This window comes from Mytilus trossulus, chromosome 13 (genome assembly GCF_036588685.1).
Source record: "Mytilus trossulus isolate FHL-02 chromosome 13, PNRI_Mtr1.1.1.hap1, whole genome shotgun sequence".
NCBI classification, from domain to species: Eukaryota; Metazoa; Mollusca; class Bivalvia; order Mytilida; family Mytilidae; genus Mytilus; species Mytilus trossulus.
Genome location: NC_086385.1, coordinates 26,683,095 through 26,755,183, shown reverse-complemented (window position 1 = coordinate 26,755,183; position 72,089 = coordinate 26,683,095). Strand labels below are relative to the sequence as shown.

The following is a 72,089-nucleotide window of genomic DNA, read 5'->3' as shown; positions in this document are numbered from 1 at the left end:
TTTTAAAAGGTCATCGACACATTTTTTGTCTGTCTTTGTGAATATTTCATCCTGTATAAGGAACTACAATCAGAATTTTGCATGAAGCTTTAAAAATCGGTTTAGTTAAAGCGAATTTCTAAAACGAATTTCCTAAATATGTAAAAGGAAAGATACACAAATATATATACGGAAAGAATGATATACAGTATATATATATTCGCAAAAATCAAAACCACTTTTATCAGCATCTTTCTTGGTGTAATTTTGGTATTGTTGCTTTTGAAAGCTTTATTTTCAGATTTCCAACATTTTGGGCTGGACGGTAAATACCATTGAAGACACATACATTTTGAAAGTGTGCACATTGTGCATAGATTTTAATTTTGATATTTTATTTTTGTAATAGACAAAGCATGCAAGTAGTGTTTAATTCTATGCTTGAATGAATGAAAAATAAAAACAGGAAGAAAAGGAAGATATCGTGGTGGATATCAGAAACCATAAATCCAAAACCAACAGCCAAAACCATGGGCAAAAGGATAAAAAAAAGTCAAATAACAGTACGTTGGAAGAAAGCCAAATATTGAGTAAAATGAAACCCATCAAAAACAAGTAAAATTGTTTCTCCAGAAGCGTGAGCAGAATGTGGTCCACATGTGGCATGCATACGTAATTTTACTCATGCAAATTAAAATTCGATAATAAGTCACCCTTAGTATTGTCACCATAGGGAAAATGAGAACGGGATTCTGGATACAAGTGAACATATCCTTGGTTCTTCGTAAAATACGAGGTGGACTAAAAATACGTTAACCTTTCTCAGTTTAAACTTGATCGGTTGATTATTTCAGGAATCCATGACAGCTTCATCTGCATTATGAACGGAACACATCGTGTTACTGCACGGGTTGTTTAACCTTTTGTTTTCTGGGAAGATTTGTGCTAACGAAACAAAAGCTGACAGATTGGAAATCAGATAACGTACTTTCAATGCTATTCTCCATCTCTCTGTAAAATAAGTATCATCCGAATTACATATAAAACACCTAGACTACACTTTCCGCTTAAGATCACCCCGGTTTTTGGTAGGGAATCGTGTTGCTCAGTACTTTGATTTTCTATGTTGTGTTTTCTATGTGTATTGAGGCACGTCTCCGGGTGCGGGATTTTCCCGTTACGTTTAGGACCCATTGGTTGATTTCGGCTGTTTTCTCTGTTCTTTGTTAGAGGTGTTGTCTCTTTGACATAATCCGAAGTCCATTCTCAGTTTTACTGTTGTGAATTTTATAGTCTTTTTCTTTTTTTTGCCATGTTTTATTCTCGACTTATATTAGCTCGAATGTCCCTGTGATATCTTGTATCTCTCTTTTTCCACATGAAAGCGATAATCGTTCAGGGGCGGATCCAGCCATTTAAAAAAAGGGGGGGGGGGGTTTCCTAACCCAGAACAAAGGGGGGTTCTTATTACATGTCCCCATTCAAATGCATTGATCGTCCAAAAAAAGGGGGGTTCCAACCCCGAACCCCCCCCCCCTTCTGGATCCGCGCCTGTCGTTTATGAAATATCAGTAAAATATAATGACACAGGATTGCAATTTAACCAAAAGAGACTTAAAAGTCAAAAGTCAGGAGCATATGGTCTTTTTTAAGTCTTGTACATTTTTTTTTATTTTAGTTCAATTATGTTTTGGAGATTTAGGTCCAATTTCAAAGAACTAGAATACGTTTTGTTAAGGGGCCAGCTGAAGGCGGACTCCGGGTGCAGAATTTTCTCGCTGTGTTTAAGACCCATAGATGGCCTTCGGCTGTTTTCTGCACTTTGGTCGGGTTGTTGTCTTTTGTCACATTTCCTATATCCATTCTCAATTTTATTTCTACAATGGTATAGAAATCTACAAGAAAGTATTGTTTAAAACATCGAAGTAACCGAAATTATAAATTTTCTTGTTATCTTAAACAATTCTCCTTTGGTTTATAATTTGACATATACATTGTAGTTTATAAAACATAATTGAAATATATTACAATGTTTAGTATACTACGTGTTGGTCTGATCTTGGAGTGTGTAATTTATATACAAGCGTTTTACGTATCTATGAAACAAGAATTAACTTACTTAATAAGAGTGCGATATTTTTTCAAGTTTTTTTTTTTGAGGATCTCAAGGGGTTTACAGCATAGAGAATACTTAGCCAAAATAAATGGAGAATAGAGAACAATGTGGACAGATTTTTTTTAAACTGCCTCTAGTGCAAATTTAAGAATTATACAGGAATGAAGTTTTATGTTGCTAGGTTTCTGTTTCGAATATTCACGCCTTATATGTACTTTTATTCATACAACTATACAGTTGGAAAAAAGTATTGCAACACCAAATTGAATTGAAATTAAAAAAACACTTTTCATTTTTTTGGAATATAATTTGGTAAAATAGAACTAGTTAAACATTATTTAAGTGTCACCTGAGTTTAATCAATAAATATCGACTTGATAATTTTTTTATCTGCACATGCAGCTGCTGTACCCGTAAACAGCAAAACAGTTGTTTTTATCCTCATTATTTTCAACCCTTTAAATAACCAAATTTATAAAATTTTGTGATTGACACCTTATAATGGGTTCTTGACAACTCTTAACTGCAGCAAGATGGCAGATTATTAGCATAAGGGAAGCAGGGATGTCTCTGTAAAAATTGCTCGTATTGTTGGTCATCATTATTTCACTATAAGTCGTTTTGAGAATAAATCGGGCAATAAACGCTGTTAAAGACATTCCGAGATAATGAAGACCCCCTATACCATTTGCTAAGGAAAATCAAGCATAATAAAGGTTGGTCAGAAGGAAACCCATTGCATACAGGACAATCCTAAAAAGAGAGTGGTGGCCATACAGGAGCCTTTTAACAAGAACTGTTCGAGATCGACTCATCGGTACTGGTTATCGTGCGATAAGACCATTTCGGAGACCTTTGCTAAAGAATAGACACACAGTTTTCCGTATTCAATGTAGTGCAGAGCTCGCCAAAGTTGGAAATTAGCATCGTGGAGGAAGATCCAATGTTCAAAAGGAATTCGGTTCATCTTCCTTGGCACGATCGTAGCCCGGATTTCAACCATATCGAGCATATTTGGGACACTATTGGGCGGAAAGTGCGCGAAAGGACACCCAGTTCAAACACATCATGAAATAAACAATGCCCTTCATCAGAAATGGTTGCTGCTACTTTAGCAACAAATTAGTCGATTTATGGCAGGAATCAGAAGACGTTTAGATGCGGTTATCCGTTTGAATGGAGGCTGCGCACAAAGTACTAATTCTTTAGCGTATAACGATCAACCATGATATGAACAGTCATCTAAGGATTAATTTTGAAATGTCTGACATTGTGAAGTTCGACTACAGTAGAAGTTGTAAAATGCATTTTTTTGTATAAAAAACACTCCATTTTGGTATTAAAATTGTGGTTATATGAATCATTTTTTTTTTCAAACATTTTTTGTTCGTTTCAATGCCAATGTTATTATAATAAACTATGTTTCAATAATATTATTCACATATTTTATTATATTCCATCCAAAAAAAAAAGTTGATTTTTCAAGTTTTAAAAAATCAAGGTTTTGCAATACTTTTTTCCATGTGTATATATTGAAGACCCTTTGGTGGTCTTGGGCTTTTTTTTTCGTCGTATCTGCTCTTTTGTCGTTGGTCGTCTCTTTGACAAAATCCGTTTCCATTCTAAAATTGTACCATTGAATATTTTATTGATGTAGTTACTGAGAAATTCGGATTATGATATATATACTAGTTATTAGTTTGTTAGATATCCCCCCTCCCCCCCCCCCAAATAAAAAGAAGAAAAGAATTGTAGGTAAAGAAAATACTCATCGACAAGATACGCACTGAATGCCTCAATTGCAAATATATAAGATCATTACAAATAAATCTTTTCTCCCTCATAACAAATAAATGATTGCTCCCTTACAACTGCATATAGGTTACCATGACCGTGCAGTTGTATATACAAATATTTCAACATGCCTGACTATATTCATCAAATACAGTTTAATTTATTTCAAGTTATAACAGTTGTTTGGACTTGAAAAGGTATATATTCATTTGAAATCTTTCATTTATATTTAAGCATGGAATTCCTTGCTATCATCGAATTTTAAGTTGAACGAAAACAAATTAATATCTTTTAATACCTGTAAAAGTTACTTATGTTGAAGAGGAACCTATTTAACATGCAGAATGTATGCTTTTCTCTATAAATTTATAAAAGACTTCATAGCATAAACTTAATCAACTGTCTTATGTATTGAAAATAGCACTTTATAAATTGAATGCGACCGAAGCTTGTTTTACCGTGCTAATTTACATTCACCAAGAACGCTCAAACGAACAACATATAGAACCAAGAACATAATTGCTCTTTAAAAATGACTTGCGTACAAACATTTTAACCATATAAACTGTTTAAGATTCTTGGGAAAATTTAAAGGAGATGATGATCCAGAACTATATATACTCTATACACTTACGCACACTGTAAAAATGTTGTTAATTAAGATCCTAAACACACTTTTAAGTACATCTTTTGTGCACTTGTTTTACATGTTTATGTCTAAACGTGTCTCGGTACAATGTGTTTAGAGTTGTGTTTAGAATCGTCTTTTGCTTAGAAATGTGTGTTTGATTTTTAAACACTTTCATGTTTAAACGTGTTTAAATTCGAGTCATGTTTAAATATTATGTGCTTACTGTGCTTCCACGTTTAGATATAAACATGTAACACAAGTGTTCAATTTCTAAGCACGATTTTTACAGTGCAAACAACATTTTGTTTTTTGCGTTAGATGGGGGGGGGACATGATTTTTTTAAAATAAAATGTTCGCTTTTAATTTTCTTATAAAAAACTCAGAAGAGAAGTTTACTTTGTATGCATTGATAATTTGGTGGGGGGAATAGTTATCAAAAGTACCAGGATTATAATTGTATACGCCAGACGCGCGTTTCGTCTACATAAGACTCATCAGTGACGCTCAGATCAAAATAGTTAAAAAGCCAAACAAATACAAAGTTGAAGAGCATTGAGGACCCAAAATTCCAAAAAGTTGTGCCAAATACGGCTAAGGTAATCTACTCCTGGGGTAAGAAAATCCTTAGTTTTTCGAAAAAATCAAAGTTTTGTAAACAGAAAATTTATAAAAATGACCATATAATTGATATTCATGTCAACACCGAAGTGCTGACTACTGGGCTGGTGATACCCTCGGGGACGAAACGTCCACCAGCAGTGGCATCGACCCAGTGGTGTAAATAGTTATCAAAAGTACCAGGATTATAATTGTATACGCCAGACGCGCGTTTCGTCTACATAAGACTCATCAGTGACGCTCAGATCAAAATAGTTAAAAAGCCAAACAAATACAAAGTTGAAGAGCATTGAGGACCCAAAATTCCAAAAAGTTGTGCCAAATACGGCTAAGGTAATCTACTCCTGGGGTAAGAAAATCCTTAGTTTTTCGAAAAAATCAAAGTTTTGTAAACAGAAAATTTATAAAAATGACCATATAATTGATATTCATGTCAACACCGAAGTGCTGACTACTGGGCTGGTGATACCCTCGGGGACGAAACGTCCACCAGCAGTGGCATCGACCCAGTGGTGTAAATAGTTATCAAAAGTACCAGGATTATAATTGTATACGCCAGACGCGCGTTTCGTCTACATAAGACTCATCAGTGACGCTCAGATCAAAATAGTTAAAAAGCCAAACAAATACAAAGTTGAAGAGCATTGAGGACCCAAAATTCCAAAAAGTTGTGCCAAATACGGCTAAGGTAATCTACTCCTGGGGTAAGAAAATCCTTAGTTTTTCGAAAAAATCAAAGTTTTGTAAACAGAAAATTTATAAAAATGACCATATAATTGATATTCATGTCAACACCGAAGTGCTGACTACTGGGCTGGTGATACCCTCGGGGACGAAACGTCCACCAGCAGTGGCATCGACCCAGTGGTGTAAATAGTTATCAAAAGTACCAGGATTATAATTGTATACGCCAGACGCGCGTTTCGTCTACATAAGACTCATCAGTGACGCTCAGATCAAAATAGTTAAAAAGCCAAACAAATACAAAGTTGAAGAGCATTGAGGACCCAAAATTCCAAAAAGTTGTGCCAAATACGGCTAAGGTAATCTACTCCTGGGGTAAGAAAATCCTTAGTTTTTCGAAAAAATCAAAGTTTTGTAAACAGAAAATTTATAAAAATGACCATATAATTGATATTCATGTCAACACCGAAGTGCTGACTACTGGGCTGGTGATACCCTCGGGGACGAAACGTCCACCAGCAGTGGCATCGACCCAGTGGTGTAAATAGTTATCAAAAGTACCAGGATTATAATTGTATACGCCAGACGCGCGTTTCGTCTACATAAGACTCATCAGTGACGCTCAGATCAAAATAGTTAAAAAGCCAAACAAATACAAAGTTGAAGAGCATTGAGGACCCAAAATTCCAAAAAGTTGTGCCAAATACGGCTAAGGTAATCTACTCCTGGGGTAAGAAAATCCTTAGTTTTTCGAAAAAATCAAAGTTTTGTAAACAGAAAATTTATAAAAATGACCATATAATTGATATTCATGTCAACACCGAAGTGCTGACTACTGGGCTGGTGATACCCTCGGGGACGAAACGTCCACCAGCAGTGGCATCGACCCAGTGGTGTAAATAGTTATCAAAAGTACCAGGATTATAATTGTATACGCCAGACGCGCGTTTCGTCTACATAAGACTCATCAGTGACGCTCAGATCAAAATAGTTAAAAAGCCAAACAAATACAAAGTTGAAGAGCATTGAGGACCCAAAATTCCAAAAAGTTGTGCCAAATACGGCTAAGGTAATCTACTCCTGGGGTAAGAAAATCCTTAGTTTTTCGAAAAAATCAAAGTTTTGTAAACAGAAAATTTATAAAAATGACCATATAATTGATATTCATGTCAACACCGAAGTGCTGACTACTGGGCTGGTGATACCCTCGGGGACGAAACGTCCACCAGCAGTGGCATCGACCCAGTGGTGTAAATAGTTATCAAAAGTACCAGGATTATAATTGTATACGCCAGACGCGCGTTTCGTCTACATAAGACTCATCAGTGACGCTCAGATCAAAATAGTTAAAAAGCCAAACAAATACAAAGTTGAAGAGCATTGAGGACCCAAAATTCCAAAAAGTTGTGCCAAATACGGCTAAGGTAATCTACTCCTGGGGTAAGAAAATCCTTAGTTTTTCGAAAAAATCAAAGTTTTGTAAACAGAAAATTTATAAAAATGACCATATAATTGATATTCATGTCAACACCGAAGTGCTGACTACTGGGCTGGTGATACCCTCGGGGACGAAACGTCCACCAGCAGTGGCATCGACCCAGTGGTGTAAATAGTTATCAAAAGTACCAGGATTATAATTGTATACGCCAGACGCGCGTTTCGTCTACATAAGACTCATCAGTGACGCTCAGATCAAAATAGTTAAAAAGCCAAACAAATACAAAGTTGAAGAGCATTGAGGACCCAAAATTCCAAAAAGTTGTGCCAAATACGGCTAAGGTAATCTACTCCTGGGGTAAGAAAATCCTTAGTTTTTCGAAAAAATCAAAGTTTTGTAAACAGAAAATTTATAAAAATGACCATATAATTGATATTCATGTCAACACCGAAGTGCTGACTACTGGGCTGGTGATACCCTCGGGGACGAAACGTCCACCAGCAGTGGCATCGACCCAGTGGTGTAAATAGTTATCAAAAGTACCAGGATTATAATTGTATACGCCAGACGCGCGTTTCGTCTACATAAGACTCATCAGTGACGCTCAGATCAAAATAGTTAAAAAGCCAAACAAATACAAAGTTGAAGAGCATTGAGGACCCAAAATTCCAAAAAGTTGTGCCAAATACGGCTAAGGTAATCTACTCCTGGGGTAAGAAAATCCTTAGTTTTTCGAAAAAATCAAAGTTTTGTAAACAGAAAATTTATAAAAATGACCATATAATTGATATTCATGTCAACACCGAAGTGCTGACTACTGGGCTGGTGATACCCTCGGGGACGAAACGTCCACCAGCAGTGGCATCGACCCAGTGGTGTAAATAGTTATCAAAAGTACCAGGATTATAATTGTATACGCCAGACGCGCGTTTCGTCTACATAAGACTCATCAGTGACGCTCAGATCAAAATAGTTAAAAAGCCAAACAAATACAAAGTTGAAGAGCATTGAGGACCCAAAATTCCAAAAAGTTGTGCCAAATACGGCTAAGGTAATCTACTCCTGGGGTAAGAAAATCCTTAGTTTTTCGAAAAAATCAAAGTTTTGTAAACAGAAAATTTATAAAAATGACCATATAATTGATATTCATGTCAACACCGAAGTGCTGACTACTGGGCTGGTGATACCCTCGGGGACGAAACGTCCACCAGCAGTGGCATCGACCCAGTGGTGTAAATAGTTATCAAAAGTACCAGGATTATAATTGTATACGCCAGACGCGCGTTTCGTCTACATAAGACTCATCAGTGACGCTCAGATCAAAATAGTTAAAAAGCCAAACAAATACAAAGTTGAAGAGCATTGAGGACCCAAAATTCCAAAAAGTTGTGCCAAATACGGCTAAGGTAATCTACTCCTGGGGTAAGAAAATCCTTAGTTTTTCGAAAAAATCAAAGTTTTGTAAACAGAAAATTTATAAAAATGACCATATAATTGATATTCATGTCAACACCGAAGTGCTGACTACTGGGCTGGTGATACCCTCGGGGACGAAACGTCCACCAGCAGTGGCATCGACCCAGTGGTGTAAATAGTTATCAAAAGTACCAGGATTATAATTGTATACGCCAGACGCGCGTTTCGTCTACATAAGACTCATCAGTGACGCTCAGATCAAAATAGTTAAAAAGCCAAACAAATACAAAGTTGAAGAGCATTGAGGACCCAAAATTCCAAAAAGTTGTGCCAAATACGGCTAAGGTAATCTACTCCTGGGGTAAGAAAATCCTTAGTTTTTCGAAAAAATCAAAGTTTTGTAAACAGAAAATTTATAAAAATGACCATATAATTGATATTCATGTCAACACCGAAGTGCTGACTACTGGGCTGGTGATACCCTCGGGGACGAAACGTCCACCAGCAGTGGCATCGACCCAGTGGTGTAAATAGTTATCAAAAGTACCAGGATTATAATTGTATACGCCAGACGCGCGTTTCGTCTACATAAGACTCATCAGTGACGCTCAGATCAAAATAGTTAAAAAGCCAAACAAATACAAAGTTGAAGAGCATTGAGGACCCAAAATTCCAAAAAGTTGTGCCAAATACGGCTAAGGTAATCTACTCCTGGGGTAAGAAAATCCTTAGTTTTTCGAAAAAATCAAAGTTTTGTAAACAGAAAATTTATAAAAATGACCATATAATTGATATTCATGTCAACACCGAAGTGCTGACTACTGGGCTGGTGATACCCTCGGGGACGAAACGTCCACCAGCAGTGGCATCGACCCAGTGGTGTAAATAGTTATCAAAAGTACCAGGATTATAATTGTATACGCCAGACGCGCGTTTCGTCTACATAAGACTCATCAGTGACGCTCAGATCAAAATAGTTAAAAAGCCAAACAAATACAAAGTTGAAGAGCATTGAGGACCCAAAATTCCAAAAAGTTGTGCCAAATACGGCTAAGGTAATCTACTCCTGGGGTAAGAAAATCCTTAGTTTTTCGAAAAAATCAAAGTTTTGTAAACAGAAAATTTATAAAAATGACCATATAATTGATATTCATGTCAACACCGAAGTGCTGACTACTGGGCTGGTGATACCCTCGGGGACGAAACGTCCACCAGCAGTGGCATCGACCCAGTGGTGTAAATAGTTATCAAAAGTACCAGGATTATAATTGTATACGCCAGACGCGCGTTTCGTCTACATAAGACTCATCAGTGACGCTCAGATCAAAATAGTTAAAAAGCCAAACAAATACAAAGTTGAAGAGCATTGAGGACCCAAAATTCCAAAAAGTTGTGCCAAATACGGCTAAGGTAATCTACTCCTGGGGTAAGAAAATCCTTAGTTTTTCGAAAAAATCAAAGTTTTGTAAACAGAAAATTTATAAAAATGACCATATAATTGATATTCATGTCAACACCGAAGTGCTGACTACTGGGCTGGTGATACCCTCGGGGACGAAACGTCCACCAGCAGTGGCATCGACCCAGTGGTGTAAATAGTTATCAAAAGTACCAGGATTATAATTGTATACGCCAGACGCGCGTTTCGTCTACATAAGACTCATCAGTGACGCTCAGATCAAAATAGTTAAAAAGCCAAACAAATACAAAGTTGAAGAGCATTGAGGACCCAAAATTCCAAAAAGTTGTGCCAAATACGGCTAAGGTAATCTACTCCTGGGGTAAGAAAATCCTTAGTTTTTCGAAAAAATCAAAGTTTTGTAAACAGAAAATTTATAAAAATGACCATATAATTGATATTCATGTCAACACCGAAGTGCTGACTACTGGGCTGGTGATACCCTCGGGGACGAAACGTCCACCAGCAGTGGCATCGACCCAGTGGTGTAAATAGTTATCAAAAGTACCAGGATTATAATTGTATACGCCAGACGCGCGTTTCGTCTACATAAGACTCATCAGTGACGCTCAGATCAAAATAGTTAAAAAGCCAAACAAATACAAAGTTGAAGAGCATTGAGGACCCAAAATTCCAAAAAGTTGTGCCAAATACGGCTAAGGTAATCTACTCCTGGGGTAAGAAAATCCTTAGTTTTTCGAAAAAATCAAAGTTTTGTAAACAGAAAATTTATAAAAATGACCATATAATTGATATTCATGTCAACACCGAAGTGCTGACTACTGGGCTGGTGATACCCTCGGGGACGAAACGTCCACCAGCAGTGGCATCGACCCAGTGGTGTAAATAGTTATCAAAAGTACCAGGATTATAATTGTATACGCCAGACGCGCGTTTCGTCTACATAAGACTCATCAGTGACGCTCAGATCAAAATAGTTAAAAAGCCAAACAAATACAAAGTTGAAGAGCATTGAGGACCCAAAATTCCAAAAAGTTGTGCCAAATACGGCTAAGGTAATCTACTCCTGGGGTAAGAAAATCCTTAGTTTTTCGAAAAAATCAAAGTTTTGTAAACAGAAAATTTATAAAAATGACCATATAATTGATATTCATGTCAACACCGAAGTGCTGACTACTGGGCTGGTGATACCCTCGGGGACGAAACGTCCACCAGCAGTGGCATCGACCCAGTGGTGTAAATAGTTATCAAAAGTACCAGGATTATAATTGTATACGCCAGACGCGCGTTTCGTCTACATAAGACTCATCAGTGACGCTCAGATCAAAATAGTTAAAAAGCCAAACAAATACAAAGTTGAAGAGCATTGAGGACCCAAAATTCCAAAAAGTTGTGCCAAATACGGCTAAGGTAATCTACTCCTGGGGTAAGAAAATCCTTAGTTTTTCGAAAAAATCAAAGTTTTGTAAACAGAAAATTTATAAAAATGACCATATAATTGATATTCATGTCAACACCGAAGTGCTGACTACTGGGCTGGTGATACCCTCGGGGACGAAACGTCCACCAGCAGTGGCATCGACCCAGTGGTGTAAATAGTTATCAAAAGTACCAGGATTATAATTGTATACGCCAGACGCGCGTTTCGTCTACATAAGACTCATCAGTGACGCTCAGATCAAAATAGTTAAAAAGCCAAACAAATACAAAGTTGAAGAGCATTGAGGACCCAAAATTCCAAAAAGTTGTGCCAAATACGGCTAAGGTAATCTACTCCTGGGGTAAGAAAATCCTTAGTTTTTCGAAAAAATCAAAGTTTTGTAAACAGAAAATTTATAAAAATGACCATATAATTGATATTCATGTCAACACCGAAGTGCTGACTACTGGGCTGGTGATACCCTCGGGGACGAAACGTCCACCAGCAGTGGCATCGACCCAGTGGTGTAAATAGTTATCAAAAGTACCAGGATTATAATTGTATACGCCAGACGCGCGTTTCGTCTACATAAGACTCATCAGTGACGCTCAGATCAAAATAGTTAAAAAGCCAAACAAATACAAAGTTGAAGAGCATTGAGGACCCAAAATTCCAAAAAGTTGTGCCAAATACGGCTAAGGTAATCTACTCCTGGGGTAAGAAAATCCTTAGTTTTTCGAAAAAATCAAAGTTTTGTAAACAGAAAATTTATAAAAATGACCATATAATTGATATTCATGTCAACACCGAAGTGCTGACTACTGGGCTGGTGATACCCTCGGGGACGAAACGTCCACCAGCAGTGGCATCGACCCAGTGGTGTAAATAGTTATCAAAAGTACCAGGATTATAATTGTATACGCCAGACGCGCGTTTCGTCTACATAAGACTCATCAGTGACGCTCAGATCAAAATAGTTAAAAAGCCAAACAAATACAAAGTTGAAGAGCATTGAGGACCCAAAATTCCAAAAAGTTGTGCCAAATACGGCTAAGGTAATCTACTCCTGGGGTAAGAAAATCCTTAGTTTTTCGAAAAAATCAAAGTTTTGTAAACAGAAAATTTATAAAAATGACCATATAATTGATATTCATGTCAACACCGAAGTGCTGACTACTGGGCTGGTGATACCCTCGGGGACGAAACGTCCACCAGCAGTGGCATCGACCCAGTGGTGTAAATAGTTATCAAAAGTACCAGGATTATAATTGTATACGCCAGACGCGCGTTTCGTCTACATAAGACTCATCAGTGACGCTCAGATCAAAATAGTTAAAAAGCCAAACAAATACAAAGTTGAAGAGCATTGAGGACCCAAAATTCCAAAAAGTTGTGCCAAATACGGCTAAGGTAATCTACTCCTGGGGTAAGAAAATCCTTAGTTTTTCGAAAAAATCAAAGTTTTGTAAACAGAAAATTTATAAAAATGACCATATAATTGATATTCATGTCAACACCGAAGTGCTGACTACTGGGCTGGTGATACCCTCGGGGACGAAACGTCCACCAGCAGTGGCATCGACCCAGTGGTGTAAATAGTTATCAAAAGTACCAGGATTATAATTGTATACGCCAGACGCGCGTTTCGTCTACATAAGACTCATCAGTGACGCTCAGATCAAAATAGTTAAAAAGCCAAACAAATACAAAGTTGAAGAGCATTGAGGACCCAAAATTCCAAAAAGTTGTGCCAAATACGGCTAAGGTAATCTACTCCTGGGGTAAGAAAATCCTTAGTTTTTCGAAAAAATCAAAGTTTTGTAAACAGAAAATTTATAAAAATGACCATATAATTGATATTCATGTCAACACCGAAGTGCTGACTACTGGGCTGGTGATACCCTCGGGGACGAAACGTCCACCAGCAGTGGCATCGACCCAGTGGTGTAAATAGTTATCAAAAGTACCAGGATTATAATTGTATACGCCAGACGCGCGTTTCGTCTACATAAGACTCATCAGTGACGCTCAGATCAAAATAGTTAAAAAGCCAAACAAATACAAAGTTGAAGAGCATTGAGGACCCAAAATTCCAAAAAGTTGTGCCAAATACGGCTAAGGTAATCTACTCCTGGGGTAAGAAAATCCTTAGTTTTTCGAAAAAATCAAAGTTTTGTAAACAGAAAATTTATAAAAATGACCATATAATTGATATTCATGTCAACACCGAAGTGCTGACTACTGGGCTGGTGATACCCTCGGGGACGAAACGTCCACCAGCAGTGGCATCGACCCAGTGGTGTAAATAGTTATCAAAAGTACCAGGATTATAATTGTATACGCCAGACGCGCGTTTCGTCTACATAAGACTCATCAGTGACGCTCAGATCAAAATAGTTAAAAAGCCAAACAAATACAAAGTTGAAGAGCATTGAGGACCCAAAATTCCAAAAAGTTGTGCCAAATACGGCTAAGGTAATCTACTCCTGGGGTAAGAAAATCCTTAGTTTTTCGAAAAAATCAAAGTTTTGTAAACAGAAAATTTATAAAAATGACCATATAATTGATATTCATGTCAACACCGAAGTGCTGACTACTGGGCTGGTGATACCCTCGGGGACGAAACGTCCACCAGCAGTGGCATCGACCCAGTGGTGTAAATAGTTATCAAAAGTACCAGGATTATAATTGTATACGCCAGACGCGCGTTTCGTCTACATAAGACTCATCAGTGACGCTCAGATCAAAATAGTTAAAAAGCCAAACAAATACAAAGTTGAAGAGCATTGAGGACCCAAAATTCCAAAAAGTTGTGCCAAATACGGCTAAGGTAATCTACTCCTGGGGTAAGAAAATCCTTAGTTTTTCGAAAAAATCAAAGTTTTGTAAACAGAAAATTTATAAAAATGACCATATAATTGATATTCATGTCAACACCGAAGTGCTGACTACTGGGCTGGTGATACCCTCGGGGACGAAACGTCCACCAGCAGTGGCATCGACCCAGTGGTGTAAATAGTTATCAAAAGTACCAGGATTATAATTGTATACGCCAGACGCGCGTTTCGTCTACATAAGACTCATCAGTGACGCTCAGATCAAAATAGTTAAAAAGCCAAACAAATACAAAGTTGAAGAGCATTGAGGACCCAAAATTCCAAAAAGTTGTGCCAAATACGGCTAAGGTAATCTACTCCTGGGGTAAGAAAATCCTTAGTTTTTCGAAAAAATCAAAGTTTTGTAAACAGAAAATTTATAAAAATGACCATATAATTGATATTCATGTCAACACCGAAGTGCTGACTACTGGGCTGGTGATACCCTCGGGGACGAAACGTCCACCAGCAGTGGCATCGACCCAGTGGTGTAAATAGTTATCAAAAGTACCAGGATTATAATTGTATACGCCAGACGCGCGTTTCGTCTACATAAGACTCATCAGTGACGCTCAGATCAAAATAGTTAAAAAGCCAAACAAATACAAAGTTGAAGAGCATTGAGGACCCAAAATTCCAAAAAGTTGTGCCAAATACGGCTAAGGTAATCTACTCCTGGGGTAAGAAAATCCTTAGTTTTTCGAAAAAATCAAAGTTTTGTAAACAGAAAATTTATAAAAATGACCATATAATTGATATTCATGTCAACACCGAAGTGCTGACTACTGGGCTGGTGATACCCTCGGGGACGAAACGTCCACCAGCAGTGGCATCGACCCAGTGGTGTAAATAGTTATCAAAAGTACCAGGATTATAATTGTATACGCCAGACGCGCGTTTCGTCTACATAAGACTCATCAGTGACGCTCAGATCAAAATAGTTAAAAAGCCAAACAAATACAAAGTTGAAGAGCATTGAGGACCCAAAATTCCAAAAAGTTGTGCCAAATACGGCTAAGGTAATCTACTCCTGGGGTAAGAAAATCCTTAGTTTTTCGAAAAAATCAAAGTTTTGTAAACAGAAAATTTATAAAAATGACCATATAATTGATATTCATGTCAACACCGAAGTGCTGACTACTGGGCTGGTGATACCCTCGGGGACGAAACGTCCACCAGCAGTGGCATCGACCCAGTGGTGTAAATAGTTATCAAAAGTACCAGGATTATAATTGTATACGCCAGACGCGCGTTTCGTCTACATAAGACTCATCAGTGACGCTCAGATCAAAATAGTTAAAAAGCCAAACAAATACAAAGTTGAAGAGCATTGAGGACCCAAAATTCCAAAAAGTTGTGCCAAATACGGCTAAGGTAATCTACTCCTGGGGTAAGAAAATCCTTAGTTTTTCGAAAAAATCAAAGTTTTGTAAACAGAAAATTTATAAAAATGACCATATAATTGATATTCATGTCAACACCGAAGTGCTGACTACTGGGCTGGTGATACCCTCGGGGACGAAACGTCCACCAGCAGTGGCATCGACCCAGTGGTGTAAATAGTTATCAAAAGTACCAGGATTATAATTGTATACGCCAGACGCGCGTTTCGTCTACATAAGACTCATCAGTGACGCTCAGATCAAAATAGTTAAAAAGCCAAACAAATACAAAGTTGAAGAGCATTGAGGACCCAAAATTCCAAAAAGTTGTGCCAAATACGGCTAAGGTAATCTACTCCTGGGGTAAGAAAATCCTTAGTTTTTCGAAAAAATCAAAGTTTTGTAAACAGAAAATTTATAAAAATGACCATATAATTGATATTCATGTCAACACCGAAGTGCTGACTACTGGGCTGGTGATACCCTCGGGGACGAAACGTCCACCAGCAGTGGCATCGACCCAGTGGTGTAAATAGTTATCAAAAGTACCAGGATTATAATTGTATACGCCAGACGCGCGTTTCGTCTACATAAGACTCATCAGTGACGCTCAAAACACGGCATGGAGTTTCGAATATTATTTGTTTGGTTCTGAGTGTTATAAATAAAAATCATTTTGAAATAATTCCTATTTTAATGAATTGCGAAATTGAAAACAGAACATTCTTTTATTGTTACAAAATATAGAACGATGACCTCGTTTTAAAACTAATATTTATGATTACTTGCAAATCCTTTTAAAGGAAAAGTGTACGAGGAAATACGCTATAAACTAAACGTAAAAGATTTAAATTTGCCTTTAGAAATGCACTTTAACAAAAACCCATAATATAGATAGAAGGCACAGGAAATTTTAAAGAAAAAGTGCGAATTTGATCATTTTTACCATGTCAAAGACAATGACACGCGATCTTTCCTTTCTGTGTAATTCCTACGTGATCTTTTTCCCGCTTTTGTTCTTATTTTTACATAATGCTTGGATACAACTTGAAACATCGATAAATAATTGTTCGTTCCTTTAAAAGACACACAAGCATTGAACAGTACACATTTTTCTGCACCAGATATGCCTTTAGATATTCCTTAGATGCAGGCTGCAATGAGGACGCTTACGGACGACATCAAAAGATCGATGTAAGATAAAAAAAAAAACTTAAATCAAATTGTTTGGGGGTGGGATGGGGTGGTCAACATTGCTGCAAGTTGTGTTAATCCAAAATCGATTTTACATATATCCATATTGGTCAATCAAGTTTTCCCAAATTAAGTTAAGAGAAGGGGGGGTCAGTGAAAAAACTATGTGAATTAAGTTTTTTATCCTTCATTGAACTTTTGATTTCGTCCCTTATCTAATTAAGTCAGCCTTGAATTAATACTGTGGTTATCGTTTGTTACTGTATATCATATCATATTTAAAAAAAAAAATGTTTAGTCCATATAACAAGTTTGGTTTTTTTTTACATAACGGCTGAGTTGTTTTGGTTTTGTTCATTGTTGAAGGCCTTACTTGGGTCATTATTTGCTAAAAGTACATCAGATGGTCTCTGGCGGAGAATTGTCTAATCTATATATCTATTTTGATGTACAGCGTAATGTATTATTACCGTCAGCATAGAAAAGGTTTTGGTGAGTTTTAAAGAATACGCGATAAATGGACGAAAAATGCTGAATACTGACCAAATTAATAGGAAAAAAGAGTAGAGAATGGAGAATAACTGGGTGCCGACATATAAATGATCAAAAATATTTAGCAACATAAATAGAGATCAGAGAAATGTGGACACGAAGGACCCTAAACTAGACCCTTATAAAAGGAAACGATATTGCCACACAGTTATATATCACATGTAAACAGTTTAACCTTAAATGACCGATTGCCGGAGAAACTGGCAAGACACTTTCTTCGTTCAAGGTCTGTCTCATTACCAAACACTATATATCACATGTAAACCTTAAATGACCGATTACAGGACAAACAAGAAACTTTCTATCCCCAAGGTCAGAGTCTCTTTACAGGCTTACGAAAACTTAATAAAACATTGCGGTCACACAGTTCTTTATGCGTACATATTTACGTGATATATTTCTCAATCACATTCTGTTATAAGTACTTAAATCCTTACTTTGATTACATACGGATATTGCTTATGTGCTTATGACGAAATATTTTCGTTTATTGGACCTTTAAATTTCACTATGATCACCTATATGTGGTGTCGATTTCGTCATTGAATGAAGGACTGTTGCGTCAAAACACAAGGGCGCCCTAAATGTTTAAAAAAAAGTAAAATAACAAAATACCAAACTCCGAGGTAAATTCTAAACGGAAAGTCCTTAATAATCAAATGCCAGATCAAAAGCAAAACACTATAAAAAAAAATACCCAAAGCAGAACCTGTCTCAGATATGTTTTGTACAGAGTTGATAAGTCTGCATACCCCAGCAGATGTTGATGCCGGTAGGGTGTCTAAGTATGCTGCAGTAATTGAAGAACATACAGCCGTTCCCAAAACGAACCAATTAAGATTCAAAGAGGACATTGCTTGTTTTTCAAATGAACCTTGATGGTAATTTTTTAGAGTTTATACGTTTTATGTATTAAATATTAATGGCATTTGTGCGTTTACGTTGAATCGTATTAAATTCCGGTGTATATTTGTTGATTTGTGTGATCAGCGTGTGTGTTTGTTAAATTGTTGGTGTATCTTATTTATGTGTATGCAATACTTTCAAACATGAGTGCGAGTTACGATATCAAACTTTGCCTTGACCTTTGCGACATTGGTTTCTTTCTCAGTTTTGAATTCTTTCATAATTCTAATAGCTAAATGATACAGTTATCATTCGAAAAATCATATCTTAAATTAAAAACATGTGACAATATTTTCATGCGTGCGTGACAGGTAAACACAAACGGATGAACATCATTGTCTCAGATTTCTTGATGGCTCGATAGAAACACGAGATGTTGTGCTTACAAAGCCTTAGACGAGTCGTTGAATTGGAACGCACAAAAGATCAATGGATTATAATTGCCAAATCATTTTTAGCTACATACGCATCTTGAAATCTAAACTTTGATCCGATTTAGATAAGCCATTTGCAAATAGCGCTTTTCATCTTAAAATAGCGGAGACACGTTTGAGTGTTTCCGCACTCAAATAATGGTCGTCTGCAATTTTGTAATTTCTTTAACAAAGGGCGGGAAAACTCAGTGTTGCGAAAAAGAACAATCTTAATGTTCCTCTCAATTTAAAAATATTAAAAAATTAAATTGCATTGTTTCTGGTTAAATAGAGCAACAATCTAAAATTATTTAAAGCTATTTTAAGTAGTCTCTATGCTCTGTTCTTTTAAGAAAGCAATCCATTATATAATATACTTAGAGATCAAGTATTTAATCCAAGAAAAGTGCTTTTCAATTTGAAATACCCGGAGACGTTTAAGTATTTCCGCATCAAACAAGTGTTTGCTCTTTCGTTGTTTCTTAAATGATGGACATAACCAAAGGATTTAATATGAGAAAATACCGTTTATACATACCGGTTGATTCCCTAAATATAAATACCAACACGTTCCCTTGTATTCTTTTCAAATTGTTCTTTCTTTTAGAAATTATATTCGCATTTTAATTTTTTTTTTCTACATTGCCTTTGGACTGTTAGCAATCAACAAATAATTCCATCATTTTCTTTGTTTTCTACGTGCTCAAATGTTGCAATGGTACGGTGAGGTTATATCTTATTTCTCTATATGTTAAAACTGATGGAATTACAAATGTTTATTTATTTTAGTTCCTAGGTTTAAATGAGAATAGGTTCCAATTCAACAAAAATATCCTGGTATGGGCTTTGCTCATTGTTGAATCCGAACGGTTACCTATTGATGTTAATTTCTATGTCATTTGGTCTTTAGTGAAGAATTGTATCATTGGCAATCATACCACACATTCTGTTTAAATTACTCTTCAGTTCGTCTGGTTCCGTGGTTTTATCGTCAAGTACAAGTAAAAATGTTTTTGAAAAGTTCAAAGCTCCATAGTTATTTTTGCATCAAGCTCTATTCAAATTGAAACGAGATAGGCGTGGATACACTAGATCTTTATTAAAGGGAAATATCTAGCGGTTTCTATTGGAAATTGGAATACAGACATTATTTAGTGAATTACAACAAACCTCGAATAGGCCACCTCTATTGGCTATTTTTGGTAGACCCTCCGCAAATATGTACAGAGAAGTCTTTCTTTTCGAATAATTACATAACTTTATTTGCATACTTTTAATCTGAACGGTTTGTGGCTTTTCACAATAGAACAAACAACAAAACAAGACAACAACAAGCTTTCTGGAAGTCATGACACGGTCAATGTTGTTATGACGCTTGTCATACAATCGTATAGCCAGGCGATAAATCGGTCACCTTATTCTTTATTTCGAATTTTATGAGTCTACACAAATACTTAAAGCAGAAATCTTATTTAAACAAGATATGTGTATAGTGTTGACAATCAACAAAATCCCTTTGAAGTGGTTTAATAAATTGTGAGCCTATTAACTCCAATTTAAGGCTTAACATATTTAATTTAGAAAAGATAGACATTAGCTTCATTCAAAATTAAAATGCACGTTGATATCCCAATGGATTAATGGCAAACATGGAATTAAAATACACTAATCTGTTTACGACACGACATACATGTACATCCATAAAAAATAATGAATATTACGAGGTGAAATTTCAGACAAAGATTAACCCAAAGAATCCAGTCGTTATATTCTGCCTAACAGACGTTCCAATTGAAACTTATAAACAATGCCATGATATCTATTCAGGAACATATACTGTAATATTCATTCCTGTGGAAATGATATTCCAGAATTTTTTTTTTTATTTAGAACTTATAGAAGGCCGTTAGTTTTCTCGTTTGAATTGTTTTACATTGTCATTTCTAGACCTTTTATAGCTGACTATGCGGTATGTTAATGTGCTTTGTTCATTTTTGAAGGCCGTACGGTGACCTATAGTTGTTAATTTCTGTGTCATTTTGGTGTAAAAAATATAAAATCATATAAAAATAAAGAGCATTATAAGGTGAAATTTCAGACAAAAGTTAACCCAAAGAATCCAGTCGTTAAATTCCGCTGGTCTACGATGGTTTCATGAACATGTAGGAAAGATCGATGATGGAGAGGAATTGGATTATTAGGGTCTAATTTGAATCTGACAGGAAAGAAGCAATGCATAATACTTAGTTCAGTGTTACGTTCAGCAGACTGCTGGAATTGCGGCCACTTACTTAAATATGGACATGCAACTGCAAAAAGAAAGTAAAAAGTTCACTTAAATCTGGCAAATATGCCCTTTCTTACAACCTAACCGCTATTGTGAAAGTACCTACCAGCCCTTTACTGTCGTAGCGCTGATACAAATTATTAAACACATGTGTCAGCGCCTGTTCTGCCATTTTTTAAATAAATTTACAACAACTAAATACTATGATGTGACTGCAATTAGTTTTTCAATTGTTTTGCAGGGAGCTGTTGTTTCTTGTTTTATATGTTAATACACCACAGTAACCAAAAGTTTGTTTGTTTATAAAAAGTTGACAACAGAAGGGTATCGAAGAGTAAACACCAGCCATCAAAATTTAAATGAACTAATTGCACCCTTTAAAGAAGATAATTTAAAAGCTAGGACATTGACCTGTGGCGACTTTTGCCATTCATAATTAAAGACCACAAATACTCGAGAATTTTAAGGTTGTGGTCACATTACTTCTGATCTGTTGGTTTCGTTTAAAACACTTTTGTTCTATTAAAGACGTTGCCCTCCCCACAACAATTGAGCCCTTTATTAAAACCAGTGAGTTTAAGATAGTTGTCTAGATGAATGTAACAATGGTATCTTTTATAACAAATGTCAAATTCAAACAAAATTTCTTATTTTCATTCCATCTCAGAACACTGACCTGACTAATAGGTTAAATGCGTAGTTGCGCACAATGTTCAGAATTTATAGAGCATGACATAGATTGTGTGATGTCACGCCATCCTAAGCTTACGATTCAAAAGAAGATAGTCTATAATTAAAATTGAACACAAAAGTTAAATGTGATGCTTACTGTAGTTTCATGTCATACCATAAAAAACACCTAAGGTGTCATCGGTCTAATAAATAACCCGATATATACACGGTTGTTTGTCATTCTTTGCCAACAGAAAATGTTCAATATTGGCCATGTCTCCTTCTTTGCAGCTGTAATAGTATTAAACCGTCCTTGAATATGTCTATCATGGTATAGTGTTTATATTGGGCTGTGGTACAAGGAATTAAAATATAGATTGTAAGACTTGTTGAAAATGGCAAATTCATGAACTAAATTTGGGATCGAAAATTTAATTCTAGCTCCTGCTCCATGCACGAGTGGCGCGGAGTATAGGACTGTATGCGCCGATATAAAGAAAGAATTTTGCGGTGTCATTTTCAAACGCCTGTTTTGTATATTTCCAAATTGCTTTCACATTTGATCCCTTATTTTGGACATTATTTCACCTTACGTTTGAGTTCTACTTACGAGGCGTGTACACGAAGCCTAGGATGTCAGGTTGTAAAGGTCATGCGTGAGATTTTTTAATTCATGAAGAAAATTATTCATATTTCTTCTGAAGAGAAAATTCAAGATTATCAAGTTCAAAAGGTCAGTTGCAATAAAAGAGTTAAATGATACCCCACGGACATGATAAATCACGGTACGCTGGTAGAATGACAACCTCCATGCTATATGACCTCTCTGAAAGTAGTTCATATTCCGTATAAGTATATAAATTTACATATGTTAGAAGTCTGAAGACATCCTACGCCCATGACTTTTAAGGTCTTCGGAGCGTTTAAATCAACCTCAATTTGTCACTTATGTTAAAATATCATAAGGTTACCACATGTCTTGAACAAACAGACCATATCTAACATAAATTTGAGGTCAAGCTTTTCGTTAGTCTTATATTTTCGTGCGCAATGTAGAAACAGAAACTAAGACCGGGAGACCAATACAACTGAAATAAAACATAGAGCAAATTGTTCTTTGAGATTGGCGACATTATGTCCATTGACAAATGGTCAATACATGTCATGTACAAAGCGTCAAACAATTTACCAGTCTACTTTATTACTTGTGTTGAGATCCTAACCTCATTTAAGTAGAGAGTATACATATTAATAGCATGAATTGCGTTAAAAATTAACAGAACACTTTGTTAGAAACGTCGCACGCTAATGGTGTTACTTTGGTGAAATCAAGGACAAGACACATTCATCTTGTTAATTTTTAAACATAAACAATGATATTATAAAGTGTTGTATATCATTTTAAAGCTTTTAAACTCGTCTTTCAGATTATTACAATTTTGTATATGTAACAGACCATTTTCATTAATCAAAACTCAATAAAACCTTTATTTTGCAATATGATTTCCTTGTCCCGCGTTACACTTTTAGTTTTGTGAAATTCTGAATACCGTAAAAAACATATAATCTTTTTTACCAAACGATATAAAAGTTTGTCTAGAACAAGCAATTTATAAGTGGACGATGAGGTAATGTCGATTTTTCTCTTTCGAAAAGACGGAAATATAAGAAAAAGGGATCAAGATGATACAAATTATGTGTCCCATGCACGAAAGGTTGCCGTATTTTTTTTTAAATTGTCCCAGAAAGGGAATTCCAGAGCAATCCCCATGTCGAAAGTAAATAATTCTTATACTAGTATTTTGTACAAAGATCACACTTTCGCATCATGCAATAATCAGGAAATTTTAAAACAAATTCTTTTTATTCGAGTTGATTAGCAATGTCCGACATTTTGTCCCCTTCAAACCAAATTAAAGATAGGGTTACATTTTCTGTGTTTTCATGATGTTTATTTTATACAGTGCCATTTGCTACATAAATTTGTTTATAATGGATAAAAGTACCAAATTTTATCTCTATTTTGACATTAAATTCCCATAAATTAAATCTAAGATACAAGATATCAGATAAAACTAAAATGTCCGATACAATGTCCCCACATACGATTTTGACGTTATTTAATAAAATATGCTTCTAACGTTCCGTCTAATTGTCATGATTGCGGTTTTCACAGACGATTTGGAATACGGCTATTTTCTTTTGTTGCTTAATAAGAAAACTTTAAAATTAATGTGTTATTTTGAAGCTCTACCGATTCACAAAGAAGGGGTGGGGAGAGAGCCTGATTTCCTCGCGGAACTGAAGTGTTTTCCGGACTATAATATAATCCTATTCAAAACAGTGTGGTCCTGGCCATTGATTGACGACCTAAATTATCCCATTGACTGGGACAGATTAAGTGAACGTTTGTCGGTAACAATCACTGCTCACTATGTACTTGTTAAAGACACTGAATATGTGGGGTCACCAAAGGTTCTCAACACCTAAATAAAGCAATTCGAAAAACTAATCCGGAATAATACGATGTGTTCATTTATATCAATAATACAAATCAAAACATAAAGGTTATTCTTGAATAATTTTTCGAATTATTTTATTATTAAAGGCGTTAAGAACCTTTGGTGACCCAACAGTTTAAATTCTATAATAAGTAAGAAGTGAGCAATGGTCGTTACCGACAAACTTTCACATAATCTGTCCCAGTCAATGGGATAATTTAGGTCGTCAATCAATGGCCTGGACCACACTGTTTTGAATATGATTCTAGTCGGATCCGCTATAATACAAACTAATAGAAAAAAAACCAGCTATAATAATTGTTCCCGCTTATCCCTTTGCATATATTTGTGCAGAACTGCCATGCTAGAAATACCGTAGTCCTTTTGCCTTGACATTCTGGAGTGCAAAAATTAATGCATTTGCAGTGCATAGTTTATCCATTAAAAAAATAAATCGATTGCCCTTATAATTAAAATGTATATAATTAAATGGTTTCAATTCAAGTTACTTTTTTATTTTTTATAAAACTAAAGCTTAACATCTTTTATCTTAGAAAAAAATCCTTTCTTAGGGAAAAAATTCAATCCTTTAAAATTTATTGTAAAAGCCATCTGAACAACATGCACTCCAACGTTTTTATTTTGTCTTACGTCTTTGAGTGTGTAACGTTAGGTGACACCAGTATCGTGCGACGTTTCTTTAAAATAATAGCGTTCGAAGTGCTTTTATTGATTAACCTCATTAGTACCCACAACGCCATATTAATATTTGAAAGCCAATGTAAAAGTTTTGAGAGTTGGGTAAGGGGACATGTTTTAAAACATATCTGTTTTACATGCATGGTCATTCTCGCTGGTGAAGGGCTGTAACCCTTTCGAAGTTATAATCCACTTAGTATAATCAGTGCCTTGGTAATGACAGTCACATGATTAAAACAACACAGCCAAATTTTGCTTACGTGAAATAATAATTTCACAAAAGCTAGATTCACGATTATTTCACGTGAATAACGCATATTATCTCGATTTAGGTGAAATTAACGCCACTCAAATTTGCCACTAGCCGGTAATAGGGTTTCTTGTTCTGAATACACCAGTGTCCAGCAGAAGGGGTTAATGCATGCAGTACTGCTACACGGTAATAGGGTCTCATTCTAATGGCAACACAATAATCATTCTGAGACGTGTCATATGCAGCACCGATATCCGGTAATACACTGCCTTCTTATGACCTCATGAGAACTCCAATATACAGCAGACGGACCTCATTATGAGAACTCAATATACAGCACACGGACCTCACGTAGTGCCGATATCAGGTAATAGGGTCAATTCTTCTTGACGCGTATAATATAAGCAGACGGGCAAAATCCAGTATATACAGTACCGACCTCTTGTGAAAGTTTCTCTTCTCATGGGAATGCTTACATCCAGGAGACGCGCCTTATACAGCACCGTTATCAACATGCAATAGGGGGATTTTTATGGTAACACCAATAACGCGTATACATATGCAGCAGACGGTCCTTTAACGACCAAAGAAGATGTATTTTATTTAGGCCTTTTAAATACAACGTTCAAACATTTAATAAAGATATTAATTTCTTTAAATGTAATTTATCATGTATTTGATATGGGGCTACATAGTAAACACATGATAAAGAATGAAAACAAACTTAGAATTTTAAATTTAATCTTAAAATGTTAATGATAGCATGGTGCATATATTGATACTAACTTTGATATTTCAATCATGCTTGTTTGTTGACAATAAATATTAGATTTTGAATAAAACCGTCACATCTGAGCGGTCAATACACCTCTATATGTATACAGTATATGTAAAAAGCTTTTAAATAATATTGCTTGGTATTTAAATAAAAGTCAAAAGTTATATCTGAAAATAAGTTTAACAGTGAGGTCTGTTTAAATTGGTTTCGTTCTAAATATGCATGTAATATTTGCCACTGGACTCAGATAATTCAATCATTCAGTCAGGCTAGATTTAAAAGCGGCAAGATAAGGGTTTAAGAATTTTTGCAATTTAAAAAACGCGCTGTTGACCGCAAAATAATGACAAAATTAAAGAGGACTGGAGTAATTTTTCATAAAGAAGAAGGTCTTTTTGATTAACTGATAAACTTTAATATACGAGTATACAAGTAGATTGTGAATAAATATTTATCTGGCGAGACCTCTTTAAAGGACTATGATCTCTCTAGACAAAGGCCAAGGTGAAGACGATAAATCATGAGATATAAAAATATCGCCCTGTTACTGTATATCTTTCTCTTATCAACAAGATACTAGGCTAATTTACAGTATACAAATAAACTTGAAAAACTTTAATTTAATATTTTATTGTCATGTAAGAACATATAATATTTCTGAAAAGTAAATACATCTAAAAGTATGACAGTCGTACACTTTTCGTAAACTTTTGTCACGATATGACTTGGCGAGAAAGCTTTAATACTTAACAATGGGAACATTCGGTTCCTAACGTATAGATTGATGGCGCAAAGTCCAGTGACAAACAGTTTTGTCGACGAGGATGATGTGTTACTACAACACTGCAACATTTGCTTTAAAACTTATTGACTGAATGTTGTTTTGTTTAACGTCCAGCGACAACATTATGTGTCCATTAATTGACGAGAGTATTGTGTTTCTAAAACACGGCAACATTTGCTTTCAATCTTATTGATTGTTTGTTGTTTTGTTTAATGTCCAGTGGCAAAATTGCATGCTTGTTCATTGAAAGACGAGTTTGTTCTTTGGCTTCAAGTTCAGTTGCTAATATGCCATGCATGTACAATGGAGAGGAGGCTTTGTTGTTAGAACGCGGCAACGTTCGCTTTCTAACTTATTGATTAATTGTTGAAGTTTTGTTAAACGTTCAGTGGCAACATTTTATGTCTGTTCATTGGTGAGAAGGCTGTGTTATTCAAAATGGCAACATTTTATGTCTGTCCATTGGTGAGAAGGCTTTGTTATTCAAAATGGCAACATTTTATGTCTGTTTATTGGTGAGAAGGCTTTGTTATTCAAAATGGCAACATTTTATGTCTGTCCATTGGTGAGAAGGCTTTGTTATTCAAAATGGCAACAATTTATGTCTGTTCATTGGTGAGAAGGCTTTGTTATTCAAAATGGCAACATTTTATGTCTGTCCATTGGTGAGAAGGCTTTGTTATTCAAAATGGCAACATTTTATGTCTGTTCATTGGTGAGAAAGCTTTGTTATTCAAAATGGCAACATAATATGTCTGTTCATTGGTGGGAAGGCTTTGTTATTCAAAATGGCAAACAAGGCTTTGATTCTTAAACTCGACAGCATTCGCTTTCTCACGTATAAATTTGATTAAATGTTGTTTGTATAAAGACCAGTGGCATATATTTCATGTCTGTTCATTAGTGAAAAGGCTTTGTTACTACAAAAAGTTGTTGACTTAACGTTCAGTGGCAAATAGGTCATGCCATTTCAGGAATAATTCAAATAAACGATTATTACAATTTATTTTTAAAAAATCGTTCTTTTGTGCTGTTTTCCTTTGATCTTTTTTGTGATAATTTTTCACATCCTGATACTCGCGTGAGATGGAAAATTATCGCTAGAAACTAAGCACGCACGTTGTGTTGCTAATGAAATTCACATGAAATTGACTACGTCGTCATAGGTAAAGTAGCGATAACCAGATTATCATTAGTCTGAGCGAGAAAATCAATATCGTTGAAATATCGTTGAGATGATCAACGATAACCTATAAACGTCTTATCGGGGCCTTTTATAGCTGACTATATGCGGTATGGGCTTTGCTCATTGTTGAAGGCCGTACGATGACCTATAATTGTTAATGTTTGTGTCATTTTGGTCTTTTGTGGATAGTTGTCTCATTGGCAATCATACCACATCTTCTTTTTTATATAAAGATCGGATCTGACAGGTATTGATTGGTGAAGGGGACATCGGACAGCTACTGAAAATGGAAAATGAGAGTATGTTGTACAATTACAGATTTTTTTTTCTTTCAACACAGCTGGCTACCTGTACAAAACCCTCAAAGGCTATTGCAAGGTTTTTTTTCGTACAGGGAGAGTGGCACTCTGTGTCTTTAAGAGGCGTTTGGTATAATGGTTGATCGGAATGGCCGGAATGTATATTTATACATCCCGAATAGCAAGCACAGACGCTTCAGCTATCCAGAACGGTCGGAGGAGAAGTAAATGAGATGAACAACTTTCCGAATACCCATTCAACCCTTTGCATTTTGTGTGTGTGTGATGAGCAACTAGTAAACCCTTTTTTGTTTTAGTATTTGAAATCGACAGCAGACGAAATCGTATAAAAATCCTAAATATAGAAACATAATTTCGAATAAAAATAGTCTATGTTTGTTTATGGCATAGCCTTAAGGTATATTGGTTATAAATATTGATAACTTGGATAGTCTTTTCGCACAAAGGTCAACTAAGAAATAAACTTTGACCGATAAATACAAAAAGTTATTGAACTTCTAACATAATTGGTGATAAAATTTTGGTATAACGTTTCATAATGAGCTTAACAACTCTAAAACTACATATAGATTCACAGTTGGCTAGAGTAATACTACCAATTTCTGGCTTAATATTAGGTAATGCTACATTAAGTATATTTAGCCCCGAACAAATTAAATGCATAATAACCGGAATCAAAGGTCGAATAAAAGTCACTTGTTTTTATAATAGCCTATTTTAAATTTCATGCCTCTAACAAAGATTGACGCGATATGAGAAGGACCTATGAAAGTACATGACACATCACACCTGCCTTGTTTTGCTGTTTCAGCAAAATTTTACTAAGACTTCAAACTCGATGATGAACTTCCTCTTTAAGAAAGGTTCAGAGTTCACACAATAACAAAAATATCTTATATGACATTAAGAGGGCAGAATATAGTCTTCAATACTAGACAGGCGTCCAATTGATATATAAAGCGCTCAATTCTGTGTCCAAAGTCAAGTATGATATGTTAAAACCTGGAACTCCCAACTCTTTTTACTTTAATCGGACCTCAGCAAATGGTTCAAACTTACACTGACATGTGGCAAAAAAGTTCAAGGGCAGGTGCTGGTCTTTAAAAGTAAAATGATAAAGTATATATTCAACAGTAATTTTAATCTAGTTAAGCATGGTCTAGTTTGTACACTAGTACACTTAATCCAACAGCTAATAACAGCGCACAGTATGCTAACTTCAATTCCAGTCTTGAGGACTTTTTTATTCGAATAGAATCATGATGATGATGATGAATGGGTTTTTAACGTCCGCTTGTTAATTTATAATCAAAGCGAGAACATGGTAATGGGATTTGAATATGATCCATATTTTGTGTAGTTTTAAGTTTTATAGTTCACAAGGTTGAAGTCTGCATGAGGACATCTAACCTTACCCGACCACATTATTTTGACTCCGGTTTATAGCGCGTAGGCAGCAAAATGTATTTTGTAAGTCTTTGGTAAGATCCGAACAGGGTTCAAGTCCACGAGATCCGGGCATCACTCATGGCGAGCACAATAACATTTCAGTACCAAAAGAAAGCAATAAGTTAGTTAGGTTCAAACGAATAGGTAAACCGCTATAAACTACATGTAAAAATGCGAACTTTCACTACAAAAAGAAAGCGCATTGATTCTTGCAGAAATGAATTTAATCACTTGAAATTTCGCAATCAATTTGTATGGTCAGTTATTTTGTAAAGGAATTTAACGTGCAACCAGCATAAAGCTCTGTTAGCAAACTGTTTATTCACTTTATTGGATTACGGTCACCATCTCGATCGGGAATCAAAGTCGTGACACAAATAGCAAAAAAAATGAAAGTTTCATTGCAAAAACAGAAAAAAAACTTACAGGAGTAGGTAAACGCGACCTATATTTAGAATTGAGCGCTTTTCTGAAACGTGTGACATTGCTGTTTTGTACATATACTTTCTTCTCTTCGTTAAAAAAGCTTTCCTTCCGTGAGCTTTTTCTATTTCTTTCTACCTGTATACTGCTAACCAACTAATTTTCACGAATTGTTTATTTTTTCGCCACTTTCGAAAGAAGAAAAATAATGCGAACAAGAATCGTCACAAATATGTGAAACTTGGAAGTTCCCTTTATATAGATTTATCACGAAAATGTGAATATCGCGAAAATCAATAACCTCAGTCGAAATTTACTACAAAGAACTATCGCGAAATAAAGTGTTCGCAACAATAGTTTTGTCCGTCAAAAATGTGAACATATTTTATATAAAGCATTGTATTGTGTCCACTATCATATCATTTTTGTGCATTTTACTGTAATGAATATTCTTGCGTATGTCTGTTTTCTGTCATCTAGTGTTTTAGAGATATGTTTTTAACATTGTCAGAAAGCGGGAGGTTTGGGTAGCCATTAAACAAGGTTCAACCCACCATTTTCTCTTAAAATGTCTTGTACCTAGTAAGGAAAATGGCAGTGGTTATCTTATATTTCGTCTCTATATGTGTTGGCGTTTATTTTTGTTGCACTTCCGTGTTCCTGTTATTCCTGTATTTTCCTCTTAAAGTTGATGTGTTCTACTCGGTTTTGGTTTGTAACCCGGATTTGTTTTCTCTTAATCAATCGATTTATGACTTCTGAACATTTAGCTAAAATAATCCATGAGCAATTCCTTTTGTTTAAATTCTTAAGCTGACAGTTTCACAAACTTTATTGATTATTCATTCTATCTTCTCATTGGTTAATGTTTTTATTAATTTATTCGTTCGTTTGATCATTAAGATTCATTCATTTCAATTTCTTTAAATAACATGATTAATTGTCCTTCCGTTATAACCACCACCGCACATTTCCCTTTCCCTTACCAAACAACAATTTACATAAATAATATATATTTCAAATATGGTTAAGAAACAAGTTGGAATTCCATGTTCAACCATCTTCGCTGGCCAAGGGAGGGTAGTGGATCGTAACCCTTGGCTAGCGAATTTTTAAAATGATATTCAACTTGCATGCCGATACTTAATTTTTAATGTTTCCTCCCCTCCCCCTCCCACATGGACGCTTTTTTTTTATTATTTTTTGAATAAACATATTTTTGGGGGCTAAAAAAAAAATAGGACAACTTTTGCATGATCAGCGTATTTTAGTGTTTTTGAAAGGAATATTCAATTACATAAAGATGTATATCAGATCTCTTTAACTTCAGTTTAATTTGGCTTCAGGGCATCTTTAACTTTCTGACGCAAGATTAAAGCAAAAAGAAAAATATTGGCACGAGATCCCGCGATAAAATATAAATATTGAGTAATACGATACACAATTTTCTGGACTACTGGCCACATCCGGGTGGTTTTCAGCCATTATGGGATAATGTTACGTTTGGTATGTCTGGGTTCGGACAAATTACCGATTAACATTTTCCTTGTCTGATTTTGGACAAACGTGTATTGAATCAAGTGATAATTAGTACATAAATAATGGACGGGTTGTAATACATGTATTTTATGACATGTCAAATCAGAAATAGCATGTAAGGTGTCTACCTGTAATATTTATGTTTTATTTGACATGCTTGTTATTGATAACTTCCACCAAGGATCCAATAATAGTCATTTAGTCAAGAAACATGCACTCGTTCGAATTTTATTGCCGCATTCCTTTGAAATGTTTCATCAATACACTGAAAGATAGAAAACAGGTTGTATACGACGTAAAAGCACGTGAAACGAAAAAGAGGCTGACTAAACCAAAGTGAGACTGAAAATCAATAAGGGTAAGAGTGACCGACAAAATCCTGACAATAACGTTAAAAGACGACTAAAAGAACAAAAATGTCAACAAAACACAAATGAATGTGTTTATCTTACAATTTGAAGAACTTCAGCTAAATCTTAACCACCAAATCTTTACACTCCGGGCCCTTAGCATTTCAGATATCGAATAAGATTTTTTAATTTGTTATTTCATAAGGTGCATCCAGAAAACGCTTTGGATGCACGAAATTTATAAATTGCTTTTAATAATTTTCCAGAAGCAACATAAAAGGAACAGCTTGCACAGATTGTATTCTAAAGTTTCAGAATTCGCGGGGATTTTTTAGTAGGGTAATGAGACAGTATTCGTAAATGTAGCCAGAGACATATAAATACAGTATATTTAGTATACATGTCTCTGATGTAGCATATGCTTTGATAGCAAAACTATAATAAATATCATGAAATCAAATAAATGCTGTTTATTTATGCTTGACATCAGCTATTGGTACTTAAAATTTCCTGATTTATTATATGGACGCTCAGGCTTATTTGTTTTCAAGGGGGGTTCGTCCGAACCCGCCGACCCCCCCCCCCCCCCCCCCCCCTCCCCCTTGGCTACGGGTATGACGCTGTTCTTCATATATAGCTCGTTCACCCTCTACGTGTTCTAGTATCAGTTGGAAACTACGTTACTGCTTTGGCTGTTACGACTCCCGGAAAAGAGCATAATAAGCTGGATGTCAGTTTTTCTGTCAGTATTAACGTAACGGATTGTTTGCAGCAGAGGCAATTATATAAACAATATTATTTGTACACATTTGGAATAAAAAATGCGTAATTGATATACAAAAGAAAAACAACAGGAAATACCTTTACGAGTCTTTTTAACTGGGATTGTTTATTTGGCAATATTTAAACATGACTCTGTCTGTTGTTAACAGTTTCGACATGTGATTTGCAACAATGGTGCACCGATTGCATCTTTGACCTTTAAATGACAATTTGATGACATTTTCGTGATAAAAATATTTTATTGTTTGTGTACAGTTAGCATGTCAATGGTTTATAATTCAGAACGCTACTTAGGAGGGTCCTGATGGGGTTCTTTGATTTTGTTATTCTTTGATTTTTTGTTACACAATTTTTTATTTTATCCATTTTTCGATATGAATTTTATTTTAGCACATTCTATTTCTCTAATCTTTATTTTTTTTTTCTGTTATGCACTGCTGTCTGCTTTTCTCAATTTCTGATTCCCATCCAGACCCTAACTTAACGGTGTGCATAAACAAGTGCATATCTGCACTTTTACATACTATGTTCACAAACAAATATAATGTGTTAGACAAGTCATTATTTAGGAACAAAACTGTACAATTCTAAAAACTCCATTATGTTGATTCCATAATATAGACAAAAGCTAAATATTGCATGGTTTATCTGAGATATTATCACCCTATCGTCTGCCATTCCCATCTCTTTTCTCTCTCAGCAGACGACAATTGCAGTTAGAGTTTAAATGGCAGACAAGACAATGATTTCCTATAGCTATAGACAGAGGTGCACCGAAGTCACCTTCGTGACTTTAAAGCATGTAAAATGTTTCAATAATTTGTTGATGAACAAATACAATATGATTTCAAAAAAGCATGTTTGTAAACAAGCTGTTATTCAAATAGGAGACTTTAATGGCCGTCCTGACAATACAGATTAAATGATGAGGCGAATTTAATCATCACAATGTTTAGAATTCCATTTAAACTGACAACCATTTAATGATGCAAGTCGTACCAATGAATATAATATGATAAGAATGACAAATTGTTTAATAAATGGTTTGTAATTTGAAACGATTGGTGTTTGCTTATGACTCTTTCCGTAACAGCGTTTGACTCTAAATTCATATTCATTTCTGCTTCGTGTAAAACAGTGATCCAGAATCCCCTGCTATGCTGATATTTGATAACATAAATGGTACCAATTTTCCTGCACCAGATGCGCATTTAGACAATACCTGTCTCCTCCAATGCTCGTGGCCACATACTTTTAAAAAAGGATATTTTGTTTAATATGCGTTATTCAACTTTTTTGGGTGTAGAAACGTCATGGCGTAAAGAAATGGAAACGAAGAAATTCTTTTTTATTACCTATAATTTGCAAGATTTTTACCAATTTTTAATATAATAGTTATACACCACATCCATATAGCCGGACCCCAAAACAATCTTGAATCAGTCTGAAAAAATGAATGTCATGAGACAAGTGCCTGTAAGGTGAGTTTGAATAAGGCGCATGACAAGTGAGGTCAACTCCAGTCTTAAATAACTAGGATTTTCCGTTTCCTGTCGAAATTCAAAGTTGGTGGTATTCCCCGAACACACCGTCTTCCTCCACTAATATTAACCGACCGCCACGAAATATTGCAAGTGTTAAAAGTAGCATTATATCGCCAATAAACAAATCAAACCGCACAATGACCTATACTAGTTGAGTTAATCCACGACTTTTGGACTCTAGTCACTGGATAATTGTCCCAATGGTCATCATACTTCATATTTAAAGATGGTTAACTTGACCCCTGCATGTTTGGAATAGAAAGTTATTGGCTTTGCTCATTGTTGAAGGCCGTACGGTGACCTAAAGTTGTAAATGTATGTCATTTTGGTTTCTTGTGGAGAGTTGTCTCCATTGGCAATCGTACCGGCACATCTTCTTTTTTTATATATATATACAAGATGTTATTCAAAATATTACAAAAAGGACAACCTGAGTCTCCGTTTCGTATAACAGTAACAGTTGAGCAGACCACAAGAATAGTAACATAACTTCTACACCATATTAGTAAAAGAAAAACAAGAAAATACTGATAAAAGCTGATTTGAAACTGGATAAGGATAAGAGAACACAGAACAATAGTCATGAGTTCAAATATTCCCGTCGTATGGTTTCCGAGTGGTCAAGTGGGAAAAAAACCAGAATCATATACACAATATCTGATCTCAGGTTGTCTTTTATGTTTTCAAAGCTTTATAAATACAATAAGTGAATCCTAAAAATATTTCGGGGTATAAGTTGAGGTCATACAGTCAACTGGTTAATATTCAGGGTCACTCCAAGCACAGTAGGCAGTCCCGATCTTCACTATAAATACAAAACATCTAATAAATTTGACCAGTCAGATATCAGGTTTCTAATAGTTTACCCATTAGGAGTCTCAAATTATTCTTTTTAGTCGAGTAGGGATATAATTAGATGTAATATTATATATTTAAAATAGTGGCTTCTGAGCCTTTAAAAGTGACAATGGTCATCTTTTGGGGGTAAACAACGTCAAGCACCCGTTAGTCTCTCGGGTTCAATGTCCCTAATGTATACCCAACTGTGAATGAAGCAATTCATTTCAGAAACTTTAAAATACTTTTTCTGTTGTTAGTTATAATTATATGAAAATTTGGGTAATTTGTATAATTGTACAATGAAAAATGACACAAAAACTAATAATTCGTTAAATTGAAATCATGAAAAATATCGCAAAACCTTTGCTTAATTATGATCACCCTCCTCTCAAACGAACTAATGCAATTACACTCTGAACTACAGCGTACTGGGTCCAAACTACTAGACTACTAGGGACTTCCCAGGCAGTATTATTTAAACTAAGTACTCAGCAGTCAATATCAAATGATGATGGCTTTGTATAATGTGTGGTGTTTAATGCAATCTTCATGCACTTGACCATTACATAGCGGACAGTTGTCAAGTGTGTGGAAGAAGCCGAAGTAACCGGAGAGAGAGCCATCGACCTTCAGCAATCCCAGTCGATAAATGTAAACAGGGAGATGTAGTATGCTAGCTCACTACCGACTCTCAAGCTGAAATGAAGTGGATTTAAGCAATCAAATGCAAGCATTTAACAATAAGAAACAAACTATTCCGTACAATCGACTTTAAAAGGCTAAGATATGCAAAGTAGGAAACATTACATTGAGAGAACTAACGGCTTAATTTATATATAACAAAACAATTTCATAAACAAATATGACAAACACGAACCAACGACAAACAACAAACAATGAACTACAGGCTTCCGACTTATGGGATAGGCACATATATACAATGTGGCGTGGTTGAACATATTTGAAGACACAAAACTTCCACCTAACTGGGCCTGGGACGGTAATGTTACATTATTGAAACATAAGAACAACTACAAACATCAGTTGAAAAGGGCTTTATTAATCACCAGACCAAAACAAAGCAGAAAATCATCTGGCAAGAGCACACACCCGAAGTTGAAGGGTACTAAAAGTAGTTATACATCCTTTAAAACACACAAAAATACACGTAGTACAGATATGAAAGTTCTAGTAGTTACTGGCAGCAAGTTCAAAACTTCATTCATAATCAGAAAGAAACATTACCTTGTGCAATGCAAAAATATAGTTATCGACAGATTGCAGTACCGTGAATGTACATATATATAACAATAATATTCATCTAAATAAGAAGATCTGGTATGAGTGCCAATGATCGAGTCAACACTCAATCCAAGTCGCAACGTTTGAAAAAAAAAAAAAACAATTAAAGGTCAAATAATAAATTTGAATTTAATACAAACAAAATCAATATGTGTACCAATAAAAACGATATTCAAACTAATGGTTTTCTGACCCAAAAAGTATGTCCTGAAAAAAAAACCAGAATCCAAATACCAAATAAAACAAGGTTACCTGTGTATGTTTTCAGGGTAAAGCTTAAAAATTCAGTAAGTGAAACCCAAGAATACTTGCTAAAAGTTGAGGTCAATCAGCCAACTGTTTAATATTCAGGGTCATTCCAATACACGGTAGGCAGTCCTGATCTTTCACTAGACATACACAACATCTTATAAATTTGACCATTCAAATATCAAATTTCTAATAATTTTCCCATCAGAAGGATCAGATGATTTTTTCTAGTCCTGTAGGGATATAATTAAATGAAAGATTATCCAGTTACTACCAGTGGCTTTTTAATCTCTACAAGTGACAACGGTCATCTTTCAGGGTAAACAACCACCCGTATGTCTCGCAGGTTCATTGTCCGGACAGAATACCCAACTGAGATTTTTATGTTGTTATTTTTAATTTTATAATGTGTTAATTGTACAAAGAAAATAACACAAAACCTAACAATGATTTAACAATTAAAATCATGAAAATCCCACAAAGCTTTTCTGTTATGTATGGTATTTTCCCTCAAAATACTTAAAATTTTACCCTGAATTACTTCTTCTAATTTCGACAAAATTATCAGCAATTTACCCAGCACTCAGGCAGCAGTTAATCATAGATGAATATAAAATAGTCTTTTACAAAATATAAGTTTCCCTTGGACTCCCTTATTATTACGGTTTCCAACATTTTTAGGTATGAACTTCATATTTGAGGACTATTTTATCCGCGTAATTGCAAGAAACATAGATTAATGTGTATGTTTGTGTGTGAACCATCGACGTTCAACAGAACAAATGAAAAGATCGTAGCCAAACGCACCTTGACATAAGCAGGGTTCAGAAATTAATCGTAGCCAAACGCACCTTGACATAAGCATGAAAAGATCGTAGCCAAACGCACCTTGACATAAGCAGGGTTCATAATTTCTCCTGCTAAACATTGAGAGACCGTTATTTACACAAAAAGGGTAGCAATTATTAATTCTAATGCAATTTGAATGTAACAATTTTTTTCATTGGCTAAAAGTTGCCGTCAAATCCACAGTTGACTAGGCGTAACTAAGGAGGGACCAGCCATTTTGAATTGGTGAATCAACAAATGTTCGATTACTACTATATAATCGAAAATAAAACAACACCTACCTCGAATTCGCCGTTTGAATGTAATGTTATCCGAATTTGAAGCGTACAGGTAACGTAATAACGTCCAGTTTGCAAGTTTTCATTTGTATGACGTCACGTTTAGCCATGACGTCTTTGTGCCAAAATCATTCAAGAAGTTTCGCGGATTTTTTTTATTTGACATATTTAGACATTTTTTCAAGTTTTATCGGATTTTTTTCTTTTTGTAATGCATTAGAATCGGAATAACAGTACTGTAGTTGAAGAGTTGCCACCGTCAATTTTGATTTGACGGTCGAAAATCTCCGTTTTACTGTCTCCGCTACGCGTCGCCAGTAAAACTGCATTTGCGACCGTCAAATCTACAATTGACGGTGGCAACTCTTCAACTACAGTACTGTTATTCCTTAAATGTAGCAATGCAGATTACTGAAGATATGGCTTTATATCGTAAACTTCTGTTTAAGAAACAAACAAACAAAATCTTCAAACTACTATAAAATAATTTTATCAGCAGATGCAAAAAAAAATAAAAAAAGTTGATTGATTTTTGAAACAGTTCGTTAGTTTTTTTTAGTTCATATTATTATAGCCTCTAAGAATGTCAAGTATTTCCATGAGTTTTTTCTATCTCGCCTAGTTCATATTATTATAATCTCTAAGAATGTCGAGGATTTCCATGAGTTTGTCCATCTCACCAGTCTGCTGGTAATGGGCTATCATGTCTCTGTAATGTTCGAGTGTATTTTGAGTCTCTTCTAAACGTTCTTTTTGTTTATTTGCTTTAATTTTCTTTGATTTGTATGCAATCTGGAGTTCTTTAATCATATCGTTTTGAACTTTATCAACCTTTTCCGACATGCTTCGAGCTGCACGTTTAATCATGCTCATGGTATTGCGCATGCGCTGTTCTTTAGCAAGAGTCGCACGCGTTATCATTGATGATGTTACTTCATTGAATGCCTCGTTTGCCTCTATATGTGAAAAATGTAATGATTCTTCAAAAACTACAACATCAGTTGGTATAATTTTAGCTAGTTCTTTCTGCTCGTCCGTTGAATTCAAAATGTTCGAAAACTCTTGCAGTTCTGGCAAAATCGACCCATGTGTTCCGTCACTTGTTTCATCGTCGTCACGTGTTTCGTCGTTGTCAAGTAGTTCATCGTCGATGTTGTTAATTTTCGGTTTACAACCACCATCTTCAGGCAACGGAAAGTCAATGTCAGTGTTTTCAGCATCATTGCGCTTTTTGTCTTTTTCATAGGCAGAACTGTGAGGCGGTGTTTCTTTATTTTCTAAATTCAAATCGTTTTCGGTCGGTGATTCGACAGTTTCAATGATTCCTGTCTCTTTTTGTAAATTTTGATTGCTAGTTCCATTTGAAGGTTCTTTTAAGGATTGTGGTAAAGTATCACAGTTTGACGAATTTGTAGCGATGGGAGATGACGAACTTTCTTCTTCGGTGTGTTTGACTTTTGTTTTTGGTTGCATTGTTGTTCCATTTCCGGTTGACAAGGTTGAATTTTCAACTACTTCGGAGCTAGAAATTTCATTACGGACGTTGCTGTCTATCGTTTTAATTGGAACTTCGCTATCATTATTTGGCATCTTTACCTCATCTTGTGCGTTACTTTCACATTTTAATTTTTTTGAAAATTTACAGTACTTTAATAAGCGTTCTTGAAACAATGGCATCACTTGAAGTTGAGATCTTTTTAGTCCAATATTCAAAATAAAGGTATCGACTTTCTGCATTCCTAGACGCCCTGCCATTCGGAAGTTTGTTTTTGATTCTTCAGGAAGTTTGTAAAATTCTGGCAAAATAACCAAATCCCCCTCTTCCTCTGAGCCATGGATTGGAACAGAAAACTTCATAGCCTTAGTTCCATCCTCGGTCTCATATTCTTCGCATCGACCTTGCTCTGTTAACATTCGGATCATTTCGGCATTGTGAACCTTTCGGTATTCATCCGTGATTCTATGCATTTCACTGAAAGTTTGCTTCATACTGCCTGTGATGTAAGGCAAAGCCTCAGTTATAACCTGAAACTCATCATCCATGCAACACGACCCGTCAATGTCAATATTCTTCAAATCATTCTTTTCTAATAAAACTTTTGAAAATCGGTTCAGAATTATATTACCTCCCTTTGCCAGACTTTCGGAATGTTCTGGCTCCGTATCCTGTAAATCATCTTCAGTAACCACATCTCTATGGTCACACTTTTCACATTTAAGTATTATACTTCCGGCTTGTCCTCTCTCTCCTTGATAAGGTGACAAGCAATTGCGACAAAAAATTGATACCTTTTTACTCTCGGCTAATACCGTTTCTTCGTCAAGCTCAGAAATATCACATTCAGTGTCGAGGTCCGCTAGAGCTTCTTCATCAACCTCTTCATCGTCGTCATCTCTGTTAAAATTTCTTCTCAATTCTTCAATAAGATTTTCTAAATCGTCAGTAGCCATTTTGTATGTTTACAAGTATATCGATTGGACTTTAACCTTGTATTTAAAAATAAGTCTATTTACGGAAATACAAGCAATACTTAAGATTGTACGGTAGATTTTAGCAGTGTTTAAAAAAGACTGTCAGTTTTTTTACAGCACATTAGTATATTCCTGGTTTTATTTTAAAGTAAAATGTGTAAAAAAAGATATATATTCATCATATAAAATTAAATGTATGATTGCAAATAGGAAAACTTTTCAATAGGGACCATTTAATGTTTATTTGATATAATTTCTTTTTAACTTAAACCCTTTCAGTTTTGTTTCAATTTTTACTTATTTAAATGTCGTTTGCGCCTAATTCAAGCCAACGCAATTGATTAATTTGACACCCCCTCCCCCCTTTTTTGAATTTCTCTTTTAATTCCTTCTCTCATTATCATAATGTGGAACCCGATTTACTTGTTCCATCTTTGATTTACAAATTAAAATGTCAATTCTATGATAATAAACGAATTTTCATACTTAATCTAGTCGAATGACACATGTTTGTTCGAATAGTATCATTACTTAGAAAATATATTCATGAATGTAAACAAAAAAAGATGCTTCAGATTTCGTTTAGCATTCAGGAAAAAATGATCCAATGTTGCTGTGCAGAACGATGTTGCCTTTGTAAATGAACAATGCACAGTCACGGGGAAGCAAAAAAAAACTATTCAAAAATAAAAGCTAACCCGAAAATTTAACAATTTTATTAATGATATAAAATGTGAAGTTTATATATGATCATATATATGTTTGTAATATGTAAAACGTATTTTTATTTTATCGTTTACAGGCTGCATTTATCCATTACTTCAACAAAGAGATTATGGTTATTATTACGATGTTCATTAATAAAGTTTTGTAAATGTCTCGTCCCCCATCCCCCCCCCCCCCCCCTAAAAAAAGAAAAAGAAAGGGATTTATGATCAACCTATTGTAATCCTACACATTCTCCATATTCTAAGAACTAAGATAGAGTAATGTGTATCAAATTGTTTAATTTACAAACTCTTGCCTTGTCATCATTAGTTTTCCTATTAATTATTTTTTATTTTTTTGGAGCTTAATTTAAAAAAAAAACACTTTAGTTTTTTTGTGCAAAAATTGAAGACAAACGGTAGGTCGCATTGCGAAGGTCAAAATTTTATATTTACTAATTCGTTGGGGTTACATGGTTTTGGTAATTTTTTATGACTTTTAATTTGTCATTTTTGTTTAAAAAGGCTTCTTAATGACCTGCTATAATTAAACATGTATTTATGGTTTTATTCCTTTTTAATTAAAAGCTTCTTATATCTTAATTTGTTGAAAGGGTCGTCTGATGAAATTAGAACTATTTGTAATTCTCCCCAAAAAAGCGTCATGGAATATTTAATATTTAGGATAAGAAACCAAACAAACCGCACGTCACTCAAATGTTTACAGGTGTGTCTCTATTTACCTGCTCACGTTAACTTGTTAACTACACAAACGATATACTACATAGGTAAATTTCATCAGCGACAAATCTGATTGGTTAAGGGATCCGTCACCCTCTAGTGAATTACTAAAGCTTTAGGATTGCAACATTCAGCTGTTTGACGATTTCGAGTTGGGCTTTGCCCCCTTTTCCTCACATTTCGTAAAAGTAGGACATCTTAAACAGTGTGGACATTAAAAACAAAAACAACTGATTGAAAACAACTAAAATGAGGTGAGTAAATTTAAGTTTAAAAATTTGGGGGCGACCTGATCGTCCATTGTTGAAAATATTTTGTCCCATAAGTGACGTTCATATATTTTATCGTGGTTTATTTCTTTCAATGATTATGTAATCTTTTCGTAGTTGGGCTAGCTTATTGGGGTTAAATGTCCGAAACATGGAGTTGTACAGGGGGTCATAGTTGTTTATATTCGAGACTGTCTTTATATCATACGAGATTATCTTATTTTCGACAGATGTACTGAGAAAATTTAGGTCGAGTTTTTGACCATTGAACAAAATGAAACACTATCGACATAAAATAACAATGAAACATTTAAAAATTGTGGTTTGCCGACGGAGAGATGAATCTAACTAATAAACTCATCAATATGTTTCCTTCTCAAAGGAAGTTTGAGTATATTACATGACGTTTTTACCAAAAATCACTTGTCATTTTCTACATGGTATCTATATAAACCAAACCTGTCAAATTGTCAACACGATATCTAAATTACACATTTTTGTAGCATTCACAAGATTATAAATTAAAACGTTTATCTATTTGTATTTTCATTTACATATGTACTAAAAACAGCTCATTACATATGTGTTAGTTTTAGATGCACAGAAATTCGTGTTTTTCAAAGTTTCATACTTTTTTGTCTACTTCCATTCAATCATTCTGATACATTTATGAAAACGACAAAAACTTGCATTTCAACAAAATTTATATTTTTATTATTTCAAATATCAGACATTTATTTCATGTTTTGCAAGTGTTATATTTTTGTAAAGTCGTGTAATTATATTGTAATCCATAAAGAAATATTTCCCCGACCTCGTGAAAACCTAATGTAATTACTAATTAATATACATATAATGAAATTTGCTCTCAAAGACCCTAAACAATAGAAAAAACACTTCTATATATATAAGAAACCACTTGTTTTACCTACAAATACCTCTCAGAATATATGACAAAAACTTTTTTCTATTGTACATGCATGTTACAAGTACATGTAGATCTCCTTGTCAATTATTGCACGTGCACAACAACTTGTTGTGATTCTCCACAATTCACACGTAACCCACGACATATTCCTTGATATTTGTATATCGCAAATAATATACAATGATAGAATTTGTAATTGAGTTTGACATTGTAATATAATAATTGCATAATCGCCTTCTTCAAAGGCTTTAGCAGACGACAACTGCATGCACGCGCATATCGTTATATTTATGAATGAATCTTCCGAATTATCCAAAAAATGCGATAGGTGCCAGAAAATGCTTAGATGACCAATATTAGTAAACAATTCATTGTTAATAAAAGTAATGGTCACCTATCACGTGCATATTTTGTTACTCACAGAATGTAAACAATTTATGTATAAATCAATATTTAGTTTTATAATTGATTTAAATTAAATCTTATTAGGAAATTAAGATCAAATTTTAAATGCTTATGCTTTTTAAAATGTCGTATGTAAACTGTATTTCAATTTAGTTCATTTATTATTTTTAATAGAATATACTGATATGGTTGAACAGAGGTACACACTTTTACCAGTTTGAACTAAATATAATTGCTCAATAACCATGATAACAAAGGCAAATTACAATAATTATTTGTTTGTTGTGTTTTTTAATTTTGTAAAAAATACCAAAATGAACCAAACAGCTTTCAAATTGATTTCGTTTTCACAATTTAGGCTAATTGTATACATATCCTAAGGGCAGTTTTCATTGAAATTATTTTAGTTTACAGCTGTATGACTGTCCAGAAAGACAATGTAACTTGTATCACCTTGGGGTCGACGCAGACGATCATTTTAAATTTGTCCAAAAGTTAATGCCCCCTATGACATTGAGCAGATTTGTTTCTGATTATAATTAACACATTCTAACAAAGAGAGATAATATCATACCTAGTGGAAAGATAATTACGTCATTGTCTTAATTAATTGAGCAATTACAAAAATTTGACATTTTATGATATTTCGTTTCCTCAATCTGGATTCTACATGTCATTTTTTGTAGATATTATTTTCTCATTTTTGACAGAATTATTATTCTCAAGATATATTCTTTCTATTATTAAAATGCCAAAGTTAATTTAGTAAGTCATAATGATTACATAATGCGTTAAAGATAGAAGAAATCTTAATACAAGTTACATAATAAAAATAAAAGATAAAGAAATTCTGTGTCTAGCACCCTATACATGTATTTGATATTGTCTAGAACATACATGTACAATAACGAAATATTGGCTGGCACATACGAAAATAAAGTGATTGTTTGTTTGTTTGGAACCCATAAGAACTTCAGATGGATTAAAATGCTTTTATCACAATTAATTCCAATTACTTATATGATAAAAAAAGATTGTCTTTAAAACTTTTGTTTGTATACCATTTGATGGCTAGGATAAGTTTATCCCCAAATCCTGTTGTTTTAAAGACATTGTACATACAATAAATGTACACTGGGCAATTTGGAAAACAACACGAATTGGATGATTAAAATATCAGTTTGATAATATAAATAATACATCAAATTCTTTATTAAATTTCAACTTTTATCTAGCACTTTGTTTGCCTTCGTTTGAAATTGTTTACCTACATCTGAAATAACTATATAACCGTTTATGGTGTTGTACTGATCAAAGATAGATAACTCTTGTAACTCATCACCCCCTCAAAAATATGTATCTATTAAATACCGAATATAGAATACCATTATGAACAGTATATATTTTTTTGTAAACTACATGTAGCCATGTTCCTTTGACGTCCGACGGTCTGTTTTATTGTCGGGAGTTTGCAAAAGACGTCAGACGTCAATATGGACCATAACAATAACGACACAGACTTAGATCGGAAAGATTCGGCCTCGAAATCGTAGTAGATCAATTGTAAAACATATAACCATTCATTGACTGTTTATATTCCCCAACGTATAAGCACCTCTGTCAAATTATAAACAAAGCCAGTTCCATAAAATCCGCCAAGAATGCAAGGGTTTAATCGTAAAATTATACATACATTCAAATGTCCAATGTTTTAAAAATGAAACGCCCTTTTTAAGTTTACGAACCGGGGTCCTGTAACGACACGTTTATTACCCTTTTCTGTCCTTATATAGCATTTTTGACGCTCATTTCCAAGTGATAGTCCTTATTTTCAGACCTTTTAATCTCGGGTGACCTATGTTGCAGCCACGTATTTATTGTTCAAACGTGATATATTTGCCACTGAACGTTAAGCAGACACCGAAAATTGGTAATATTTATTACGCAACTGACATATTGCTTGTAATACTTGAGCCTATGACTTGGTTTATGGAACAGCTCCTTTCTTCGCCCATACATCTTTTTCCGTTGTGAAACGAACTCTTATTGCATCTTAAGCCGTTGAAGTTTCTCCCGTTTGGAGAGCTTAATATGGGGCTTAACACCCCAATAACAATACGTAATGTTTTTATTTTGGATTATAAATGACATTTATCTTCTTTTGTTGCTTGAAATATTCTTAAGATTATAATTTAAATGCTTGTATTTTGTAATAATTTAACATGACCTTTATGAGGTGTTAATTGAACTCTTCAAGATAAACCGTATTTCTATTGTGTAGATTCATTGTGTCAGTGTATATATTGTGTGTAAATTAGCTAACCATTGTTTTGAAGACTTCAAAAGAATTTTTACTAAATAAACAGTTCTTATATCTTCATATCCTTACGTGTTATTCAAAACAAGTTCGACAAAACGTACAATAAAAGTAATAAACTAGACGTTCATTCAAACAACATGTGTTTATGTAATGTTGACAATTAACATTTGGAGAGAAGGGGTCGTGGTCTCCCACTCCCTTAAAAATAAAACCAACAATATACCATAAGAAATAAGAACATATAAAAACCCGTTAAAAAAATTTCCCTCTGAAATAAAATGTGAAAATTTATAAAGAAGTGTTTAAACATTTCATATTCAGCAATTTTAACATATCTCGTATTCGGAAAGGGTATAAGGTGGCACATTGGTCTAAGTAGCCTCTTAACATTCAGTCGATTTCGAAAAGGTGCGTTCGTTCTCACTTTAATACGTACTCGAAAAATAAAAACTCGAAGGCACCAATCTGCCTATGGTGCTGAAAGTGGCGTTAAATACCAAACATGACTCAATTCCTGGAGATTATAAAACATTATTATATTTGTCTTTGATTCTGTTTATTATATTGTCTTTAATTTATTTTTTCAGTGTTGTTTGGATTTTTGGGAGTTGGGCTAGTTGGAGCAAACTCCGAGGCAACGACGATGATGATTGGGTGGATAGAATAAATCATTTATACACGGTGGTATTACTGTGTGTCTTTGCTGTGTTTACAGGCGGCGGCCAATATGTCGGTGACCCGATCCAATGTTGGTGTCCAGCACAATTCACGGGGGCGTATGTCTCGTATACGAAATCCTACTGTTGGATTAAAAACACGTACTATATTCCCATGAATAACGCCATCCCTACAGATCACATGGACCGTGAATCAGAAGAACTCGCCTATTACCAGTGGATTCCTATCATCTTAGTTTTTATGGCTTTCATGTTTAAATTTCCTTGCCTCGTTTGGAGAATGTTGAATGGATATTCTGGACTCAACGTTGAAAAAATCGTAAACATGGCTGTATCAACACAAACAAGTGACCCAAAGAAACGCGACGAATCCGTAAAGCACATAAGTATCTACATTGACCGTTGGTTGGAAACCCACAGACCGTATTCGCACAACTTCATGGTCCGTGTTCAACATAAAATGGCGCGATTTTGCTGCGTTTTCTGCAACAAGCGTGAAGGCACATTTTTAACCGGACTGTACATGTTTGTAAAGATCTTGTACTGCGTCAACATCATATGTCAGTTCTTCATCTTGAATGCCTTTATGGGTCACGATTTCTTTTCAGCGTACGGATTTGAAGTTATTAATGGTCTAGCAAACGACTGGGAAATCAAAGAATCATACAGATTCCCACGTGTCACGCTTTGTGATTTCGATATTCGACAACTTGCAAATGTACAAAGATGGACAGTCCAGTGTGTATTGCCGATCAATCTATTCAACGAGAAAATTTTCATCTTTTTATGGTTCTGGTTTGTTTGCATAGCTGTAGTGACAACTGGAAATTTCCTGTTCTGGATTTGGCGAGTGGTTGTAAAACAAAACCGTGTCGCTTACGTCAAAAAGTTTTTGAAAGTCAATGATCAGCTTCATGGAGAAGACGAGAAAAAGTTATGCAGAAAGTTTGCCAACGATTATCTTAGAGATGATGGACTATTTGTGTTACGTATTGTAGCAAGAAATACGAACTCTATACTACTGACAGATCTAGTCATGTGCCTATGGGGCATTTACAAAGACAAACCGGAAGTAAGAAAAGAAAATGATTACAATGACACAAACCCATAGTGAAATTTGTTAATTTAGCTAAACTACCGCCAAAAGTGGTCTTTCATCATGTCGCGTGACATTCCAGACTGTGCACACGTTACCATTCCTATGCAGATGACGCGTTATGCATTTTAACTTAGGTGCTAGTGTGACAAAGACTTAAATGCATTAATATTTCATGTCTTATTTTTGTCAATGATTGCCAATTGTTACCATGGTGATGTGGACGTTATTGTTAGGTCTTTAATAGGACCCCTCACTGCCCATTTTTACAGGCATTTCATAGTGATAGTGAACTGTTTTACAAATGTACATTGTTGATTCGTGTTATATTGTTAATTGAAAAAGAGTCAATATTTTTTTTATAAATCTTTTGAATTTTAGATTTGAAATTCATTGGGCATTTTACATTGTATTTCGTACTGTTTTCGTGACCAGTTGTTCATTAAAAACTATGTATAGAAGTTCAGTAATTTTATGTTTGAGACTACTTCATGACAACAAGAACGTTTAGTACAAGCATTGATGACGTCATATATATTTCTGTGATAAATCCTGTCGGTTGTGATCTTTTGAAGATATTTTCCCACCAACGAATTAACCAATCAAAATCGAATTACTTTTTTGTAAAAATATTGATTACATTTTTTTTATGAATAATTAGCATGTATATTTTTTTGAGGATATTTTTTAATAAAAGCGTAGATTTGCGGGTACATTTAGTATATAGTTATATATCTAATATGTCTTCCATAGCGGCATTAACGAAATCGTTGTCTTCCATTTTGTAAAGTTTTTAAAATTTTATTTATAACCATTTGATATGTTGTAAATATATGAAACGTAAGTGTAGGTTAAGGTCACATGATTGCTTTTTTGTCATTTAATGAAAACAGAGCTTAATGCTTTAATGTTACTATCCTGACCAGATTTTTAGCAGACTTCGTGTTTTTGTGAATTTGATAATGTGTCCGGATTTATTTCATATGCAAGTTGATGTTCATTTCAGTAACCATTAAGCCATTAAATGGCAACATTTATCAGAATGCATTTATTAATGTAAGCATATTGTTTCCAATCCAGCCAAATTGAAAAAGGAGGAAGAAGCATGATCTTAAATCCCATTTGAAATTTTCGGTATATGCACACATCAACATTCAGTTTGTACAAAGTTATCGTCCTTTTCCGGAAGCGACTTTCAAGGGACTTAACTAGTCAATTTTGTAACGAATGTATGTATAATTGTTTGCGATTGCTATGTTTTGCAGTTGTATGTGTAAATATACCTTAAGCAGATTAGTTGATTATAAGTTTAGAATATATTATGATGCAGTATCTTAAAATTAATAAAATTTCTAAAGATCCAAAAGATATATTAGTGTATATTTTATCTGTGAAAGAGGGGCGAAAGATGACAGATGGACAGTCAAACTTGTATATCCAAAATAAACTGACATTGCCATGGCTTCTAACAAAGTCCTGCAAAGAAAAAGACAAATAATATTACACAAGCCACAACATAGAAAACTAAAGACTATGCAACACAAACCCCACCAAAAACTGGGGATGTTCTCAGGTGCTCTGAAATGGGAAGCAGAATCTGATGTGGCACCCGTCGTGTTGCTCATGCTATTACAAACCCGGCAAAATGTCTTGTTGGATAGGTCACATTAACATATGAAAGACGATTGGAGCAAACATTTTTTAGTAGGACTGTACATGTACCAGAACAGAGAAACAATACCATTGGGAAACAATGAATTATCTTAAGTGACAGAAAAACTGACAATACGAATAACCGAAATAATTAAAAACGGACGAAAAAGACGTCCAAGCTAACACAAAATATAAAGAAACTTTAAAACTAGCGATTGAGCAACATGACTAGATATAGGAAGATGTGGTGTGAGTGCCAATGAGACAACTCTCCATCCAAATAACAATTTAAAAATTAAACCATTATAGGTTAAAGTACGGCCTTCAACACGGAGCCTTGGCTCACACCGAACAACAAGCTATAAAGGGCCCCAAAATTACTAGTGTAAAACCATTCAAACGGGAAAACCAACGGTCTAATCTATATAAACAAAATGCCCATTATCACCTAATGTAAACGCAGTGGTTCTGCATGGAAGGATAAGGAATTACATCTCCTCTCGTAATCCCAGTGTCGATGCTCATGTTATGTTTTAAGATGTTTTTAAAAATTGTACTGTTCGAATATAGAATAAAAAAAAATAAAAGTGCGACTGAATCCCAACGTACTTACCTAATTGTTTGTTCATATGCGAATGAAGAAGAAAAAAATATGACACAGCGAGGTATTACAAAGCTTCTTAGAAAGGTAAAACTTTGTTAATCGTAATATGCACACACAGACAACATTTTACATTTAACAAATAGGATCGTTATACCCCCTTTGTAGCATTGAAGGGTATTATTTCACTACATATACAGTTGAAGGGCGACAACTCTCTGCAAAAACTGGTGAAGATGAATAACTCCCTGTAAATATTGTTGAAGGGGTTTGCCCACTACAAACACCGTTGAATGGGAAATAACCAACCATGCACTGCAAATACACGTTAAAGGGAGAGTATATCGCTACAACTTGATACTAAAGAAGAGTATTAACTCTCCACTAATATAAAAATGAAGATTCATCTATTTGTAGGATGTTAACATAGGTAAGAGCTCAATATACCAACAAGAACATCATTATTTAAATTCGAATATCCTTATATAACCCTTTACCCTCATGCGAACAAACATGACAAAATAATAAATATAATCTTAAGTACTTTTGCGAGTTTGGCAGAAGCTTAATATTCATCGGAACATGAAAGAAAATAAAAATGAAATAAATTTGAAACTGATTTGATTATCAATTTAGCATTGATTGAATACCCTATACAGAATCATTAGTATATGCACGTAAACCATTTGAATCTCTGCCAGGGAGACTTAAATCTAGAATTAAGAACTTATTGCAGTTTTAAAGTATTATATATGGTGTATACTTGTAATAAATTGTCCGTAAGGTTGTTTACAAATAGATAAATACTATAGGTCTATGTTTGTCCTGTTATAGCTACTGATAAGCGTTTGAGGTCAAGACCATATAGTATATAATTTCTTGTCAGATTTAAGAGCGACGGAAAAAAATCAAACAACATTACATGTAGTACGTGCATGTATGATGCATTTGGGAAAATATATATACATGTATATTCAGGTCACGTAAACTTATATAAGCTGTTTACTGGTACATCTTAGTCATTTCGTCACTGATGGAAAGTTGTCAGGGGCGGATCAAGGAGTTTTTAAGCGGGCGCAATATATTATTAACCAGAATGAATATTGACTAGTGTAGCGAAAACATAACCATTATGGGACTAATTTATATTTAAAAGTTATATATTTTCCTTGGGAGTACCCCTCCTCCATTGAATTCGTCACTTATTGTCTCATTGAGTCGGATTCAGAAGATTCTCTAAAAACAACAAGCGGGATTCGAATTATAATATAGTTGTGAAATCTTTGACAACTGCATGAATACATTCTACCCAAGTTATAAGATACTATCATACATTAACTGGTACATTTCTTTCTCTTTTAGACAATGTATTGCAGAGCTCATCTATACGAAAATTTGTGATATAAGTTGGGACTCATACGGTGTAAGAACCTAAATTTAGTGAAAAGACGAAAAGATCTATCAATGTGATCTTTCTTAAGAACGGCAGACGCGGAATCAGATGGGGGAGGGGGCTGGCGCACATCCCTTGAAATATAGTAATTTATAGGAAATACTTAAATCATTATATTTGGTCAACATATGGTTATCTTACTCAATCATATAAATAACATGAGCGCCTTGCGTACATCAAATCCTTTTTTCAAATAATTAGAAATACGAAACTGTCTAAGACCGCTATCAAGACGGGGAAAACACGATAGAACGAAATTAAAAGAAGTGGATATACATGAAGTATGCATTATCATTTGGAGTTATATCCTGAGAACGGACTTCAGTTTTTATGTTATGTTTTGTATACTGTTGTTTGCCTTTTAGTATTTCTTTTTTTTTTGCCGTGGCGTTGTAAGTTGATTTTCGACTTGTGAGTTTGAAAGTCCGTTGTGTATCTTTCGCACCTTTTTCATTTAAACAATCCTTGGTGTATTAAGTGACAAGAAGTACCTTGCAATATGCTTTATCTATAACTTTTTTCAAGACAAAATTTCCAACGCACTCAACAAAAGCCAAATCAAAGGAATAAAACCTTTGATTACTGTTGTTGATCACAAAGACAAAGTGATGCCTTCAACACGGAGAAAAGGCTATCATGTCACCGCAATTTAAAGGTAGATTGATATTATTCGTATTCGATTGATGTGTTGTGTGTCTTTTGTTAAGATATTGCAACTTACAGAGCTTTTAAGACTGTTGCCTGTTTAAAGTCCAGTGGCGAATATTTCATATTTGCATATGGAGGAAAGAAAATATGTAGAAAATAAATGGAACATGTAGACAATGCAAAGCGGTTGGGCCTGGGTGAAGGGAATCATATGCATGTTGACTTGAAAAAGTGTGTATGTTTTATTGAGACTAAAATATTTTTTATTAAAGCCTTGAACGAACATCTCGAAGAATAACTGTAGAGAGTTCTTTGGTGTGCAGAGTATGACAATCTCCCAAAATGTTGTGTTAGATTTAACGTCTCCATTAAGACATAAACCTGCAAGTTTGGCGATAATATTTAGAATTGATTAAGGATTCCACCTACTGATTTCCTTCTAAACAGCATATTCATATGTCCGAGTTTAGCCTTTTCCAAGTGGTTAGATCAAGATTTTAAAATAATATATTGGTCTCAAAACATCTTTGTGAGTTGAAGAATTTATTTTAAAAATATGAACACTTCTGATTAAAAAGAATCTTTCTTTATGAAATTATGCTTTCAAATGCATTATTTTTTTCTGACAGTATAGAAAATGGATGGTCCTCGGACATCGGATTAAAAGCTATTTGGTATACAAGTCATGTAGTACTGCAATAAAATTATAATATTTTCGTGGGACACACATATGATGTACTCTTCTAATGTTATTGACATTTCTTCGGGCGGTACATCGTCGTACTTTGTTATAACCTTATATTCAGGACTTTTGTGCCCTTTGGCAAAGTCATTTCTCTTCAAACAAGGTGGCAGACATGTTAAGACATTTTAATTTAGGGGTTCCGAAAGGTCAAATTAAAATTTGCGAACCATTCTGTGATTTTTTCTAAGTACTAGTACTATAGTTATCAGATATACAAGTTATTTTTGTAAGGTCGGCATATAGAACTCTCATCTCAACTCAATTTTCAGAATAAACTTCAGAATGAATTATCTACGAACTTATTATTTTTATTGCATTTTGTAGGTTGGACAATTTGTGTGTGTTCTTTGTTTCGAAATTCCCTTTGCTTGTAGGTTTTAGATGTGCTGAAGTGATACAAAAAGAACACTTTTTATGAAAATCATGAATTATGATTTTTATGAGAACATTTGGACTTCAGACATCTATGTGTTCTAAATTATTATAAAGCTAAAAAATACAAAGACTATATACTGATTCTTTAATCAACATAAACATTTGTACTAATTTTCAAAATATTATAAACTAATTTCATAGAACATTAACAAAATGACTCTTTGAATAATATAAAACGATTCTTTAAAAAAAAATCAAAATGATTCTTTTGTTTTAAAACATGTGAAACGATTCTTAAAACACAGGATTTTTATAGTAAGGCTTTTAATATACACATCCTTGTTCAAACATTACAACTGATTCTGTAAGCAAATTGGTATGCAGTGGCGGATCCAGGATGGGGGTCCGGAGTTGGAACCCTCCCTTTTTTTGGACGATCAATGCATTTGAATGGGGGCATGTAATTTGGAACCCCCCCCCCCCCCTTTTAAAATGGCTGGATCCGCCCCTGGTATACTTTACCAGATTCTGTTTAGGAAAAAATGGTTTTAAACTGTATCATTATTCATATATACATGTGCTTTAACAAAAAATGAAATCTGTGCATTTCTCCCCTAGAGGCTTAGTGGCATGTTTTGAAAATTAGACTCAAGGCAAAACAGGTATAAGCAGACATGACCTTAAGTCAAAGTTAAAGGAAATATGACAGTAATAATTTACAACTGTAAAACACAGAGTAACTGTCTTCAAGGTATAAATTAAAAGTCTCCAGGTCAAGGCATTCACCTTTTCAAATAAAAAGTTTGGGAAGCCGTTTTACTAGTCTATTTATACTAAATTCAAGATATTTCACATACATTTTAAAATATTGAAGTATCCTGGCCAGTCACCTTTTCAAATGAAAAACATAATTGTTGGAGTAAACTCATTTCATTTTGGCTCACATTCAAGCACTGATTACAACAGCTTTTATTTATTTTTCTTGACTACATATATTGCAGCTACAGTTACTTATTATACCAAGACGGTAGATAACTCTTACTGAACGTATAAGATTGAAAAAATAGAACATAATTCTACCTTTGCGATTATGTACAAAAAAAAACTATCATAAGTCGTGACAAAAGAGGGACGAAAGATACCAAAGGGACAGTCAAACTCATAAATCTAAAACAAACTGACACCGCCATGGTTAAAAATGAAAAAGACAAACAGAAAAACAATAGTACACATGACACAACATAGAATTCTAAAGAATAAACAACACGAACCCCACCAAAAACTAGGGGTGATCTCAGGTGCTCCGGAAGGGTAAGCAGATCCTGCTCCACATGCGGCACCCGTCGTGTTGCTTATGTGATAACAAATCCGGTAAATAGTCTAATTCGGTAGGATTACAGGATAGTTAATTTGTATGGGAATAAATACATGCCACAATTAAGTCAAATATCATGAAAGAAAATTTTAAACAAAAAAGCACAAGGGCCTGCTGTTCGTGAATTCCTATATTAAGAAACTCGCATTAATATATTTACCAATGGCCAAAGATAAGTATTTATCGTTCATTTAAATAAACCGTTTTACGTGCAGTTTATTCATGCAGTGAAGAAATATTTGACTTTGGCTATTTATTTTTGCGTTCATGTGACAAATTTGACAGATATATATAATACAATAATTATCAAAAATGAGGTGATAATTGACAATCTTCTGATAAATGTCAATTTGGGTTATCGACCTTTGTTGATTCTCCACATGGGGTGTGAAATGACATCGCTAGTACATGTATGCACCTTGCTGTTGAATTGTTTGTACGATGACATGTAGAATAACGATAATCTTCATTACGGAGGTGTTAACAAATTATCTTTCATGATAATCCAGATAACAAAGGTTCAAGTCATACCGCTGTAAGTGGAAAGATCATCTTCTATAATTCGACATTTTCCTAGCTTGACCCCTGCTACGTCCGGGGACGGCTCACCTTTAAGACTACAAGGATCCCGATGGTTGAAGATTATAAGAGGTTCAAAAGAAAATGACATGAAAATCCTAATCGTATTTCAAACCCTAGGTCCCGGCTAACAATTAATTGCATAATTGAACTTGAGAACTTTAGTCAAACCATGGAGTATTATATTGACAGTCAATATAATACTTCCATGGTCAAACAAAAGTATTATTAAAATCTTTGATAACGTAATATATTCCAACGACATTGCTGCAAAACAATACTTGAATATTTTTATAATGTACCCAAATCATATGTCTCCTAATTAGGGCAATGTCCTGCACGTATTATTATAGTATACTAGTTATATACTCTCTTATCTAGAAATTTAAATATCAAACATTTTAGAGACTTAGAAACAAAACACTGTCTGATATTTTGAGCGGAGTGTAAATAAAAAACAAATACCGATTGATGTTTTGAAGTAATCTTCGATAAATTTGAAATAGATCTTTGTATATTTTAAAAGATCACAAGCAACGCGTCGGGTAGGTAAAAATTCAGTGGTCTGCACTCACATCAGTACATGCTTTCTTACCTAGGTGACTATATACTTTAAGGAATTTTCCTAACCCTTCTGTATGTATCAAGATTCTTTGCTCTTGGTCTGTGTTCTATTATTTAAATTTACATGATATTGCACCATGATCAAAACTGATGAATCTAAGAGAACTTGACTTCAATTGAACTATTTGTTATGGATAACATACATACTGGATACCCGGTCAGAACGTATTCTTAAAATTACAAATTGTAGTGCTGTTACCAGGTGATCAAAAAGTATTTTCTACTTTGATATGTTTAATACAGCATGTGATAAGCCCAATAAGAAGAAACAACTCCATTATTTTATTCAAACAATAATTAACTGCATGTTATTGGTGCACTCTTTCTCAGTTACAGCCGATTGCATTGAGTGTGTAGGTAAATGTAATATCTGTTGGTTAGCTTGCTTGCTAGCTGAACCGTGAGGTTATTATACTGTAGGATAAACTAACATCCTTTAAGAGTAGACCAGTATGATCAGGTTACTTCAAATGGAGGGTAATATAATAACATCACGGTTCAGCTAGCAACCAACCTAATCAAAATATATTATCTTTACCTACACGTACATTCAATGCAATCGGCTGTAATTGACCCGCTATCATAGCTTTAACCAAAAACTGGGCTTCAGTCATATATTGTCTGACTGACTTCAGCCTTCTTATACATTTGAATACTAGTATATTACTAGTTTTCACTGCATGAGCGTAGCATGAGTTTGAAGACAGCAAGGTTTTGTCAGAATTGCAAAAATATAATGTAGGAACAAGAAAAATCAGGAAATTTGACATGTTTTTCGGTTGCAACAAACACATAGAAATACCAAGATGTAAAGTGCACACAACTCTTAACCAAAACGCAGGGACGAAACTTCGAAAGGGTAAACTGGGCGTGACACTCATTTGTTTAGAAATGGGAGAAAGACAAGCTAACTAAAATCCTAAAATGAGATACATAAATGTAAAGTTAAATCATACTAAATCAACTCTACGGTTTTCAAAAAGCAATGTCGTAGACAGGCACTTATGAAGGTGGACGCTCCATCATAATTCAAAATAGGCAGAGGTCTTATGTGTATGAATTATTTTAGAGACGATGTTAATGCTCCCGCTATCCGCAACTGAACTTGTTATTTCCGTTATCAAATAATGTGAAGCCATAATTCTGTATCGGCATTATATAATCTTGGCACCGTACCTTCGTAATCTTTTATATGATTGTAACCATTATTGCTTGATGCTGTCGACATCCGAAACAGCGCATAATTTGTCTCGACTGTCGTAGCAGTTGAGACAAAAACAGATGATAATAGCTAAAATGTTGATGTTGGCAGTAGAAGAAAAATAAAATTGAGAATGGAAATGGGGAATGTGTCAAAGCGACAACAACCTGACCATAGAGCAGACAACAGCCGAAGTCCCTCCCCTATTCCTCTAGCCAATGTAAAAAAGTAAACACATAACAATACGCACATTAAAATTCAGTTCAAGAGAAGTCCGAGTCCGATGTATACATGTATAGTAGAAGTAGCACAGGTGTAAATAGTAGTTAGTTGATGACCGTAACTATGGTAGCATATATTTGCTAACTTCCCAGCGTTCACGTCATTTGGGTCTTTCGTTGAAAGTTGTCTCATTGGCATTCATGCCACATCTTTTTATTCTTAAATAGAGGTAGTCAAAAAGAGAAGAATTGATATATAGCTCTTTGCTTTATGTCACAGGATTTATAGGGAAACTCAAAGAGATACATCTGGTGATGTAAACAAAAGGAAGTGGGCACACATATATATAGGGACAATGACGCCAGAAAAGGGCTTTGCAATTTTGTATTCTATTTTCATTGTTAATAAAAGGTGTAGGCAGTTCTATTGTTTTGTACTTTATACTGATTTTTAACTTTATATCCTTTCTGTTTTGTCGATATTTGCTAGTCCTGAATGGTTGATAGCAAAACACAAGTTTTGGTTGCTTTTCCTTGTTAATTACCGAAATGGCTGACAGTTTTACTATTAGATGATAGTTTCGGACAAATCTTTTCATATTAAAACTGACATTTTTACTATATTCTCTAGGCAAAAATTGTGATTTATAATTATATCTAAAAATATTTGTTTTACCAAAAACCGAGACATCTTACAGTTGTACATATAAGTAAGTATTCATTGTTTTGGGTTTATTTTTTATTTTTTTTACGACAGACGGTGATCCGTCTTCGTTTCTGTTATATATTATCTCCTTTTAACAAAAGTACTAAATTAAGTACTCAAAAACTGGTTACAAGAGGTACGTGTATGTAATTTTCCTTTAGGAAACAAAAGATGTAATATTTAAATTGGTAATTAAAATGTTTGATGTAATAAATCTAAAAGAGGTAACACGGGGATTTCTTCCACAATTTTATTTTATTTTGACTCTTTACATTAGATTCGTATTTTGTGTTTGATTTTAAGAATGAATTAAAGAGCTGTAACATTAATCAACATTACACCAATATATATATATTGATTTTAACGTGTACTATATGGACATTTTTACACTGAATGGATGACACAATAAGTATGGCATAAGATGGATTGTGGATTCTGCTACATTTACAGCAATCCAGCAATGAACAAATACAATATTAACACATTCGATAGATATCTAGTGTCACATAGAAAAAAAACAAGTCCGGACATCTAAAGGAATTCCGGTATTGATAAGAAGTCAAACATACCAACAAAGTTTTGAGTGTTTATTGAATTCCCCACTCGAACCTCTTTCTGACAGGTCAAGGGGTTTGTGTTGACAGTGGTGATAGGAATATCTGTCGCACACCTGTCTCATATGCTTCAGGTTAAGACATGTGTTACATGTAAACAAATTATGTGGACTCTCTGGATACTCCAGGCAATCATTGCCACTTGATTTAGTCAACTTTTGATCGCTACATTTGAACTTTGATTGAAAACAGGCAAGGGGTTAAAATGGGATAGAAAAACTGGAATTTTTTACAAAAAATAAACAGTTCGAATAAATTTTGTATATTTTAGTACATTTTAGTCCGTAAAGAACTATGTTTACTTTTGATCGTTTTTTTTTAGATTAGATTTTTTGTAATCATATAAGAGAAGTTTAAAGATGTAGATCGCGGTGATCTATAATTGTTAACTTCTATGTCATTTGTTTTCTGATGTAACGATGTTCCGATCATTGGCAATCGAATCACATCTACGTACATTGTAACAATATATGTTCATGCTTATTTTCATAGCACATCTAAAACACAAAATACCGTCGGACTGATTTAAAGTCTATTCGTTATAGTCCACCGACTCAATCACTGCATTACCAAATTCAACTTTTCATGTTATGTAACTGAAATAATTTGTGAAAAAGACGTCTCTTTTGTTATATAAGCATACATAATACTTGGCTTGACAGATACTTATCTTAAACAATTATTATAACACAATTAAACGCGTTTAATACATATATAGCTATAATGGCAAGCAAACAGCATTATATATAATAAAAGACAACACAATATTGACCGCTGTACTCCTTTTTTGAACATTTCAACCTATTGTGTCTTTTTTTTCACACATTAGTGTCAATATAATGGAACTTTATACGACTGTCATACTGGGTTTAGCTAGCTTTTAACCAGGTTTAATCCACTTTTTCCTACATGAGGAAATGCCTTTTACAAGTCAGAAATATGACAGTTGTTTTCTTTTCGTTTGATGTGTTTGAGCTTCTGATATTGTCATGACTTTTCGTTTTGAATTTAGCTTGCAGTTCGGTGTTTTTGTTATTTTATTTTTTTATAACTTAGAATCCCATCCTCACTGTTACCAATTTCAAAGTCTTCCTGTTGGTTCTAAAATGATAAGATGTGGCCGGTATGCTTGCAAATTTGCAAATTGGTCTACTATCCCCAGGAGACTAAATGACTTAGACTCTTTTATGAAGGCCTCCTTCAGATCTGAGCGATTTATGTTGACCAATAAACAAACTTTTTACTAGTATACTATAAATATGACAAAGAAGACTCGATTTGCTATTTAACAAAGTTATGATAAGTGGTTGTTTATATTTAATAACAATTACCCTGCTATTAGTTAACAAATAATAAACAAATATTTTATTGACATTATTTGTCATATAAATTATATGTTATTTGTGACATTATGAACGTAAAGCATTTAGTACTAACAACTGTATTATTTAAGTACATATTTAACACTTCTCTTTAGTATATAGCCGGCAGTGGTTGTTGACATTCTTTTAGTTAGGATATGAAGTGACAGTAAAATTAAATTAGGTAAAAAGCTACAAGAAGATGTGGTACGAGTGCAAACTTGCAAAATTTCCATCCGAGTTACAACCTGTAAAAAGTAAACCATTGTATATCAAAGTATCCCCTTCCACACGGGCATTAGCTGACACCAAAAAGCAAGCTATATATAATAGGCCCCAAAAACCATTCTAACAGAAAACCAACAGCATAATCTATTTAAAAAAGAGAAAACTATCAAATTATATACAAGATCGTGTACAGGAAACCGTCGTTTTTATTCCTAATTTTTGTCTCTAAACTTCAAAGAAACTAGACATTTTGCAGAATTTTGTCCCCGAAGTATAATGATGATTGATATGAAAAACGAAGAACTAGAAATATATTACCATAGAACGAATCATAAAATTGATGAAGGAAATTGGGAAGGTTTCAAAGCGACAACAACCCGACCATAGAGTAGACAACATAACTTTTTTTCAAGGAAATTGAATTTGTGGGTTGTTTACATTTACCGCATTTTGTCGTTCTATCCTGGAGAAACAGAATAATAAGAAGTTTGTAATTGTAATTGTAGATAAATTATGTATTATTAATTTAATTTATTCAGAATACTGAACGAGATTTCTTCTTGAAAAAATGTGGAACCTACGATCAACGAGAGACAACTCAATTTTATTTTATACCAATATAGAAAATAATGCAGTCTAAGAACGATAACTGTACCAGAAAACTGAGGCAAAGGATTTATTATTTTTCCTGTGAACGATGGCACATATAAGAAATAAAACACAGGATGGGTAAGTACTATAGTTCTCAATTTAACAAAATGAACAAACCAATGGAGAGCAAAACAATTTAATTAAGAAAACTGGATGTAAATAATTCCTTCGCCTGCCAAAATGAGAAAAGAAGAAAAAATGAAAGATGAAAGATGTTCGCTCTCTCGCTACCCTCTTTCAAAGGAAAGAGTCCGAAGAACTATAAATTAATTTCGTGTGGCATTTGATAATTGATGTTTTTGCATGCCTTTCTTGGATCTGTGATCTGTGACTAAGGCCTGTGGTATCACTGAAAAAACACTTTTCGTCTCCTTTTTAACCATCATCATTGCTACGGATATACGCATTTGCCGAGTAATACAAATTAAGTTTATTATAAGATTAAAAAAGAAAAAGGGGTATTTATACAAAATTGGAACTAATCGGTGTCATGTTTAACAGTTTCTGTTAGATTCTTGCGTCTTTATCATGTTTAATTTTTAAACTCACCCATGTAACATGTTTAACACCGCCACAATTTAATGTGCCCGTCCCAAGCCAGGAACATGTTATTTAGTTCTTGTTGATGGTTGCTATCTAATCTTCATATTTCATTTATTGTTTTCGGTTGGTGCTATATTGTTTTTCGTTTGTTTTGAGCATACGGTTTTTCTTTCGAATTGTTTCACATTTAATCATTCAGGCCTGGGCCTTTTAAAACTTAGTTATAACGATATGGGTTATGCGGAAGACATAACTGTGCGCTATGTATTTGTTGTTTGTTTACACCTTTGCCATTTGGCCTTATGTGATTCCGTACTTTCATATCATATGTAAGACATTTAAAAAAAGGTTAAAATATCTGTATTTTTTCTTTACAAATGAAAAAAAAAGCCACATTCATTATTTCATCAGATCAGGAATGGATATACTGTTCCCATATCAGATACTACAGACATTCAATGAATATCTGTTTTTCTTTATTTTAATCAAACCCACACCTGTACAAGTTTAGTTATGAGGACAACCAGTATAAATATTAAGTTACAGATAAGAAACGAAACAATAGACATGATATATTTATATAACTTGAATATGAGAACAACAAAATCACCGGGTTTACAAAGTGAGACTCAAATATTGTTCATAAATTATTTAGCGAGGCTCTATCATAACATACACTGGATTCTTTGGTCGGAGAATTCCTCCAGATGTGTTGTCAAGCTCTATTGGTATCTGTAAAAAAAAAATTAACACAGATGTTATTGTTTGATATACTGTGAAACCTGATTAAACCGAATCGTGCATAAACCGAAAACCTGGCGAAGGCAAACATATTCTGGAGCCAAGTCATATCAAAATTGCATGCGTTGTGAAGCTGACAAAACCGAACATCTGCCCAAACCAAACAAAATGTTTAATATCGGAGAGATTCGGTTTAGACAAGTTTCATTGTATATAGTAAGATTGTCAACAAAATTTAAAATAACTAGTCTTTTGGAATATTTGAAATGTCAAGCTGAAAGTTTGTTCTTAATTATTTTTTAGTTCAATTGCATCATTGTAAATAATTATAAATGTTCGATTTACCGAACAACCAATTTTACAGAATAAGACACACATGAACTTATCTAGCTTCTTTAGAATAACAGGGCCCAATTATCGCTTATTTTAAGCGGTGTGCGAAAAAAGCCTCTGCAAAGATCCTGCAGCGTCAGCCTAGTCGCTAATTACAAACACAATAATATTTTATACTGCTAGTTACACATGTTTATTTCCTAAATGTAGTAGCATAGCTATATTTTGTATAATGTTAATTTCACCATGAAACACTTTCTACACAATCAGGGGTTCAATAAGGGACGAAAATAAGTTTGACACTTGTGTAACAATTTAAAAAGCTATCAATGGTTTAGTTTAAGTTGCAGTATAAAAGCAATATAAGGTCAATGTCATAAAAATATAAACTTTTTTGTACTCGGCGCAAAACTAGGAAAGGGCTCGGTAGAACCTCGCTCTTCCCCAGTTTCTAAGCCTCATACAAAAAAGTTTACATTTTCTTTCATTGACCTGATATTGTATATGTATCTTCATTTATTCTTGAAAATCGATAAAACAGACGTTTATTTCAAATGTCAGAAATAAATTACTTAAATAGCAAACCTTTGTATCGGGTGTTGGTTTTAACTGGAAGTTTTGTAATATTCGAACCATCGCCATTTTTGTTTCCAAATTTGCCAGCCTCATTCCGATACAATTTCTAGGTCCATGACCAAATGGCATGTATGAATAAGGATTTCGCTTTTCTTTGTTAATTGCTGAAAATCTAGTAAAAATATTTTTGTTAATGTATTTCAGCATTATATGAATTAGCAGTACATCATGTTAAAAAGTCAGTTGTCAGAATTAATGTAAAAGTAAGCACGGCCTAGATTTGGTATGGTTGCCAAAAAGAAAACTACACAATAGAGTTTAAATGTCTAAAATGTTTAAAAGAAAACGGATGGCATCGGTAAAACAAAACACATAATTTATAAAAAAAAAAAAGAGTAATAAGACAGATATGAATCCAGGAAAACCACTAAATTACAGACTCCTGCAATGTCATTGCTGATCGTGAGAGACTTGCTAGTAGTTTGTTCCTGCTTTTTCTGCTGTAAATTAGTCTTGAAACCTATTAAGGCATTTTCAAATTTGTAAACCATAGCTGAACAACATACACCCGATAAATAATACATTGATACAAACTCGTACCCAAGTTACCTATGCCAATGTTCTATATATAATACTTGATTAATGTCAGATGTTTTAGATGACAAAACAGTCTTAAACTGATTTACATAATTGACTACCTTTCTGGGTTAAATGATTCTGGTTCCGGCCATAGTTCAGGGTCGTAGTGCATAGCATATATAGGAACAGTGACTTCAACGCCATCTGGTATTCTGTAACCATTTACGGTTACCGATTTCATAGTCTTCCTGTTTGTTCTAAAATTTTACAATTTGAAAAGGTCAACTCGACAATTGTATAAATGTGAATACAGAGAGTAGGATATACGTCAATGAGACAGTAACCCAACGCCATACATTACAAAAAGTCTTTTGGAGGTCAACTCTATCAAAATTTGTTACCAACTGTGACACATAATTCTCCATATTTAAAACAAAAACCAACAACAACAAATGGATTACATGAACAATCAATAAACTTCTTTATCTGAATTTCATTGCAAACTCTACTTGTCTTATTACAATAAAGATCTTAATTCACATGTGTATTTTATGATGGACAGCGAGTTGTATTTAGCTCTTGAAAAACTCTTGTAATAGAATGCCCGGCCATCTTTGTTTCAATGAATACGTGACTTCCGTATTTGTTATAAAAAAAAACCAGAACAATGGCGTCCCAATGTCTTAGAACCATGCATATCTGCATTGGCTTCAGGGATTAAAAGTGAGAAGGACACAGCTCATTGTTAACCGTTACTTGTCTTCCAATGACTCGCAGTGTTGCAAAAGTTTTACTTACTAGTCTTTTTTTGTGTGAAACCGATGTAAAAACTTACCTAGTGCTTGGTGGATACATTCTCATAACCTCACAGAAAAACATGTCAAGGTACGGTAACTTCAATATTTGTTCATATTGTGGTAAATCCTGTAATGCAAAAGGAATTTCAAAGTGTTTTTCCTTTATTCTAAACTCGTGTGCTGTTAGGATATTAATAATTTAAGGGTACAAAAATAAAACACAATAAGTTTTGGATTTTTTTGAAAATTAGCAAATTTGGATTATCCAGGAAACTTCAGTTAAAACTCACTAAAGATACCAGGGCTACGAAATTGGTACACGTGTATATAAGATCATATAAGACTCATTGGTGGCGCTCGAGAAAACAGGTCACAATCAAGAACATCTATTAAACTATCATAATTAGTTGAACATAGTTATAGCATTAAACAATGCCTGCACAAATAAAAAATGATTATCTTTAATCACCTTGCCTATTTCATAGTCGATTTCTTTGAATAATCGCTCCTGGAAATCTTGATGAACAGCCAAACGATAAATGCTGAAAATTAGCCCTGATGCAGTTGTGTCATAGCCATCCAGGAAAAAAATCAAGGAGTTTGCCAGAATTTCCGTTTCTGTTATACCTACATATACAATATGTATCAAAGGTGAATTTCGAACTGATTCAGACGTAAAGGTGTATACTTTACTAAGAATATTTTTTTGTAAATCAAGAGGCATAACTTCCCTTACTGAAATTTAACTTCAGAGTTACTCACATTTAGAGAAACAGTGTTGTACTTATATGCATGGACAACAAGTAACAATTTGGTGGCAAATTGTGTCAACTGGCGGTCTACGGAGCCGATAAACAGATATTTTCGAAAATCATATTCTAACATTGATGCCCATCATGCAACAACAGTGTTGCATTCGCGTTATAACATCGGTTATTCCAGCTATCATGGCATTGGTGCCACCAGCGACGCAGGATCTGCTTGAAAATGACAATGCTGTTATTTGTTAAACAATATTAACAATGCTGATCCGTTGGTGCAGTCCCCAAGTTTACAGTGAAGATGTAGCCTGATTTTCTAATTTTCTCGTCTTTGAAAATAAAAAAAACACAACAAAAACACCTGACCAAAATAAATTAAAAAAAATGTGACCAAAATAGCGGGAATGATCGCATGTGTTCCAGTAGAGAAAGCAGATCCTGCGTCGCTGGTGGCACCAATGCCGTGATAGCTGGGATAACCGATGTTATAATGCGAATTATTCCACTCTTTTATGGTTGCAGTTTTGTTAGTTTAAAGTAATTCATAGTTTAAAATGTTGCTGAATTGTTTGCATGCTTTGATTCTATATATATATATTCCTAACCTCGCTGCTTGTACATTTCAATGGTACCATTCTTAATATCTGCGTCACTCTCTCCTTTATAATTATTGATCATCAGTTGTAAAAAGTCTGGCCTTGTCTGAATATAAACAAATAATTAAGTAAAACATCAACTTAGTACATTTTGGTTTAGTCCAGCAGTTATGTTGGGGTTAAAATAAATTAATTGTTTACAAAATGTATAGATATTTTGAAATACTAAGGCTTTTTACCTCTGGCATAGATTACCTTAGCTGGATTTGGCAAAACTCTTAGGAATTTTGGTACTCAATGCTCTTCAACTTCGTACTTTATTTGGCTTTTTTTTTTTTTTTACTTTTTTGGATTCGAGCGTCGCAGATGAGTTTTTTTGTAGACGAAACGCGCGTCTGCCGTATATACAAAATTTAGTCCTGGTATATATGATGAGTTTATTTATTAACAATATATTATGATGGACCCCCGTACATCTTTCGATAAATTAGAACAATATTTAAATTATGTAGGGGTCATGTATATATGACCACTAATTCATTGGATGTTGGATGTGTACAGATTGATACTGCGTTTAGAACTATGATCGATAGCTCTTTTCCTAATTTAAGGCAAATTAACGGAAATATTGCGTTCTAGTAGGGTATTGGTACTGATTTCAAAGGGTATTGACTGTAAGTGATAAATCAATAATCCACATGAAATCAGTAGGAGACGCAAAATAAAAACAACTTTTTTTTTAAAGTGAATAGTCTAGAAACTATTCAATGTCCTCTTTCATTTTTCTAGTTATTTTTTTTTTTAATTTTCAATAATTAGTTGTATTGTCAACACGTGGGTTGATAGAAATTACACCTTGACCCCGGCTCCTACATCCCTGAAAATGTAGAATACCTTTACAATGATGCATAATTATTACCATTTTGTTATCTTTTCTTTTCTGGATTGCAGTTTTTGTAATATCCATGAAGAATTGTAGGGCATCACTTGGAAAAGGCCGTATTTCAAACTTGCTGAAAACGTGACGTAGTTCTGGGAAGAATGCTGTGGGAAGAAATTTCGTTTAATATAAAGTAAATAGTGATGTGCTTTGAGTTTACATTGAATTTTGGTTTGTATCAACTTTACCTCAAGATATGTCTAATAATTCAATTTTCTTATCACTAAAATGCGGATAATTTATGAAGATGAATTAAACAAATTAGATTGAACAGCAATAGAAGTAAAGTAGTTATTGTGGATCATCTCTCTCAAACCTGTTAATTTTCTTTTTATATTGGGGGGGAAAAGTAAATATACAAGAGACATATCAATGTGAAATCATAAATATAAAGAGAGTAACATCTTAGAGAAAAAACTCAAATGGATAAAAGGTTTTCGAAACGATGCGAAAACAAGTCGAAAAGACAAACCGTTATGTTACAGAGAGCCGAAGAGGCGCATATATTTAAGTCAAAATAAGTAAGATTATACCGTAGTAAGTACAATTTAACTTTAATACTTCAACAAGTTGACAGCATATATAATACCTATATAAAGATACCCATATGTAATGTATAATCTTAAGTAACTCGTGGAAACAAATAACCACAAGGCACCTATCATACAGTCTCCAAAAATACAAACTATACAAAATGTACCATTATAAGAATTCTTGATGATCTTTCAATTCTACCTTGTAGGAGAAATAATGGACTTGAGAACTTCAAGCTTGTCATTTCTTTTGCCATCTTGATGAATTCATTATTTGGATTCTCTTGTGAGTCTACTTTAAGGCCAAAGGCTGTTCCACATATAACATCCATAGAAAATCCCTGACATATTCTGTAACAAAGAAACTGAACACCGATAGAAATTGGTTTCAGTTATGCTCGAAATATTAAACATATAAATAGAATTAATACATTTAAAAAATATACATATTATGGTGTAAAGATGAAAACACTTTACTGATTAATCTTTATATAATTTAATGTTGGATGTAACTCGTCTTCTGATTGGCTGACATTATTTTGTTATGTGACCGTTACGTCATCAACGTTTTTTCATGGTTTTCTACGTTTTAAAATGGAATTTAGAATTAAATTATAAGAATTGACTGTAATATTGTTCTGTCTATTCGAAATAACATAAAACAATGTGGTGCACACTGTTAAATAACCCACTACGCGCGTTATTCAGTGTACACTAATTTTTTCATGTTATTTCTTCATAGACAGAAAAAATTATTATACAGTCATTCCTTAAAAATTTGACTAATTTGGGTTTTTTTGTTCTTTTTTTTATCTCTTGGCTTCTATAGTTGAAATCGCATTTGTGATCATTTCTATTTACTATTTGCATTTTTTTAATTGTGAAACTGCTCTATTACACAATTTTATAAAAAGCTACTATTTCTTTTACGATATAATTACACTGAATGAATTATACTCACTGTTCCATGTTTATATGTTTGTGTTTCTGTGACTGTTTCTTGATTTGAGATATAAGCTGATCTGAACAATCTTTGATTGACGAGAACATCTGAAGATAATCAATGAGTCAACTGCATAATACGAGTGTATTATATGTAATGTTCAAACTTTATGATTGATGTGTCTGCTCTTTTATATGTCCATTTTTGTGTTCACATGAATATCAATTAATGTATGGTCATTTTTATAAATTTAGTGTTAGCAAAAGTATGAATTTTTCAAAATACTAAAGGTTTTATCCCAGGCATAGATTACCTTAGCAGTATTTGGCATAATTTTGAACCTGTTTGGCTTTCTAACTATTTTGAGATGAGCGTCACTGACGAATCTTGTGCAGACGAAACGAGCGTCTGTCGCAACAAATTATAAGCATGCTACCTAAGATAACTATTTGTCAATGATATGCCTCATCTCTTACACACTATTTGCCTCTACATTTTGGTTATGAGCGTTCCTGATGAAGTAACAACTAGATTAAAAGCTGCGGACGCTCCAAATTAATAACGTGTTAATCTGATTAAATTGAAGTAAATCTGAAAACATGCAATAACATTAAAATGTTATGAATGTCACTATCACTATCACTAAACAGTTTACGGACAACACGCCAAATGGGGAACTATTCCCCAAATGAGTAACAATCCCTCATTTGAGTAATCATTTGGTAGTGCAAAAAACAAAATTTTCTAAACTGAGTCTATTTTGAGAAAATGGCACATATTTATAAAAAAAATCTCCAAAAGATGAATAGACCTAATTTGATTAATTGAGATTTAAATTGACAATTTTCAAAGCTACTAATTTTTTAAAACCCCATGATTAAAATCAAGTTCTTTGGAAGAAGTTATTCCATTTTCTATAAATCTGAACTTTTCTAAGTAAAACGACCCATTTTCGGAAAATTTAGTTTTTTACACTATCAAATGAGTACTAATATAACGGATTGTTACTCATTTGGGGAATAGTTATCCATTTGGTGAGTTGTTCCAAACCTGTAACAAGAACATGCTAGTGGTCACCATACAGATGTAATACCACCATTGATTTTCTCCTATTTAGTCTTAGTTAAATTAGCACTTTTCAGAAAATTCTGCTGTATTTATCTTTGTTTCAAATTAAGAAACACTTGGCATAAATAAAGTTTTATCCTTTCCAGTACAATAGAAAACAATTTAAATATTATTTCATTACATATAAGAAAATAACAATCACTGGAAATTAACAAATCAAATTTTCGCCTTTATTTAACCTGTTTACAAGCTTTAGTAACTATGTAAACTCTAGTTTCCAAAATATTCTATAGAAACCCCAAATAGAATAATAATGGTGCCTTGAAATACTCAATATATGTTTATGACACAGAAATGTTTTACTGCATTAAAGTGTAGGATTAATTACCTACAACTGTCAAATTCAAGGGAATATTTTTTTCGATTTATTTTCGTATGCAACCGGATGCGACGTTCAATTATTTGGTGGTATTACACCTACATAAAAAAAAGATTATTGAGAATATTTCAATATAAATGCAAATAAAACAATGTTTGATATACATATATTTGTTGACAAGAAGAAACGAAATGAAATTAATTGTACGTTTTATTATTTACTACAGAATGACAATTCCATGGTATATTTCAACCTAGTGTAAAAGTAACAAACCTGTTTTAGCTTTGCTGGACTAAACGATGGACTAAGCACATGACGAAGGAATTTCCAATGTTCTCCCTTCGCCAGCGTTACTGCTGAATAGGCCATCTCACCAGCGTATGCTAGTTCCTGTGAATAGAATTATCACGAAACAGGACTGCTTTACATTCTTCAGTCATTGCGAATGAAATTCAAATATAAGAAACATGGACTTGTCAGAAAAATGTCTTCTCAAATAACTGAATATGATGAGGTTCTCTTTTAAAACAAAAATGAAATGCATTCTTAATCCAAAATTTTTTTTCCAGCCAGAAAGATCAGATTGCTTTTAAAAATTGTCGATAAACCTAGGACTATTGAAGGCTGTTTTTATGAACTAATATTGGTAAAATGCAGTTGTATTATATATAAGGTTTGTATTTTGTCAAAAGCTGTTGTGTTTTTATTGTGTTAAAGGTATAACATTTATTCAATGTTTTATGCATTGCATCATTTTTTGTCATTGCAAAACGAAAACTTCATGAACACTAAATAGTTTGCATAAACACAATCTGTAACAGTTGTTCTAAACGTTTCCCTTAGAAATAATTTACTGGAAAGTTTTGACAGACACCGTGTTGGAAAATATAATTGAAACTTTATTTTCAGATTATAAGTCAACACAATAAAATTGTAAAAATTGCTACTTATTATCAATTTAGGCTTAACAAGATTGGCGATAATACATACTTCCATCATCTATAAAATTTTCGCCAAATAGTTACAGACTAATTTCACAAGAAGGAACAAACATACACATGAATATCTGTAATTAGGCAATTTACTCTAAAAAACTGGGGTTTAAACGCGATAACTGTTAGAATTTTACCATAATGACACTAGTCGTTTACTTGTTCACATATACTGATAATAAAACTTACTGGCCTATCAGAAAAATGTTTGAATTCTTTAACCCATATCTCTTTAATCATATCTGGATCTGAGATGAGTATGGACGGAAAATGTCCAACATAGGTCCTGCAATGTAATTAACTATGTGTAAAAGATGTCATCTACTTTAAAACTTTATCAGAGAATTAACGATTGTATTTTTTTCTTTCCAAAAGGAAACTTTACATGATTTTCAAAGCTTTAAGTTTAAATCTTAAATTAATTATACTGTTTGTTGTATACTAAATTTTTTGCATTATTTGCTTGTTTATTTTTATCTCTTTTTCATCTTTTATTTATTACTATTTCATGAGATTTTTTCATTTTGTGTTTGTTTTTGTTTTTCATACTATTTATTTCGTTTTTATTTTTCGTTATCCGTCTTTTATATCTTTGTATAGGAAGAAAGTGTAAATAAACTGTATTTACCCAACAACACGACCATACTTTTTAACCAACTCTATATCCAAACCATGAAATCCCTGTAATAATAAAATCTATAAGTTATAGTTTTATTGCATCTTATGTATTTCTTTAAAACACAAATAATTGATTTGGCAATGAACATTCTTAAAAAAAATAATCCTGACGCTTTTGTAGGTATACACTAGTAAATTAATATAAATCTTGAATGGTTATTTTGATATGTATATATCACTTTATTCTGGTTTCACCATAGGTATACAGAAAATTAACATTACATTGCGATGTACATTTGATCATAACATCATATAACAAGTCTGAACAATAAATTTATCATTTTTAGTCATTCTATCAATTTTCAAACTTTTCCCCTGCGGTAAATTTAGTATTGTTCAAATAATTCGCTTGCAGTCAATTAAGTACTGTTCAGATGATTTGCATAAGAGCAATTCAGTACTGTTCAGACATTTCCATTCCCATATGGTCAAATCAGTTCTGTTCAGACAAATCAATTGCAGCCAATTAAGTACTGTTTAGAAAAATTGCATATGGATAGTTCAGTATTTTTCAGACAATTTAGTAATGTTCATTCGATTTCGCTTGCGGTGAATTCAGTATTATTTAAACAATCTTGCGGTCTATTTGGCATTGTTCAGACACTAATCTTGCGGTCAATTCAGTTCTGTCCATACAATTCTCCTACTGTCAACACAATACTATTCAGTCAATTCGATTGCGATATATGCAGAGCTTTTCAGTCAATTCGTTTGCAATAGATTTAGTACTGTCCATATAATAATATTGCAAGAAGGTCAGTTCTATCAAGATGCTAAGGTCGCTTTCTATGTCAGTGTTTAAACGTTAACTTACCTTCTTTATCATTTGTGGTAATATACCAAGAAATGGTATTGGACGTGGACCGGGAAACTCTCTAAGAACACTTGTTTTACATGCGGAATAACTGAAATGTAAAGATACTACAAAAACACCATAGATAAAAGATAGGAATTGCAATGGTAACACCACTTATTACACCATTTACTGTAACGGAACTTAAAACACGAAAATAAATTCTTTTGAATGAAATGGTTTTCCCCATTACTTTTCTGA

General features: G+C 33.9%; 2 protein-coding genes across 2 annotated transcripts; one reads left to right on the top strand and one right to left on the bottom strand.

The window, feature by feature from the left end:
- Positions 1–41,850: 41,850 nt before the first annotated feature.
- Positions 41,851–48,911, top strand: LOC134694047 (innexin unc-9-like). Its single transcript, XM_063555042.1, has 2 exons — positions 41,851–42,100; positions 46,356–48,911. Exons 1-2 carry the CDS (start codon positions 42,096–42,098, stop codon positions 47,554–47,556), a joined length of 1,206 nt encoding a protein of 401 aa, XP_063411112.1. The 5' UTR covers positions 41,851–42,095; the 3' UTR covers positions 47,557–48,911.
- Positions 48,912–61,770: 12,859 nt separating this feature from the next.
- On the bottom strand, positions 61,771–71,459 carry LOC134694201 (cytochrome P450 3A12-like). Its single transcript, XM_063555197.1, has 12 exons — positions 71,437–71,459; positions 70,547–70,643; positions 69,639–69,755; positions 67,937–68,025; positions 67,178–67,326; positions 66,422–66,546; positions 65,512–65,608; positions 64,615–64,772; positions 64,184–64,272; positions 63,468–63,605; positions 62,779–62,941; positions 61,771–61,851 (listed from the first exon to the last, which is right to left on the bottom strand). Exons 1-12 carry the CDS (start codon positions 71,457–71,459, stop codon positions 61,771–61,773), a joined length of 1,326 nt encoding a protein of 441 aa, XP_063411267.1.
- Positions 71,460–72,089: the final 630 nt, after the last annotated feature.

Excerpts from the sequence above, each read along its gene's own strand:
- LOC134694201 (XM_063555197.1), bottom strand. The coding sequence starts at position 71,459 with ATGGGAATGGAAATGTCTGAACA. Across the intron at positions 65,609-66,421 it reads AAAGAAAAGATAACAAAATG|ACAAGGCCAGACTTTTTACA; the intron begins GTAATAATTATG and ends GTTTATATTCAG. Across the intron at positions 61,852-62,778 it reads AACCAACACCCGATACAAAG|ATACCAATAGAGCTTGACAA; the intron begins GTTTGCTATTTA and ends TTTTTTTTACAG.